Source organism: Humulus lupulus, chromosome X (genome assembly GCF_963169125.1).
Source record: "Humulus lupulus chromosome X, drHumLupu1.1, whole genome shotgun sequence".
Classification (NCBI taxonomy): Eukaryota; Viridiplantae; Streptophyta; class Magnoliopsida; order Rosales; family Cannabaceae; genus Humulus; species Humulus lupulus.
Genome location: NC_084802.1, coordinates 200,170,817 through 200,242,905, shown reverse-complemented (window position 1 = coordinate 200,242,905; position 72,089 = coordinate 200,170,817). Strand labels below are relative to the sequence as shown.

The 72,089-nt window shown below is 38.0% G+C and overlaps 2 protein-coding genes and 1 pseudogene across 2 annotated transcripts; 1 reads left to right on the top strand and 2 right to left on the bottom strand.

Annotated features, from left to right (window-relative positions):
- Positions 1–35,817: 35,817 nt before the first annotated feature.
- LOC133806623 (protein ALP1-like) lies at positions 35,818–37,182 on the bottom strand. Its single transcript, XM_062244714.1, has 3 exons — positions 36,664–37,182; positions 36,342–36,570; positions 35,818–36,263 (listed from the first exon to the last, which is right to left on the bottom strand). Exons 1-3 carry the CDS (start codon positions 37,180–37,182, stop codon positions 35,818–35,820), a joined length of 1,194 nt encoding a protein of 397 aa, XP_062100698.1.
- A 147-nt stretch (positions 37,183–37,329) lies between these two features.
- On the bottom strand, positions 37,330–38,370 carry LOC133806622 (L10-interacting MYB domain-containing protein-like). Its single transcript, XM_062244713.1, has 3 exons — positions 38,047–38,370; positions 37,863–37,953; positions 37,330–37,784 (listed from the first exon to the last, which is right to left on the bottom strand). Exons 1-3 carry the CDS (start codon positions 38,368–38,370, stop codon positions 37,330–37,332), a joined length of 870 nt encoding a protein of 289 aa, XP_062100697.1.
- A 27,613-nt stretch (positions 38,371–65,983) lies between these two features.
- Positions 65,984–72,089, top strand: part of LOC133803248 (uncharacterized) — a 19,089-nt pseudogene continuing 12,983 nt past the window's right edge.

Below are 72,089 nucleotides of genomic sequence, written 5' to 3'. Positions count from 1 at the left end.
TTCCAAACATTTCTCTATTTTAGATCTAACAAAGGGTGAGCTAAGTCTCAACACATGAGAAGATAGAAATAGAGAGAAAGAGAGAAAAATAGAGGCAGCCTAGTGAGTAATTTGTCAGAGTTTTGTTTACCTGAATGACTCTATTTTCAAATCACTTCACTTAAGGTTATATTTATAGACAAATTTTAGGGCAACCAAAATAGAGTAGTTACCCTTTTTATTTAATTATTTAATTAAATAAACAACAATTAATTAAATACTTGTTCAAAATAACTATTTATATTTTGAACCTTTATTTAATTTATTTTACTAATATTGATATTACCTTATTAATATCAATAAAATTGCCCAAATGTCTATAAAACTCTTTTTTGAGAATTTCTAATTATATCCTCAAACTTTCTCTTATTTCTAATTATCACCTAATATCAATAAATAATTCGCTATTATTTATTTATGTTGACTCACCCAACTCGATATTACTAATTGATAATTAAATCAATTATTTGAAACTATTAGATCTAATTTTACTAGAGATGACATGGGGACCATGGATCCATGAACTCAAGTTACAATAAGTTCCCATGAGTTTATTTATTACAATAAATTATCTCACAACTTATTAATTCCTCATGACTCCACTATACACTCGGAATTGGACTCTTTAGTTCACAAAATGTATTTTACCAAGCCACAAATATGTTATCAATTGTTATAACCGTTACAATCAGTCAATCATCTATTGATGACTTACTAATGAGCTGGGTGCAAATTACCATTTTACCCCTTAATTGTATTTTATCTCTAACTCCCACTAAGTCCCTTGTAAGTGATAAATTCGTGAACTTAATCGCATATATTATCGCTTAATCATTTACCCTTTTAGACTGAACTATTAAGGAAGTCATCATTTCACCTCTCACACAGAAGCTATAGATTTCATATCTATGAATATAATACTCCCACTCAATTACACTACTAAATCTCCAAAATGTAAGTATGGGCTAGACCGTAGGGTAAGCTGGTAACAAACAAGTCAAAAGAATTAAATAATATAATTAGAAAAATATTATCACTCAAAATTAAGATCAACTTGACCTATGGTCAACGTTGTGACATTGCTTAGATTCGATAACAACGATACTTATTTATCTATCAATAATCAATATCGGTCCTAGTCCAATGTACCCATATACATTCGATCTTATCTACTTGGTCAATGCCTTGAATAAGACATCACACTCTGAATGTGTAAGTAGATCATATCGTAGATTACCAAATCAGTGAAAATCCAATGCACTGACTTAATCTTAGGGCTCGTTCTTTTGAATATATAATTATAATCATAATCTACTGTGACGTAGTCAATATGATTGTAACTATTTATATGTTCAGGATTTTATAAATGTTTGTATTATTCCAATAATCATGTAATAAAACAAGCAAACAACATAATTGTCTAACTAAATGATTTCCACTTCTTTTACTGACAATATAAATTCGTCTTACATGTCCGACATGGTTTTATAAGAGCATAAAACCCACTACAAAAAGAAGAGCTTTTGTCGGCGTGTTAGTGTTTACGTGCTGGTAAAACTACCTTTGTCGGCGCTGTATACACTAACGCATCGGCAAAAGTGTCTATGGTATGCTGACGCTTTTTTGCGCTCGGCGGGTTACCCAGAAGGTGCCGGCAAAGATTGGAAAATTTTCCCACCAGGACGCGCCAAATTTTTGGTGGGAAATCCAACCTTTTGTTGACGCAAATTTGCGCCGACAAAATTTTGGGGGGGAAATTTCCCGCGTGCTGAAATTGGAGCCAAAATTTTGGTGGGAAAGGTTTTTGCCAGCAAAATTTATTGCGTCAGCAAAAGTGTGTTGCACACGAAACGCTGCGTTTCCACTTATTTTTTAAGCGGGGACTTTTGTCAGCGCCTTTTTAGTTTTTGTCGGTGCAGCGAAACGCACCGAAAAATGTCTCTCAGAATAAATCCCAACCCGAGCCCCTTTCTTCCTCCCCTCTTCTCTTTTCTCCTTCTCTCTCCACTGGTCCGAAATGCTATTTTTTGAGTTTTTATCCCTCTAAATCTCTCTTTATTTGTCTCTATTTGTTTATAAATCTCTTTACAAGTTTTTTTAAGCAGAAAATTGTTTGGGACCACATTTTTGGGGTTTTTTTCCTAACCATTCTGACCTTGTTGCTGTCAATCCCCGCCCATACTCTTAGGTATTACATTTTTTTTATAATATTTGTTAAATATTATTATAGTTTTTAATTTTTTTATTAAAAATCAATATAGTTTGTTTTATTTTGTTAAATGTGATATACTGATAGATTATGTTGATATATTGATTGAATAAGTTAATAATATTGTTAGATTTTTTTTTCTAAAATTTATTTTTTATTTGTCAAAGAGGAGATTGTAGTTAGAATTGAATTTTTTATTTTTTATTTGTACATGTTTACAAATAAATCAACTTCCCTAACCCCTCAATTTTCACTTTGTAGATTAATCAACTTCGAAAAATTAGTTACTATCAAGTGTCTGATCAGTTGTATGCCATTGCGAACCCAGAAAATGTTGTTGTGTTTTCCTATGTCGGATGCATCGTCAACAGTGTCAAATTTCTCATTGAGAGCATAGATATAAATCGTAAAACGCAGAATATCGATGTTATGGTACTTGGTGAAGATGGCATCAATTTTTATGGTGTCCTTGAAGAAGTGATTGAATTGAGTTATTTGAAAGAATATAGTGTCTTACTGTTCAAGTGTAAGTGGTTTGACACAAATGCCAACGGCGGTAGGATTGAAAGTGATCCTGTTTTTACTAGCGTTCGTGTCAATCGTGAATGGTATCAAAATGAACCGTTTATACTTGCATCCTAAGCAAAGTTGATCTATTACATCAATGATTTGAAAAATGGCGATGATTGGAGGCCCGTAAACACTTACATCCCGCGCAATGTTTGCGATTTCCCAGATGAAGTGGAGGACACTATTCCAATACTCCAAGAAAACAACGCATCAAGAATTCAATTAGTTGTACAACTTTCACACTTAATAAATTTTGACTACATACGTGAGGATGTCGCTCCAACCAAAGTTCATGATATTGATGATGTAATTCCCATGAGTGAAAGAGAAATTTTAGATGACTTTTTGGTTGATGATGATGACTTTGAAGATGAAACGTTAGGGGAATATGAGGATTCTAGTGAAGAATTAGTGGATGTAGAAACTGATAATGATGACAATTATGTATTGATTAATGATGAAATCGATGATGATGACTTGTAATTTTGAACTCATACTTTGAAATGAATTATTGATTTTCCTTGTTAATTCAATGCATATTTCATTGTTAATTCAATGCATATTTCCTTGCCAATTCAATGTCATATTTTCATATTTTAATAAATATATTGTGTTTGTAGTATGTCTGCTCCTAGTTCTTCAAGGGGTGCAAGTAACACCAGTAACAAGAAAAAGGGTGTGAGAGGTGCTTACACTAGCCGGGTAATGGAGGAGGAACTAAGTAAGTTGAAGGTTACTCATTTGACTCCTGAGTTCAGCGAAGACACTGGGACCCCTATCCATAAACATGGGAAGATGTTCATAAACTTCTGCAAATTCATCGTTCGAACTACTGTGTCACTTTAGTGTCTTGAATGGAAACAAGTGTCTACAACAGACATCCAGGTAGTGTTGGACAGATTGGACGTAATAAATCTATTATATTCATTGCAAATTTCACACAATTAATTATGTTATATTCTTAACAATTATGATATGTTTTCAATGTTTAATGTTTTTAGACCAAATTTATTTATCCAAAAGATAATGTTAAAGTCATGGATGAGCTTGCTCGTACCATGATGAAGGGTCTTTGAGATTATAGGGTCGATTTGAAGAAGGTATGTGTTATCCCAAAAATAATAAGTGAATGGCATGGCAGGCATTAATTACACGTGGCTGACACCTGGCGGAAGCTGTGCTCGACTATCGACCAGGAAGACATCCAGTGTCATGCGATCGGTTTCTTCATACGACCAGCCTGGTCGTACGCACATTATACGCGGAGGAAATCTTAGGCAATTATGATGGAATCCGGAATTATCTCCCATGATTTCTTGAGTATCCGATTATTTAGGAAAGAATATATGTAACGAATCAATGTAATTCTTCCTTGAGCTTATAAATAGAAGAAGATGGCTCAGGGAAGAAAAAGAAAGAGACCTTTTTCTTTTGAGCAAAAAAAGATCCATTGAGATTAGAGAGATTACACGAGAATAATTGTATTTTCTTCTTCAGAGGACAGTGAAACTCATTGAACCCTAGTTCTTTGATCACCCCTTTGAATCTCATTTCAATAACAATTCAAGTGGACGTAGGTTATTACCAGCTCCTGGGGCCGAACCACTATAAAATCTTGTGTTCTTATTATTTTCGCCATCACACTCATTTCAACATATTCATCCACGTCAAGCGTATTCTGACTTCGTGTTAGTTGGCCAAAATCTGGGTCAACATTCTAGTGCTTTCATTGAGAGCTTGATAGATTATCATTGAAAGGTCAATGGTGAAAACTACCAGGAAAACTGGACAGGCGGCCGGCGCTGCACCATCTAACCCACCTCCTCCTCTTCCTCCAAACGTGTTGAAGATGAGCCACATTTGGAATTTGATGAGGAAGAAATGGACGACGCGGCACTGAAGAGTACCCTAGGGGCATTGCATGAGGAGCTGGCCAATTTGAGGGCCAGCCAGGAAACTGCTGCCAAAATCATGGCGCGGCAGCAACAGGAAATTGAGCAGCAGCGCCTGGAGCTGAGTGAGAGGCAGGCAGAGATGGACCGCCGCCAGAGAGAGGCCATGGCAGCCCTCGAGGCAGCCTTGCAATTGGCTAGGAATCAGGCTGCACCTGCCTCGCAGCCTGATCAACCCATCGATGGGCCACCCCAGAGGGGTCCCAATCCTAGCCCACCTATCTAAACCTCGAGCCCACAAAGGCCCGAGCAGCCACAGGCACCTCAGGAAGATGTCCCACTAGGAGACCCTGAAGCACAGCCTCCATCCCAAGCTGGTCGCGGCAATCCCTCGCAATAGAGGCAAAATAGGACCGGGCAGCAGCCTCGCAGTCCTAGACGCCATAGGGGGGATGAGCCCAATCTTCCGAGCAGAGGGCAGCATCCTCCTGGCAATAGGAGGAAATCAGAGTTAGGTTCTGCGGTCCGAGGCCCCCCACGGCATGAAAATGCACGGGGACCTAACGACCAACGCAGACCACCCTCTAATGCTCGAGAGGTTCTAGCCCAGGAAGGCAATCGATGGAACAGTCGGTCCCACCATAGCCAATCAGGGTTCAGGGATGGCCATGGTTATAACGAGGCCGACTCAGGCAGAGGGAATGTCGGTCGGAGAAATGAAGAAAGAGGTGGAGGCAGAAGCCAGCTACCTCGTGATGACCAACCCGACAGAAGGGACGCTGGGGGGCAGCACAGACAAAATAACGTCTTCAACCGACTCGGAGCTAGCGAGCAGCGGAGGGGAGATGAGGACTTGAGAGATGTACTCAACGATCGCCGCGAGCGGCACGGTGAATACATCCCCCCAGCAACAGCTGAGGCCTCGGTGATTCCTAGCGTCGTGCAGGCCTAGATAGATGCCCTCAACCAGGCAGTGCAGTAGCTGGTCGGGGGAAGAACATCTTACATCGACCACGATAGGAGAAAAGGCACTCCTTTCGTCCAAAGGATAGCTATGGCAGAAACTCCTAGCAAGTTTAAGATGCCTACGCTTCCGAACTTTGACGGGTATGGTGACCCGGTATCTCACGTTAACAAGTTTGAGATACAAATGGATATTCAGAAAGTGTCCGAAGACGCTCGGTGCAGGATCTTCCCTGCAACACTTTCTGACGCTGCACAGGAGTGGTTTTTTAAATTCCCTCCTGCAAGTATAATTTCCTGGGAAATGTTCGTGAAAGATTTTTACGGACAGTTCTATGCGGGTCGCGTGCACCCTACCGAGGCAAATTAGTTGGTCGAGATATGCCAGCAAAATGGAGAATCGCTGAAAGCCTACGTTCAGCGTTTTATGCGAGCAGCAGCCGGAGCAAAAACGGTGGGTGACGAAGGAAAAATGATGGCTATAACGATAGGAGTTAAGCGCCGTACCCCTCTCTGGGAAAGCCTCAGAAAGCATGGGGTTAGGACGACCCAGGAATTCTTAGATCGAGCTAATCGTTACATCAAGCTCAAAGACACCATCGCCAATGAAGGAAAGCCCCCAGGCAAGGATAAGGGGACTGCTGAGCCCGCCAAAGCCGCCAATGGGCCTAAGCCCAACGGCAACGGCAAAGGCAACGGGAACGGCAATGGCAATGGCAAGAATGGTGGAAAACGGCCACACAACGAGCCTTCCACCTCTGAAAACAAAAGGACCAAGGGTAATCGTTATAAACCTCGGTTCACTAACTATACTACCCTTATTGAGTCTCGGGGAGAGGTATATCAGGCCACGAGTTCCAGTGTGCCTTACAAGAAGCCTGCCCCCATTCGAAAGGACATTTCGAGTAGAGACACCACCAAGTTCTGTCGTTACCATAATGACTACGAACATGATACCAACGAATGCAACCGGTTGAAGGATGAGATCGAGTTCCTTATCAGACAAGGACACTTGAGAAGATATGTACGGGCCTCGGGAAATTCCCAACGAGAAGCTCCAGGTGGCAACGAGCAAGTGTCCACACGCCAACGCTCGCCACCTTTGCAGCCTGATCCCGTAGCCGGCACCTTATTAACCATCTGCGGAGGCCCGCACCTCGCGGGAAACAGTGGCAAGGCCAGGGAACGATACGCTTGGACCCTGCGCTATGACCAGGACATCGAGATGATGGCTGTGGAGGACCACGCGCCGAAAAAGGCTCGATCAGAAGAGGGCGAGATAACCTTCTCTGATAGCGATGCCCAACATGTCTGGTTCCCACACTCTGATCCGCTGGTCGTGGACATCCAAATGGCCAATATGATGGTGAAGAGAGTGCTGGTCGACACAGGAAGTTCAGTGAACATCCTGTGCAGGTCTTCTCTGGAACGCATGAAGTTGTCCGTCAAGGACTTGGAGCCTTGCAACCAAACAATATACGGCTTCTCTGGCGAGGGACTCGCCCCCGCAGGGTCAATCAGACTTCCAGTGACAGCAGGTACAGTGCCTGCTACCAGGACATTACTCGCTACTTTTATAGTGGTCGATTGTCCCTCGGCGTACAATGCAGTCATTGGAAGACCCATACTAGTTGACCTACGGGCCGTCACCTCCATATGGCACTTAGCCATGAAATTCCTGACAGACGCAGGGGTAGGACGCGTGTTAGGAAACTAGAGGGAAGCCAGGGAGTGCTATAATGCTTCGGTCACGAAGGAAAAGAAAGGAATGTCAAAAGGCACCCCCCCCCCTGATAGGTTGCAAATGGCAGGTGATACACAAGCCCAATCCGGTGAAGGAGTCACCAAATAGGGTGTTGCCCAAAGTGAGGATAGAGATTTAGATCCTCGCTTTGGGGATTTTGAGGATACTGTTGGACCCGTTGAGGACCTGGAGGAGGTCCAACTCAACGAAAAAGACCCGACCAGAGTAGTAAAGGTCGGGAAAAATTTGGAGGCTATCACAAAGCATGCACTGGTGGAATTTTTGCGACAAAACCAGGAAGTCTTCACCTGGTCGCACAAAGACATGGTTGGGATAGATCCTGCAGTTATCAGCCATGTCCTGAACATAGACAAAAGTTTTCCACCTGTGCAACAAAAGAGAAGGTTGCTCGATAAGGATAGATCGAAAGCCTTAAAGGAGGAAGTCGAAAGACTAAAGGAGAATGGATTCATCCGGGTAGCGTTCTATCCGTCGTGGGTCTCTAATCCAGTGCTGGTTCCCAAGCCTAACGGAAAATGGCGAACCTGCGTGGATTTTACAGATCTCGATAAAGCCTGCCCGAAGGATTGCTTCCCACTCCCAAGAATCGACCAGTTGGTCGAAGCTACTGCAGGACATGAGATCCTCTCTTTCACGGATGCATACTCAGGCTACAATCAGATCAGCATGCATCCCCCTGACGAGGATCACACCAGCTTTCGGACCGATACGGGCTTTTACTGTTATAAAGTAATGCCCTTCGGACTGAAAAATGCAGGTGCGACTTACCAGCGGCTAGTCAACCACATGTTTAAAGAATTGATTGGAATGAACATGGAGTTGTACGTGGATGACATGCTGGTAAAGTCTAAAAAGACAGAAGGACATGTGAAGGATTTACAAGAGTGTTTCGACGGATTGAACAAGTACCAGATGAAACTAAATCCTTCCAAATGTTCCTTCGAAGTTGGATCAGGGAAGTTTTTGGGGTTTATTGTTAATTCAAGAGGAATCGAGGCCCTCTTCGCTGGATTACGATTGGCAAAAGATATGAATATAAAGGTGCTCGATATTTACAGTGACTCACAATTGGTGGTGAATCAAATTCTAGGGGAATATCAAGCACGGGGCCTCAAGATGGGAGCCTACCTGAACAAAACTAGAGATCTATTGGCACAGTTTCAGAAGTATACCCTCGAGCAGATACCTCGAGACCAGAATTCGAATGCAGATGCCTTGGCCAAACTCGCAAGCGCGAAAGATACTGACACTTTGAATATTGTGCTAGTAGAAAGATTGAGAGAGCCGAGCATACGAGCAGATGTGACTAGCATGAAAATCCGGATGGAAGACACATGGATGGCACCATACTTGGAGTATCTGACCAGCGGTACACTACCGACAGATAGGAACAAAGCCAGAACTCTTCAAAGGCAGGCTACGAGATATATACTGGTCGATGGCGTTTTATACCGGAGGGGATATTCCATGTCGCTGCTCAGATGTATTACACCGGAGAAAGCTAAGGAACTGATGAAGGAGGTACATGAAGGCTTTTATGGAGATCATGTTGGGGGGCAAAGTTTGGCAAAGAAAATCCTAAGGCAGGGCTATTTCTGGCCAATAATGAACGAAGACTCTGCGGAGTACGTGCGGAAGTGCGATAAGTGTCAAAGATTTTCCAAAATTCCACGCGCAGCTCCGAACGAGTTAAAGCAGATGCATAGTCTGTGGCCTTTTGCAGTATGGGGGATAGATTTGATTGGATCGCTGCCAACAGGAAAAGGTGGGGTGAAATACGCGATTGTAGTAGTCAATTACTTCAACAAGTGGGCCGAAGCTAAACCACTCGCTACCATAACGACCAAGAAAGCTCTTGACTTTGTCATCAAGAACATTATTTGTCGATATGTTTTGCCTCGTAAGATTGTCTCAGACGACGGAACCCAGTTTGACAGTGACTTATTCACAGACTTCTGCGAAAGACACGGAATTATTAAAAGCTTTTCTTCAGTTGCGCATCCGCAAGCGAACGGGCAAGTAGAAGCCGTGAATAAAACGCTCAAGGACACCCTGAAGAAAAGACTTGAAGCCGCTAAAGGAGCGTGGCCATAACAGCTGCCTGAAGTCCTATGGTCGTATAGAACTTCTCACCGAACAGCGACAGGTCATACTCCGTTTTCCTTAACATACGGATATGAAGCCATGTTGCCAGTCGAGTTAGATTCGCCCTCGTATCGACGGATTACATACGACCAGGATTAGAACAGCCAATTGATGATGGAGTCCCTAGACTCAATAGAAGAAAGACGAGAAAAAGCCCAACTCCGAGTAGCTGCGTACCAGCAAAAAGTCGCCCGGTACTTTAATTCAAAAGTAAAAGAAAGAAAATTCAACGTCGGAGATCTAGTGCTACGACGAGTTTTCTTGAATACCTGCGACCCCACTACTGGAGTACTCGGACCAAACTGGGAAGGACCGTACCAGATTGAAGAAGTCCTTCACTCGGGCACCTATAAACTTGCATGCTTCAATGGAGATCTCATTCCACGCTACTAGAATGGAGAACACCTGCGCAAGAACTACCAATGAACAACCCTTCTTAAAGGACTGGCTTGTATTAATTCTTACTTTTTACAAGTTTCGAAAAAGGGTTAGCCATGTTGTATGGCTAATCGCTTATAACTGTAAGATCTTTTTTAAGATCCCTCGTACAAACACGTTTAGTCCATTTTAACACGAGATTATAAGGGACTGTGCGCAGCCACTCATTCTTGCCAACCTTTGTAAATTTATTTTTACAAGTATTTGTTCATTGCGTGTGTTGTTTTGTTGTATTACAAGTGATGAATTTTAATACGAGCAGTAATGTTCGAACAGGTCATGGTCAAGGCAAGTGACCAAGGACCTAAAGCTCCTCGATCACTTGGGGGGCATTTAAGGTACATCGATAGCAAAGCATACCATGAGGTATATAACACGCATGAACAAAATAAGTGAAACCATGCTACGGTACTTAGAGCATTTTTCAAAATTTATGTTTTGTAAAATCAAACCAAAGTACTATGCTAAGTTCGGTCATGGGAACAGGTATTATAATAAAAGAAACATTATAATATCAGCAAGGCAATCGTTTACACCGTGAACATTAGTGCTCGGATGTAAATGTGTGATTAAAAGGAAAAACCCTTTAAACCGCGAGCAGTACTGCTCGGATGTAATAGTTCAAGTATAAGTAAAAAGCTGCCCTCGCAGCAATCAAAAATAAATTATCTTTACAAGTAGGCCCGTGGGCCATAAAAACTGGAAGATAAAAAGAGAATTACTGGGGAGAAGGAGGGTCTTCTGGATTGGGAGCACTCTTATCAGCCGGAGGATCAGCCTTAGCATCAGCAGCAGGGGTCTTGGCCTTAGCTCTCTCCTCAGCCTCCAACCGAGTAGTGCACTGCGCCATCAGCGTCCTTTGCAACCGCTCGGAAAGATAGTTAATTTTGGCCCCCCGGTTGTGCTTCCAGAAATCGTAGAAACTGAGGAAGGTGGCTTCCTTGTACTTCTTCAGATTTCTGGCCCCGTCCTCCTCGAGCTCCTGAATGCGCCCTTCAAGCTCCTGAACGCGCCCCTCAAGCTCCTGCACCCATCCCTCAAGCCTCTTTGTCTCCTCCCTACTGCCAGTCAGGTCAAGTTAGGCCTGCTTACATTCTTGGGTGATGAGTACAGCACTCTCCCTCCATGTCTTACTCTCCTCGTTGGCCGTCCTCAATGCCTCTTGGGACTCCTGAAGCTCCTGGGTGAGAGTGGCTTGGTCCTCGCACAGTTGCTCGTTCAACTTGGACAGCTCCTTGTTCTCCACAAGCAGCTTATTGTTATCCTCGAGCAGCTTAGTGTTATCAGCCTCAAGTGCTTGCTTGGCCTGGGCCAGCCTGGAGTCATAGTTCTTTTCTCGAGAGACCAACGCCCCAACATGACACCAGCTAGCAGTCAAAGACAGCAACCCCTGAAAAAAGAATGAGATAGTTAGGAAAAGAAGTCTAACATAAACGACAACGCAGCAAAAGACGACTTACGCTGGTTATCTCATTCAGCCCCCTGTTGATGACTTGGTCAATGTCCATTGTGGCAGTGTCGTTGATGGCAGTCTGGCTACGTCTATGCTTCGAGAGCTGATATATTCTCTCCCTGGCCATGCCAACTATTTGGCTGGACAGGGAGCCTTCGGACAGGTGGTCCAAAGTCTCTTTGTTTGCGGCCTTTGAGGAAGGCTGAGGATTGACGGGCGTGGGGGTCGTCTGTTCAAAGGTGGGCGGAGGTGGTAAGTCCTCCTTGGAAGGGGCTGTGGCAGGAGCATCTTCTTTCTGGGCCTTCTTCGAAGGGGTCTTGCTACTTTCCCCTCGAGCCCTCGAGCCCTTTTACTGTCCTTCTTCAGGACAGAAGAGTCAGCGGCAGCTTGGTAATGGTCAACGAAATCCCCTGAGTCCATACCTGCATAAAGAGAAACAATTCAAACAATGAGACTAAAGGGTCGCGGGAAAACAGAGATTAAAGTAGAAGGATTACAGAAGTAAAGTACCCGAGCTACGACTACTGGTCGTAACATTATCTACTGAACTACCTAGTTCCTGGAAGAAATCTGAATTTAAAGAAGCGGCGTTCCTAAAGTTGCCATCCCCATCAAACAGATGAGAAGGGATTGGCAAATTATTTAAAAATGAGAATGATGTACCGTTTACATCTGACGAGTCGTCAGATAGTTCGGTAGGCTCAGCAGCCTTTTGTTTCCCCTTTCCCTTGGGGACCGAAGATTCCACTACTCGGTGGGGAACAGCAAGTTCCCTGATTGTAACCCCAGTTGGCCTCCTCCGAGGAGGGGGTGTCTGAGGTTGCTGCTCGGGTCCCTGCTCAGGTTCCACATCAGCATGGACACCACCCGCCGCGGGTTCGTTAGTCGCAGGTTGGAAGCCCCAAAGGCCAGCCAACCTAAGGTTAGCCTCATTAATTAAGTTCTTTACATTCTTAGTAGCATTTGACATACTGGCTAAGAGTGCTGCCCTCGACTCCATTCCTGGAGTGGGGGTCGGGTGTAACCATGGGCCTGGGACACAATGGAACAGCGAAGTATTATGACAAGAAAGAATCAGAGTGCAGAAACTACTGGTTCAAGGATTATTATTTTCTTTACCTCCTCGAGTGAAGGCCAGATTTTCCGCGGCAATGTCGAGCGTCAGGAAGTACTCTTGATGGTACTTCCCCACGTTGGAGATGTGAGTGGTGTCAAACAGAAAGGTTCGTTCGGTCTCCTGGTGGCAGAAGTGGAAAAACCCCGTACCATCTTGGTTGGGGTTGGACTTGAGGTCAAACAGAAAATTGACCTCATGAGGAGAAGGAGCTGGCCATTTCTTGAGCTTGTAGAGGATATAGAGCGCGGCCAGCATCCTATACCCATTCGAGGTAATTTGAAAGGGGGCCACCCCAAAGTAGTTCGCCACCCCTTGAAAAAATGAATGAAGAGGCAAGGTGGCACCTGCCTCGATATGGTACCTCGACCAGGCGCTGTAAGCCCCTCCTGGCAGGTTGGCTCATTGGTCGGTGGAAGGTCTGACCAGGGTCACCCCCGTCAGATTATATTTGTTTAAATAGTTGGTGATCATGCGTAGTGTCACCGAACTTAGGGAAACGACGTGCCACTCGACAGCCGGCTGGTCGGCATGGCGAAGACGGGCATGCCTCTAAACTTCGGTTTCAGGAGGGAATTCGCCTCGACCACTGGTCAAGGGGGCATCAGCAGGAGGCTGACTTGGAGAGTTAAGGTTACGTCTTTTTCTAGCTTTGGTTTTTGTTCTGGTCATTTTCTGATTAGGAACTGGTGGAGGATTCGGGTTAGAACGTGAAAAAGGGATTTCTGGAATCAGCGTGGATGGATTCTCTTCGCCTTCGAGTAGTTGGGCCAAGATTTCGTCTTCAATAGGTTTTTCTCCCCCCCAAGGGTCTTGCATATGAACTGCAAACATACAATGGAGGAGATAAGACACAATCCGCGAAGTAGTGTGGAAGATTGGGATAACGTTGCTCGTGCCTAAATAACCAGCAGCATCCTAATCCTACGCTAACTTCAACATGGGTAGTTTGAAAGACGGATAAAAACAAAAAGGAAAGTAAACTGTTTTCTGAAAAGAGAACTTCTTCGACTCCTGAGGGGCGGGAAAAAATTTCGGTTTTTTCACCTGGCTTAAAGGTTGAATCTTTCGTCAACCCAACGTCCTAAACCAGAGATCCTAACTATCAAACTATAGTCCTAACCTATACAAAGCATTAAAACGCACTTTTACCTTGCAATAGGCGGTTTATACCAAAAAAAAAAAAAACCCTTAAAACCCTACTCAAGAACACAGAAGTCGCAGAGCATAACAAAGGCATGCATGGCGTAATAGAAAGCTTAAAGAATGAAGTTCTTACCTGGGCAAAGATGAAGATTCGGAAGAAGATGAGAAACTCGAACCGGAAGACCTTCGGCTAGACGTTAGACTGGTTTTCGAAGCTCTGAATTTTGGTGCAAGCTCTTGAAAATATTGGCAAAGATGGTGAGTAAAAATTTCTTAAAGGGGAAGAAAAGCTTACTTATAGGGATCGGAGGTATGGCCAAAAGGCAGTAATCATCACTTCCTACTTTTGAAACGTGGGGAAGTGTATAAGCCGTCAAAAGTGTCTTTTTGGAAACTGAAAAGGCTTGATTAGACATAATTATGTCATGGTTTTCGAAAACGCACGGGGGTTCTCACATACATCATGGGAATGTGAACGGTTGTTCCCTTAAGTTTCTTTATTGCTGGTCGCACTAAAAAAACTTGGGGGGCAAATGTTATCCCAAAAATCAGAAGTGAATGACATGGCAGGCATTAATTACACGTGGCTGACACCTGGCGGAAGCTGTGCTCGACTATCGACCAGGAAGACGTCCAGTGTCATGCGATCGGTTTCTTCATACGACCAGCCTGGTCGTACGCACGTTATACGCGGTGGAAATCTTAGGCAGTTATGATGGAATCCGGAATTATCTCCCATGATTTCTTGAGTATCCGATTATTTAGGAAAGAATATCTGTAACGAATCAATGTAAATCTTCCTTGAGCTTATAAATAGAAGAAGATGGCTCAAGGAAGAAAAAGAAAGAGACCTTTTTCTTTTGAGCAAAAAAAGATCCATTGAGATTAGAGAGATTACACGAGAATAATTGTATTTTCTTCTTCAGAGGAAAGTGAAACTCATTGAACCCTAGTTCTTTGATCACCCCTTTAAATCTCATTTCAATAACAATTCAAGTGGACGTAGGTTATTACCAGCTCCTGGGGCCGAACCACTATAAAATCTTGTGTTCTTATTATTTTCGCCATCACACTCATTTCAATATATTCATCCACGTCAAGCGTATTCTGACTCCGTGTCAGTTGGCCAAAATCTGGGTCAACAGTATGGAAGAAAAAAGTTGAGGATATGTGTAGCGACCCAAATTTGCTAATAAGGCTTAGGGCCTTGATTAGCGTGCCTAGAGGGCAATAATTGTTATATTGTATTAAAATGTGAATTTAATGAATGTGTGATTAGAAATGGATGTTTAGGTGAATTAAATATGCATGTGGGCCCCATTTGGTTGTTAGGGGCATATTTGTAAATTCTAGCCCGTTGAGGGCATAAATGTAATATTTGTATATGTTGTGATTGATACCACGTGTGGGTGGTGATATAACTGTGATGCACGTTCCGAGACGGTCCTAGGGAGCTGTTCTGCTAAAAGTCACAACGGGGTCAAATACCCAGCTCAGGAGGAGCCTAGGGGTATTTTGGGTATATTATAACTTGAGTGTGGGAGTTATTGAGGAATGGTTAGTCGCACTTTGGTAACCTGGGTAACTATAGGTAACTCTTGAGGATAGTTGTTTTAAGTGGAAAGTGGTATTCTTGCAAGAGATTAAGGAAAGTCTAGAATGCCCTTGAGGGTTAGCTAGAAACTAAGTTGGAAAGGAGGGTAATTGGGAAAGTCGATCTATTACGACCAGCGCGGTTGTTCGTATTTCATTTTCTTTTTCCAATCCAAGCCCTTCTTAGAAAGCACTCACTGAGTTACTTACGGAATCTATAATAAGGATCACCGGTGGCCCGACCGATGCCGATCCCGAAACAAAGATAGTTCGGCTCTCTTTTTTAGGTCATTCAGATGAAAAATTTCGTGAAGACGACGAGAGATGCCGCCTGCTCTTTCCGTTCCTTCTCTTTCGGAGTGGAGCACTCCTGTTTGTCATTTGGCCTTAGGAGAGGATAATCTTGGCTGAGGAAAGTCATATACGTTATTTCACTTAGGCATAAACTGAATGTTTTATGTTGGAAGTCTAAAGGAACCAAGAAACTAGTAGAGAAAGGTGGAAGAGAGCTTAAAATCTTTGAGGCTAAGGAAGGAATTCAAGGCTGAATTGAAGCAATTAGAATCAAGCATAAGCCAAGGTTAATTCAGAGGTAAGGTTTCATATCTGATTTTTAGGTTTCCTTGCATGTTTTGAGAATTTGGGTTGTGTGCTGAAAGTTGAGTTTGTGGCTTAGTGATTGTGAGATTCAGATTGGAAATCAAGGGAGTCAAGCTTTGAATTGGGTTTGGAAGTGGCTCAAGGTCAAATTTCAGTTTAAGGTAAGAATTTCGTGCATCTTTGAAGTTAATTGGTTGTGTGGTTTAAGATTTCTGAAGGGTGGTTTAAGTTTTGTAAGTTCTGGTTTAAGTTTTGTGAAGTTTTTAATCAATTTGAGAATCATGGGTTTGAATGTGTGTATAGGCTTGTTACTGATGTTTTTGGGTTGCCTTATGGTCTATTTGGGGTTTTTGATTTAATTTGGGACTTAGGTGTGTCTTGAGGTTGATTTGGAAGAGTTTTGGCTCGGGAAAATGTTGGGGAAAACCCAGATTTCTAGGTTCGCGTATGGGCGTCGCGGCCTTGTTCTTCCATGCCGTGGCGCTAGGATGCATCTGAGGAAGGGCAACATTCTGGGCTCCGCGGCCCCTATAGGGGGGTGCCGCGGCGCTAGTCCAAATTCTGGGCAGGGGAAAAATGTGATTTTGAGGTATTGGCTCAGGGGGCTCGGGGGATGCTTCCACTACCTTATGGGGGGAAACGGGAGTTCCCGAGAGCACGGGATTGGTTTCGGGAGATGATTATAAATTGGTTAGTAATGGGAGTGCTATGTATGTGTTGTGACTAGGTTTTCTGCGAGGCTCGGGTTAGAGGACCGTGCTCGAGATTTCGGTGCCCAAGAAGCTCCGTACACAGGTAAGAAAAATGTTGTACCCATAGAGCAGGGTGAGGCCCCATAGTTGTGTTGCAGGGCATGACCCTATATGATTATGTGCAGAGCGTAGCCCTTTGATTGCGTTTATACATGTTTAAGTTTTTGTTAAATTATGCTATGCATGCATATATGTGAATAATCGACAAGAGCTAGGAATGGTGAAGGCCGAGAACGGCAAGGGCTGGAAATAGCGAAGGCCGAGAGCGGCGAGGGGCCGAGAGCAGCGTTTAGCACGCGGAGTGCGAGTTGCCAGGGTAAGACCCTAAAGGATACCTGGGATATCCTTACGGTGTGAACCGCGAACCCAAGGCCTGGTAAAGCGCCTGGGACGGCACAACCGTATATGTTTAGCCTGTTGACAGATTTGCTATGTGCTGATTGATTGATATGCATATGTTATCTATTTGTGTGGAGTTTTCTTGTTGGGCTTCGGCTCATGGGTGCTCTATGGTGCAGGTAAGGGCAAGGGGAAGATCGACCAGCCATGAGTACGGAGAGCGTGAGGCAACGCATACATGTCTGGTCTGCCTGGCTGCCACATCCAGGGGTAATTTTGGGAGATGCTTTGTACTGAATCCTATTTTGTCGTTTAGTCGACTTAAAATATATCTTGAGTTGTAAATATTTATAGACAGTATTTTCAGGATCCCTAATGTAAAACACTTATAATTTTTAGTTAATGTTTACTTTATCAAATTATGTGGTTTTAATACAGTTTAGCTACACTTTTGAGTTAAATGCACATTTTAAACTCACTTAGTAACGGCTCTAAGGTAGTAGGGCGTTACAATATGGGTGCTGAGATAGAAAGTAAGAGTTCGGCGACAGGAGTTACCCAGGAGGATTGGGGATTTCTGATTGCATACTGGACGACCGAAAAGCATCAGGTACAAATAAGGCTGAACAAAATATTTAAATTACACTAAATTATCTATTAAAATCAAATCCTCAATAAATTGTATAATATTGTTTTGAAGAAACTTTCTAATCAAAATGCTGCAAATCAGAGCAAAATGCCAAAAGAAGGAGGATGGGGATCAAAGTCTATTGTAGCTCACCTTCGTGATCAGGTAAATTATTATAATATCATTTATTTTAAATAATTAAATCTATTATCATTTTTCTAATTACACTATTTATTAACAAGGCTAATTTGGAGACTCGAGCGCTTCCAAGTATCATTGACACCTTCGAAAAATTCCATCACAAAGGTGAAAATTGGAGAAATGAGTTGACGAAGAATAAATATGTAAGTTAAAATTCATTTTCAGTAAGTTAATATATTATTTATGTATATTTCTAACTTGATTTCAAATTTTATTTTGACTACTAGGAGGAGATGTGTCAGATTCGTAATTCACAGCCAGTGTCGACTACTGAGTCCTGCTTCTTCTTATGATGATTCACCAACCTCTACTCATCAAGACCTACACATTATGACAGAGGTACTAGGTCAGTGATCTCGTCACATGAGAGGATATAGCTAACAACTAAGACTGAAGGCTATTGGTGGAAAACGAGCGACTAGTATCTCTTCTGGTTCGAGTTCCAGTCAGACACAATATAACCCAGAAGAAATTACTCAACTTCACATGCAACTTGAGGAACAACAGAGGCAACAAGAGGAACAACGAAGGCAAGATCAGGGGAAATTTCAGAGTTATTTTCAGATAGAACAAGCCTGGATGGCTCAAATGGCTAATTTGTGGTCACAGCAGAACCCTGGACAACTAGTGCCCCCACTTCCCCAGTATCCTCCACAGTTCTTTTAGGCACCAGCTCCGCCACCTCTGCCACCTCCTACTCAGGATGATTTTGATGATGACGATGATGATTGTACCACTCGACGCTAGGTTCTGGCATATTTCGTATTTGTGTTGAACTTGATAATTATATGTTTAATTTTCTGTACTGAACTTCTTGCTTGTTGTATGTTATTTGTTTCTACTGAACTTCTTAATTATTGTGTTTAAGTATCTATACTGAACTTATTAATTATTTTGTTTAAGTGTCTGTACTGAACAATTAATATGTAAACTTTTGAATTCTTAATGCTAATTAAGTATTAGTTATTTTGATTTTAATTTCAATTAATTATCAATTAATAAATAAATATAAAAAATTATAATTATATTAATTAATAAATATGGAAAAATAAATTATATAATTTCTAAAAAAAATTGGGGGGAAGAGCGCCGGCAAAACTCCCACAAATTCAACTTTCACCAGCGACACTGTTCGCTGGTGAAAGTGGTCCAACCGGCGGTGAAAAAGGGTCGTCGATGCAAAATCCAACGCACTTTTGCTAGCGAGTTGACTTTTGTCGCGTTTAAACCATTGATACAACATACTTTGTCGATGAAATATCACCAGCAACCTTTGTCGGCACTAAATTGCGCCAGCAAAATGTTTTTGACCTTTGTCGGCGCAATATGGGTACTTTTGCCAGCACAAATTTGCGCCGACCAAAGCTTCCATTTTTGTAGTGACCCAACATATGGCATATGGAATCCCACACCCACTCCATAATTTGGTGGAGGTAATGCTGCTCCAATTCCTCATAGCTATGTTGTCAAAGAAACTTGCAGTGCTCTTCCATGGAAAATTCGTTTCAAATTGATAAAAGTAAAATTGTCTCAGAAGAGAAGTCTTAAAACAGTTTACTCTCTTATCATATACTATACTGAACTCCTTTTCTCGAGTTCGATTTTATTCTCTCTTTCTAGTTTGACAAATAGTATAGTATAGCTTGACAGGTTTGTGTAATATTTGTATTATACAGAGCCCTACTACATAATGTTTCCCCAGTGTCCGATTATAATGTGTGATTTGTGTACAATGTTTTATATCATATTATACATAAGATCCCAATAAACTATGTTTACTCCAACTCAGTGGGCATGACCAAACAAAATATATTCACAAAGTCTAGTGAAGAGAAAACACTACAACTTCCTTTCTAAGACAATGGTTCATCAAGTTCAATTGTATACCGAGTGGTAGATTTTCATAGCTTAATTATAACATTGCATTTTTTGCTACTCAAAGAAACTTCCCTTTTGAAAAAAGAGTCGATTCTAAAGTAGAATTTTAGAAAAAAAATAAAATTTAACACTTTCTATATATAATAGTTCATCCATTAATAAGACCAACGTCCAATTTTTCTCTTTGAGGATGTTTCAGTATCAAAAGCACCAATAATACAATCAACACACTACTAGAAATATAGGCTTTTACTTCGGTTTTTATACTAAGCATACAAAAAAACTAAAGTAAAAGTCTTTTTAAACTCTTTTACTTCACTTTTGAATTTGGTGCTTCAAAAAAATTACATACTACTTCGCTTTTTTAAAAAAGCGAAGTTAAAAATTCAATTGAAAGAGGGTCATGTTTGGTTGCACAGGCCCGTGACTTCTGTTTAGAGAGAATAAAGATGTGAAAAAAAGGGTCAAGCCAAACGCGTCCCTTGTGCACCTTCTACTTCGGTTTTTACCTAAAAACCAAAGTAGAAGGTGCACAACCCAGCCACAAATTAACCCTTCTACTTTGGTTTTTACCTAAAAATCAAAGTAGAAGGGTTATATAACCCTCTTCCCCCACCTGAACAGTCATATACCCTCTCTCTCTCCTCTGTAGAAAAAACCCCAAAACCTCCATTAACAACCATGAGCCAACACCATTTTCGCTTTTCAAACCCTTTTTTTTTTCATTATTTCTTACCACTTTCCTTCATTATAAACCTAAATATAGCCCCAAAATCTTTTTTTTGTTTTTTAGAGAAAAAAAAAATACATTTGGCCGTGGGTATTATTTCTCATGGTTTCTTGGTGTTTCTTGCCAAATTTTAACCGGATTTTTGTCATTGCAATGTGTTTTTGAACTTCAAAACAGGTATGGATTACTAAAACATTGTTTTTATGATAATTTTTTATTTTTCTATGTTTCTTTTATTTTATTTTTATATTATTCCGAAGTTTATAATTAAAATTATTAATATTTTGTTAACTTTTCTAATTATTTATTTATTTTGTAATTTTAAATATTGTGATAAAAATTTGGTTTATTATAAATATATATGTATATTAGTAAATTTTAGAAATTGTGACAAGAGATGAATTTTCTTTTTAAATATTTGAAAAAATAAATACCTTGAAGATGATCAAAGTGTTGTTCATTAATTTCTATAACTAGTTTGATTTTTTTTATTTATTTATTGGTTTGATAATTAATTATGTAAGTAATATTTTAGTATGGTCGTCGATTGAGTGGTGAACTTTGTTGTTCATTTCGGGTGAATTGAAGAGTAATATTGAAGGTTAGTTATTTTTTTTTATTTATATTACTACAAGATTTATGTATAAAGATAAGGCTAATTAAATCATGCATATTGGATTTAGTGAAAGTTATGTTTGAAAATTAGTGAAGCAGGCTCTGCGAAATTTGCGTGCTGTGGTGATATAAGGATGGATTCATTTATGCTTGATTATTGTGTTTGCTTGTGTTGTTTTTATAGGAAATTATGAAATTGTGGTATGCTATAGAAACAGAGGATACTCTGCCGAATTTTTTAAAAATTTTATAAGACTATAAACTAATAATGATGGATTCATTTATGCTTGATTATTGTATTTGTTTGTGTTATTTTTATAGGAAATTATGAAATTACGGTATGCTATAGAAACAGACGATACTCTGCCGAATTTTTTAAAAATTTTATAAGACTAGAACCTAATAATGATGGATTCATCTATGCTTGATTATTGTGTTTGTTTGTATTGGTTGTATAGGTAATTATGAAATTACGGTATGCTATAGAAACAGAGGAAACTCTGTCGATTTTTTAAAAAGTTTTATAAGACTAGAACCTAATATAAATTTTTTTCTAACTTATTAGGAATTTAATATTGTTATTAGTATGGATAAATCATGGATGCTTGAGAGGAGAGAAACATCACAATTTCAAGATGGATTCAACAAATTTTTAGAGTTTTGCCTAAAGAATTGTAGTGATCCACAAAAAATTCGTTGTCCTTGTATCGATTGTGGTAATGGAGTAAAGGGGAATATTACCATGATAAAGGATCGTGTATTTTGTTGGAGATTTGATATAAGTTATAGTAAATGGTATTGGCATGGAGAATTATTAAATGACGACCCATATCCATTAGGTAGGCGAGAAGTAGATGATTTTGAGAGTAATGATTTTGATGATCATCCTATAGAATTGCTTGATGAAGCACAAGAAGAGTTTTTTCATAATCCAGAAAAATTTGATAGTATGGTTAGAGATGAAGATAGACAATTGTTCAGTGGTTGCAATAAACTAAGATTGCCAACAATGGTTAAATTTTATAACATAAAAGCAGAAAATGGAGTTTTTGATAAGTGTTTTAGTCAATTTTTAGCTGCTTTCAAGGAGATTTTGCCACTAGAAAATTGTTTTCCGGAGTCTACATATGAAGTAAAGAAAACATTAAGTTTGATAAGGTTGAAGTATGAGAAGATTCATGCATATCCGAATGATTGTATTTTATATCGTAAGGAGTATGCAGACATGGACACTTGCCCAGAATGTGGTTTATCACGGTACAAACCTAACAAAAGTAAGGAGATTAGGAAACTTATTCCTCAGAAAGTGTTATGGTACTTACCTTTGATTTCGCGGCTGAAGCGATTATATCGAAGCGCAGAACACTCTAAGAACTTAATATGGCACGAGACTGGACGAGTGAAAGATGGTAAACTCTGGCATCCTGCAGATTCACAGGCCTGGAAGAAGGTAGATTATATCAATCCAGAATTCAAAAATGAACCAAGACATCTTTGTCTCGATTTAGCTGCTGATGGAGTAAACTCGCATAGATCTCTTAGTAGTAGGCATAGTTCATGGCCTGTCTTCCTGGTTATGTACAATCTTCCTCCTTGGTTGGTCATGAAAGGAAGTTTATGATGCTTTCATTAATGATTTCAGGCCCAAAACACCTAGGACACGATATCGATGTTTATTTGGCACCATTAATTGATGATTTGAAAGAGTTGTAAGAAAATGGTGTTGAAACATATGATGATTTTAAAAAAGAAGTATTTAATTTGAAAGCGGTGTTGTTATGGACTGTTAATGATTTTCCAACATATGGTAACCTATCAGGGTTGAGCACAAAAGGTTACCAAGATTGTCCAATTTGTTGCACCAACACAAGGGCCTGTCGCTTGTCAAATGGACACAAAATGTGTTATATGGGTCATAGACGATATTTGCATTTAAGTCATCTTGACAGAAATAAAGAAAAAGCATTTGACGGTACTATGGAATGAGACCTTGCTCCTTTGCCATTGTCAGGTGAGCAAGGAAGTAGAAAAAGTTGACTTTAGGTATGGGTAGAAGAATAAAAACAAAAAAGTCAATGGATGTTTTCAAAGAAAATCAATTTTCTTTCAACTTCCTTACTGGAAAGATTTACTCATTAGGCATTGCTTGGATGTCATGCACATAGAAAAAAATGTGTGTGAAAGTATAATCGGTACATTACTTGATATCCCAGGTAAAACCAAAGATGGTTTGTCTAGTCGTTTAGATCTTGTTGAGATGGGTATAAGACACCGCTTGGCACCTGAAGAAAAAGGTAAACGCACATATTTGCCTCCTGCTTGTTTTACATTGTCTAAAGAAGAGAAGCAAGTCATATGTCAATCATTGGCAGAGATGAAAGTGCTTGATGGTTATTCATCGAATGTTCGAAACTTGGTGTCTATGCAAGATTTGAAGTTAATTGGAATGAAATCACATGATTGTCATATATTAACGCAACAATTACTTCCAATTGCCATTCGGTCAGTTTTACCAAAAAGAGTTTGAAATAGTGTGACAAGTGTGTGCATCTTCTTTAATCAACTATACAGAAAATAATTGGAAATGAAGAAGCTGAATGCATTGGATGATGAAATAGTTGAAACTTTATGCAAGCTTGAAAAATATATTCTGCCATCTTTTTTTGACATCATGATACATTGGATGGTCCATTTAGTAAGAGAAGCGAAGTTGTGTGGGCCAGTTTGGGTGAGATTGATATATCCATTTGAAAGGAATATGAAGGTATTGAAAGGATATGTACGTAATCACCATCGCCCTGAAGCTTGTATGGTTGAGTGTTATTTAGCAGAAGAAGCTGTGGAATTTTGTTCAGAGTACATGGTTGGAGTCGACACAATCGAAATTAGCAAACCACGAAATAACTCGGATGGAGTTGATAGAAGATTACGAGGGAAAGGAACAGTAGTAACCTATCTCGTGCAGAATTAGATCAAGCTCATTTAGTTGTGTTGGAAAACAATCCTGAGGTTCAACCATATATAACGTAAGTTATAAATTTAATAAACATTATGCTCATTTTTATGGATAATTGAAATTTTAATGTTGTACTTTGTATTTGCAGTGAGCACATGGAGTTATTACAATCAATGATTCCAAACAAGGTTAAAAATAAATAGAAATGGATTATAGATAAGCATCATAAAACATTTAGTCGATGGTTGAAAAATACTATTCTAGCAAGGTTGGGAGAAGAAAACCATGGAGTGTCGACAGAGTTAAAACGCATATCATTTGGAGCAAGTGTTCATGTAATAAAGCACCATGCGTACATTGTTGGAGGAAAAAGATTTCACACAAAGTCAAGAGATGATGCTCGAATGGTTCAAAATAGTGGAGTAAGTATTGTTGCAAAAGCAATGCATTTCGCTAGTGCAAAAGACAATAATCCAGTAGCTGGTACTATGACATATTATGGGGTTGTTGAAGAAATATGGGGGCTTGATTATTCCTTATTTCAAATTCCCCTTCTCAAGTGTTCTTGGGTGGACAACAATGTTGGGGTTAGAATTGATGAACTTGGATTCACGTTGGTTGATTTAAGTAAGAAAGGTCACAAGAATGATCCTTTCATCATGGCTACCCAAGCAAAACAAGTGTTTTACATAACTGATCCTGCTGATAATAAATGGTCAGTTGTTTTACGAACCCCAGAGAGGCAGTTTATAGAAGATGAAAATGACGAAGAAAATGATGATTTGTTTCATGATAATTTTATTGTTGGACAACCAATACATGAGAAAGTTCAACAAATCCATGATTTCAATGAAGATGATGATGATGGGGAATACATTAGAAATGATATTAGAGACGGAATATGGGTAGATTGTGAATCAACCAAGAAAAGAAAAAGGAAAAGAAAATGTGTCCAGTGAGTAATGTATTCATTTTTATGTTAAATATGTATTTATTTATGTCATAATTGTAACGTTAATTCTTGTTTATGTGCAGATGACAAATTCTGAAGAGGAGAACACACCAAATAGGCGATGCCCAACAAAGAAGAACAATATGAATAATCAAAAAGCTAAGGGAATAAAGAGAAATATTACGTTTAATGATAAGGGTCAACCTATAGGGAAAGCATATGACGAGATGCAATCGTACCTTGGAATTAAAACTAAGAGAACAATCTCTCTCAATTATAAGGATTGGAGACAAGTCCCACAAGACTTGAAGAATAGAATATGGGAGGATGTATATGTAAGAAAATATTTTAATTATTTTAATATATTGATCATTTTCATGAATTACTTTGCATTTCATTAATCATTTTCTTTCTATTTCAGGGTGGCTTTAACATTCCAGAAAATTGGAAACCATAATTAATTAAATGTGTGGGAAGAATGATGAGAGATTTTAAGACCAACATCACTAGTGACTACATCTACCCTTTGTCAAAAGAGGGTCTGATAGATGAACTCCAATTCCTTCCTAAGAAATATCCAGAACTTGACCTAGAAGATTGAAGGACCTTTGTTAGCCACCGTTTATCTCCTGAGTTTATGGTACTATTACGTATATCTATTACGTATATGGTTTATTAGTTTTGAAGTATTAATAATTGCTTAAAAACTTACCGTTTTATTTTATGTTGGCTTTGCGGGATGCACAACGTGAAGAGCTCTCAAATATACTTCGAGGCATCGTACATCTCGTAGAGGACTTGGTAAGTAATTCACATCACTATTTTACAATTTTCAACCTGTTATGAAGAATATTTCACTCACCAACTTTAATTAATTGTTGTATGTTGTGGAAAAATGAACTAGGTGTGGCAGATGTAGAACGGTACCAAGTTTGGATAAGAGCACGAGAAAAGAAGAAGGTTCTTGTCACAGATTTGGACAAACAAATTGAAGCAAGAATTGTAAGTGGTTTCAAGAAAGTATTTTAAAGTAATGTAGGAATGATAAAGTCCTTATAAGTTACTAATATAAGAGATCACTGGTTTGTTTGACAGAATGAGCTGAAAGAAAAAGTTAGTAGTGGAAAAATCATTGCAAAGGGTCGGAATGACATATTAACGCAAGCTTTAGGGACACTTGAGCACCTAGGCCGTGTTAGAGCACTTGGGTATGATATTATTTTTTATTTGTTGCATTTAACTTCATTCTACAATATTTTAGTTTTTAAATAATTGGGTTGATTATTGTAGGTCATTTGCGAAGATTTCGTCCGTCTTTGGAAGAAAACCAAAAATAGCAAAAGAAATGGCTAATGTTGTTAGTAAGAAAGATGCAGAAATTGCGAGGCTTAGAGCAAAACTTAAAGCTTTAGAGGAGGAAAGAGCTAAACATGCAGGTGGGATAGATGATATGGATGAACACGACAACGATGACAAGCAAAATGACGAAGAATATCACACACCATACATGCAGGATGACGTGCCTCCACAATTTACAACTGATGTGTTACTTTGTCCAGATAATATTCATAATGTGTTGGCAGAGGGTGTTATCATTGATGGGGTGGGTCCACTGACTATTCACGGTGTTCAACTGACAGACGAATATGCGAGGGTGCGAGTCACCAAAATGTTACAAGAGGATGCTGAAATCCCATGTTCTGTTGGGGAGATACGCTATACTTGAGATACCTATGACGTATTCATTCCTTGGCCAAAGGAATTAACTATGACTGATCGGGTATAAAAGAATTCTTTAATTTGTTACCCATTAAAATATTTGTTGGTCCATTATTTTAATATTATTTTTACTTGATGTTGTGTAGGGTCCTCTGAAAAAGAAACCTCCTATGTCAACAAGCTCATCCAAAGATAAGACGAACCGTAATTCTCTGACTAGCCCACATCTGTCATTAGCTGGATCTCACGTCAATCCAGAAAACACTCTGATAGAAGGCCAACCATTTGCCGATCACATCATGAATCGCATCCATGTTAGCCTTCAGTTTATGGTGAGAGAATTTTGCAGAGTTAAGGGAATAAACACGGTAGTCTCAATTCCAGTGGATCCATCATTCATGAATCGTGAGTCAATCTTTATAACTTCAGATGATGTAGAACAAATTGCTACTTTGCATATGATTGGAGGCTCAGCAATGATATTCAGACTAAGGTATCACTTCAACTAATTCTTTGGAATGATATGAAATTTAGAATGGTTATGAGTAATGCTCTGTGATCTGTTGCAAATTTTCATAGTAAATTGAATGTTTACAGGTTTGGGTAGTCTTATTTATAGGGGAATGATTAGTGGTGAAAAATACACATTTATTGATTTTAATAGTCAAAATAAATTAAGTTTTAATTAGTATTTTCATAGAATTAATATGATTTATTTTATAAATGAAAATATTTGATTATGATTTAATTTATTATTATTTTGTAGGAATTAAAGTTGTATTTTGACAATTTGAAATGAAGATAAAAAAAACAATTAAATCTGAAAAAGAGAAGAGAAAAATGACATTTTTCTTGAGACAAAGCCAGCCCAATCCGAAGGCCCAAGCCCAGCAAAAATCTGCCTTCTCTTTGCCCAGCTGCCACGTGTCACCGCCACCGCCTGCCACGCATCCCAGCTCCTCCTTCAGCCTCCTTTCCACCTGCATTGACCCACCATGCACATACATGCATATTATGTACAATGTGACCATCAGCCATTCATCCCAGCAACCCAAGAAAGCTGAGGCCCAACGAAGGCCTTGCCTTCTTTTGCAACTCCATCCAATGCAGCTGAAGCCCATTCCGAAAGTCCAACCCGAGCTCACCCTTTTCCAGCCTACTATCCACGTGTCTTCTTCCCATTGATTGAAAATGGGTCAATGGACCAGCTGCCACCAGCCACTTTCAACCCATATTTTGTGGGTATTGGGCCTTGCAAAATTACCATTTTGAGCTTTAAAGCTCATCTTTTTTTGTGCTTTTGGAAAATGGCATTTTGACCATACACCAAAATAGCGAGGTTAATATTAATAATAAGATTTGATTTTTCAAAATAATATTTTATTATTAATATTTCAGATTTATTTTGTAAACCCCAAATTGTTATTTAATTTCTTTTTAGTCCTTTTCTCCCTTATAAATAGGGACTCTCATTTCATATTTTGTATGTAATTTTTAGGTAGCAAAACTCTACCAAATTTTAGTCTCATTTCTCATATTTTCTCTCTAAAATTTCATGAGAATGTCTAGCATAATAGGCTAACCTTCTTAGGAAGGTTAGGATGATCCTATATGCACTATGACTTTGTTTGGTATTTTTGATTCACCATGTGCTTAAAGTTTATATATTTTAGTGATTTATTTTCTTTCATCTCTACTTCTTCATCTTATTATCTATATTTATGTTTACTAATAGTATATAGATTTTGTCATGCACTTTCTATGTATTATCAAATTAGTGAAAATAATATAGATAATATCTTTATCATTTTCTTCATCTCACTCATATATATGTACTTTTGTTAAAATCTATATAGAATTAGTCATGCTCTTTCTATGTATTTTATAAATAGTAAAAGTAATATTTGTGTTAGGTTTTATGTCCAATCTCTTATTGCATTATTGTCAATGGTATAATGTCATTTTTAGATTTCTCATAAGATTTATCTCATCATTTCATGGTAAATAATATTAATCACTTGAATGCATTTTTGTGAAACATATTTGTGCTTTAATGTTAGATCTTCCAAATGAATAGTTGGGATGTGAACTATCCATTTGTGTAATTTTTGTGAATCAAATATCCAAATAAATAAGTATGCATATTGGTGACTCTTAATCCTTCCTATTTGTTACCTATTGTTACATCACACTTTATTCTATTTTCATTTCTAATCTTTAAATTTCAAAAACAAAAAAAAATATCACTTGTTCTATTTTCTTCATATTATTTATCTCTAAACTTTATTTATTGATTAACTTTATTTCTTTGCCTCCTTGTGGAATCGACCGCCCGATCTATACTACAACCACCGCTAAGTGGAAGTCACATTTTGGGCGTTAAACAGGGAAACTCTGCCGAAATTTTTCAAAAATATTTAACACTTAAGAAATTTTTGCAAATGCATTTGGGAGTCCCTATTTCCAAATCAGCGTGTCTTTTACAAGTTTTTTGGCATTGAGCGTCTTAGCATTAATAATGCTAACGATGTAGAACGATCAACCATTGACTTGGCAAATTGGTTGATAACCATGAATAGAGTTGGTCAACTATACTTTATACCTTGGAACATACGGTAAGAAATACTATAAACTTTTCTCATTTGATTATTCATATATTCAAAATTTAATTATTTTATTTAACATGCTTATTATTTTAGGGAACATTGGATGTTGGTGATTGCTATGCCAAATGGAAAAATCGTGTTCTTGGATCCACTGAAAGCACACAAACGTCCTGAAGAAATTGATTCAATGATAATGAGGTAAGTTTTAAATTTTTAAAAATATTTCTTAATACGCAACAACTATTACATGTTACTACATTTTAATAACTTTTGTTATTTTTCTTTTTAAATAGTGCATATTATAAGGCTTCTTCCAATGAATTACTCAGCAATCCTACAAAGATATTCAATGTTTCATGTCTAAGACAACCACAAAGTCATGAATGTGGTTTTTATGTGTTGAAGTACATTAGAGATCTTATACGGGCATCAAATGCAATAGAAACCTTAAAAGAAAAAGTAAGTTCATTTTTTATAACTTATTTTGGTATCGATAATCTATAAAATAATTAATGTTGTTATTAATTAATTTATATTTATTAATTTTACAGTTTGATGGGAAGAAGCAATATTGTGAGATTGCAGACATCTTGCCAATCCAACACAAATGGTTAGGTTGATTGATGACATACATTTATCAGTAAGCCTATTTTGTTTATGAATTCGTTTAGTTCTAAGTTTAGTTTTATGTAAATGTATTAATGTTAAGGCTAGCTATCTTACTTAAGTACTTGTATTTTATATGCTTATGTATGACATTTCTAATTAATGAAAGTTACCATATTTTCATTCAAAAAAAATTCATAACCAATTCCAATTGTAAAAATATATATAACTATAAATTCATATAATTAGACCATTTAAAAAAAATTAGGCCAAATATATATATATATAATTGGGTCATTTAAAAATAATCATAAATAATTATTTAAAAAATGGAGGCTTTCTACTTCGGTTTTTACCTAAAAACCAAAGTAGAAAGTGTCCAGCAAGGAGGCGTAGCCCACTTTCTACTTCGGTTATTATGTAAAAACCGAAGTAGAAAGCATATTTTTTACTTCGGTTTTTAACTACTTTTTACTTCGCTCCAAACTACTGCGGTTGCGAATTTTAGCGAAAACTGAAGTAAATCCAGCTTAAAAACCGAAGTAAAAGCCTTTTTTTCTTGTTGTGACATTATGAACATTATAGCACAATGCTTAAAAATTCTACACAAACACTTTCAAGAACCACTTTCTTAAAGCTAGCCCATATTTTTTTGCTCACACAAACACTTTTCTCTCTTCTAATTTCTTTACAGAAGTTACAACTCTCTCTAAACATTACGAACTTATCTACTCTATGAGAATGTCTTAAAGCAACTTGTTATACCCAGATTTCGAGCCATGATAAATGTGACCTCGAAAGCTGGATTCGCAGCGAACGAACTCGTAAAGTCTGAAGTATGTTCCAAGACCAAACATCGAGCCTGCAAAGCTGAGACGACTTCGAATATGGTAGCCTCGAAATCCACACGATCTCGAAGGGTAGCTCCCGAGATGCATTTGTCCTCAGGGATGACCTCGGATCATGGGTTCCGAGCCTGACGCGCGTACGATCTCGAAAACCATGTGACCTCGGGAGATGTTATTAGCTCGAAAGTTGATGTGAGACCTGGGAAAATAAGGCCTTGGTGATATATGATAATAACCTTGAATATCTTAAAGTGTTGTCTATAAGAGACGTGGTCTACATTTATTACTGTAAATCCCCTAAAATCATGGGATATTATTTGATTAGTTATGCGCCCCCTGGTCTTCAGGGGACGTTTCCTTTTATATCGGATTACAGGCATTTAAGGCCATCTGATTTATTTGCACAAAAAGAGTAACTACCCAAAATATGTGGGGTAGTATTCTGCAATCTTCTCTATAAATAGAAAGGTCATGCACCATTGTAAAGGACCGAATCACTGAATCTTGAGAGAAAACTCTGAAGAATTCATACTTGAAGAATTTTTAGAGATAATCTTGAGTTTAATAACAAAGACTCCAGGACTAGGCAGATTTAACTGCTGAACCACGTAAAAATTTGCGTTTTGTATTATCATATATATATTGGCCATCACTGTTTGTTGTTTGCGTGCTCTTCTTTCACGGTTGACGAAAAGCGGCGTCAACACAACTCATATTTTCATTATAACAAAGTGAGCAAACTTTCTAAATATAGAAAGAAGTGTAAAAAAAACTAACATTAAAAGATTCCAAAAATTTGAGTGGATTATATGCCACAAAACTAGGAATAACCATGATGACAATGTAATGAAATTAGAGAAGATAGTAAAAGACTACTCTCTATATCAAATTGCTCACCCAAAAGATGCGAACTTGTGGCTTTTCGATAGCAGAACCATTTGTTGCCTCTGTCACATGACATCCAGCTCCAATCTTATAATTTAAGGACGAACGGAGCGAGAATTATTATATCAAGGGATTCATTTTTTTTTAATATATAATCTACGTGCAATGCATATAATATCTTATTTTTTGTTTATTTATTTTACAAAATATGATAATATTCAAAAGAGCTGCTAGTTCTAATATGCGAGTTTCAACCTTTATCATGTTAAGGCAAAGTTCAAAACAAATGCACATACTTATATAGGTGTAATTTCATTTCTATACAAAGAACAAAATAAGCAATATTCAAATATATCATTAAACTAAGTCGAATTTCCACCACTACTTACTTCGTTATACACTATAAGAAACTCGTCTTTCAGCGATGACACTTTTAGCGACGACAATGTTGTCCTCGTAGTACACACACTAAAAACACGAACTGAATATTTATGTTTTTATTTTATTTTTTTAATTATTTAATACGTATGGCAATGACAAAATCGCCCCTATAAAAAACACTTCATGCCATTTTTTGGCGCCAATATTTCTTGCAGCTCGTGGGAGGCCACTAAAATATCTGGTGTTATAGCGAAAACATTGTCTTCGTTGTTGCGCAATGAAAACATTGTCTTCGTTAAATTATATTTAGGAAATTTTAAATACTAATTGACAATGTAAAATTAGTTTCAATTAAATATTTATATAATTTAAATATGTTATCCAAAAAAACCAATTGATGATATTTCATAAGACTTAAATTTTATTATTATCACATATTGATAATATTTGAAGTCACAATTATACACTTTAATATTTTTTGTGACTTTTTACTTTGCAATAGAGATAGGGAAGTTTGCATGGGTAGGGCACTCTGTGTAGATGTTTTAATTAAATCCAAAATAACTTACCTATTTTGGTTTAACTTATGAAGGAGCTATGACGATCGATAAGACTTGGATTACATATAGGCCTCTAACGAGTTTTGGAATGGTCTTCAAGCATTTTTAGAAATGGTGAATTTGTGAACAATGTTGAATTATTAACTAACTTATTTAAAATATCTTGAATTATTAAATTTTACACTAATGTATGTTTACTAAATTTATACAGATGAATCCAGAAACTAAGGAATTGCCAACCTTACTCAAAACTTAGCATGACATGCATCATAAGTCTGCTGCATTTATGAACAATGTTGCTGTAGAAGTTTAGGTAAGTCACTGTGTAGTTTTTTTTTTTTTAATTTCATAACAACTCTTAAATATATTACTACCAACTTATTACTTTTTTGTTTCAAATTATAGGATAAAATGCTTGTAGAAAAAGCGATTCAAACACAAAATATGTCATCTTCATCAGCTTGAAATACATCGTTGGATGAGTAAGAAGTTATATCAAAAGTGCTTGGTGATCGTCGAGGCCACAATCGTGGTTGGGGACGCAAGTTAAGAGGTTAGTACATATTTAGCTCTTCTTCCCAAGCTTCTCTACCTTGTACACACAATCGAAGGCGTAACCACCTCCACCTAGGACCATACCTGAAACAATTGTTCAAATAGTGTTGCAGGAAGTCAATAAATCTTTGCAGGAATAGAATATCAATATTTTTCTTCTCAACATCTCGTGGCTAATTCAATGCCAAATGTAGCAATCCCCAACTTTCAAGGCCCATCTATAAACATTGATGGCACAACAGCAACAGCCACCACAACAGCAGCAGCAACTACAATAGTAGCAGCCATAGCAGTAGCCACAACACCAAAGGGATGGGGATTTTGATAATGAGATGAATTTAGAGGATAATTAGTTTTAATTTAGTTCACAAGACAAACAACTAAGAATATTATTAGTTTTGAATATTTGACTTAAACAAATCTGAATTTTATATTTTTAAATGAATTTTATATTTTTAAAAATATATTTTATTTTATTTTGATTTTAGTTTTAATTTCATTAATATTATTTTTTTAAAATGGCATAGCGACGACATTGTCATCGCTGTAGGTATAGAAATTCCAAAATATTCAAAATTTAAAAAAAAAATTAGGAACGACATTGTCGTCGTTGTAGGTAGAGAAAGTCCAAAATATTAATAAGTAGGCACAACAATGTTGTCGCTATGTGCTACGGAAGTCAAATTCACATTACCATTAGAAACAACCTTGTCGTCACAATCTTATGAAGCGTCACCGACAACCTTACATTGTCGTCGTTGTAGGGTCCTTTCAGTGACCCGTCTGTAGCGATGACCTGTCAGTGACGAAATGTCGTCGCAGTAGGCTACAGACATAATAATTGGACCTATAGCGACGAAAACTGTCATTGCTGAAGGTACATTTTCTTGTAGTGATAGTTTCAATAACTAAGTGACTACGTTTGATATCTCATATTATGTCGTATTGTATTGTATTGTAATGAATTGTGTTTTATAGCATATTTTTTTTATAGTAATATGTTCGGTATTGACTTTTACTAAAATATTATATATATTTATATGTAAATACAAGTCAATATAAACATAGCACTATATAAAAATATGTTATAAAACACAATTTATTATAATACAATACAATACAAAACGATATAATACGGCACATCAAACGCAAGTAGTAAGAGTTCAATTTTTTTTCCATAAAAAATGTAGTAAGAGTTCAATTTAGAGTGAAAGCATAAGCTTATATGCATATTCTACTTGATAAAGTATCAGGATATGATATTATCCTACTTCTGATTGTAAATTTCTAATTCAACCTTTTAAACACTCTTTTGGAACAATACGAAATATACACATTAACACTTGAACAACGTAATGAAGCTCATGTTGTTGGCCTTTTACACAAGTTATAGAATCTTTAGATTAAATACTGAATAAAATTGAAATGATATAGATACTTAAGAAGATTAATGTGCATTTGATTTAGAAATTTTAAAACAAAAATGAGTCTTGGGATTCTCTAAATCGGTATTTGGGGGGAACTTTACGCTTCGTTAAAAACCACAAAGAGAGATACAAAATCTTTGATTTGTATAAATAATCAAAGATGAAGTAGTGGATGAAAGTCGATATTATATTTAGTTTTTCGGAAATAACAAAATTTTGAATTATCCCAAAGAAATCATATAAACAAAACACAAAAGACATTATATATACAAAACTTAAAATATAAAAGAGTTTCAATGGGACTTTTAACAAACAATTGGTGTGCACTTGCGGATTAGAATACCAAAATCTGGATATTCATCAACATTAAATCCTAAACTAAAAGTTGTTATTATACTACATGGATCACACAAATAAAAACAATTTATTTTGGGAAAATGAATAATTGCTTCAGAGAAAAAGAAAAATCTCTCTTTATATATATACAAGTAGTTTTGTTGATTAAATATTTAGGCTAACATATATTGGACTACAAACAAATTAAATACAAAGAGAAATCTGGAAGACCAAAGAGATAAGGGATGGATCGATTATTCATTCTTCTCAATTGACTTGATAATTTCCTTAGCCTTGAGAAACATCATTAATGTATGCACGGTCTATAGAATAAGGGAAAAAGAAAAGTCGTGCTCCGAGAATTAAAGCTAAATTTGGAACAGGAGAGAGAGGTAAATGTAAAATTGAGAGAGACATTATGGGTCTGATTGGTTCGTGATTAGAAAACTGTATTTTTGAAAAATGAGATTCTGAAATAAAAATCTGAATTTAGTGACTAAAAACATGTTTCTGAAAATGTGATTGGTTCAATGTCAGGAAACTGTTTTTGAGTTTTAAAAAACTGAATCTGTGATTGGTATTAAATTTGAAAATATAACATAAACTGAAAACGTGATTGGTTCAGCTGAATCTGAATATTATTTTTATTTTTATATTTTATATACATAGGTTGTATAATATTAAATTTTGATTTATCTACAAATTTAATTAAGTAAAATTTAATTATATTGATAAATTAAAATTTAATAATAGTGCATTGATTAAATTCATAACAATATTGCATTGTCGTTAATTTTGATTTTTTTTTTCTAAATTAAAGTTACATATTTTTAATTAACTAAATATTATTGTTATAACTAAGCCACATTTGTCCAGCAATGTCATCTCTAACATTTTCCATCTGAGTCATATAAGCTTAACTGAAATTAATCTGTGGTGCCTCAGAAATTCCTGCTTCATCTCCTTCTTGTTGGTTTTCTATTGTTGTATTAGATTGGTTTTTAGTTCCTTCAATATCTTCAACAGGTGTAGCATCAACTGAATATTGTTCAAACATTCTATCATTAATAGAATGCATTTTGATCCAGTTGTGGATAGCGCAACATGCTATTGGTATTCGACGTTGCTTTCCAAGCAAGTATGGAGGCATTGACTTCAAAATGGGAAACCTGCCTTTAAGAAGTCCAAAACAACGTTCAATCACATTGCGCAATGATGTGTGCCTATAATTGAATAACTCCATCGCACCTCTAGGATGGTTCCCTCTTCCTCTAAAGCGACGCAAGTGATAACGTTCACCACGATATGGTGCTAGAAACCCAGGCATATTTGGATAGCCAGAATCAACAACATAGTATTTACCTATATTAAAATCACATATTATGAACAAGGGAATGTGAAAGAAAATTATAATGCATCAAGACAAGTGTAATTTAAGACCTGGTGGTGGCATGGGAAAGTTATCGTCTTTTCTAATTGCATCAAGAAGCACTCGAGAGTCATTGGCTGTTCCTTCCCATCCAGCGTAGACATAAGTAAATATCATATTAAAGGAGCATGCAGCCATTACATTTTGTTTTACATCTACTTTTCTTCCCCTATATGCAAGTTGTTTTAGAGCTGGTGCAACTGCACTTACATGAGTACCATCAATTGCTCCAACATAATCCTACATAACAAATCAGATATATCATTACCAACTTTAATTAAATTGATATGAATTATAACAAATTTTTTATTAAAATTAATAAATAAAATTTACCTTAAACCATGGGAAATACTTCGAATTATTTTGAATTTCTACTTGCACAGTATTAAAGTGAAGAGGCCTTATTACTTCATTTCCTAAATAACACAATGCATCTAGCACTCTGCCAAACTGACGACAAACAGTTTCTACCGAATGTTGATATCTTTCGGCCACAGTCCTAACTCGTTGGTTGTGTGTTACTATCCATAGAAACATGACAACAGCTTCTTCAACACTAATTACCCTGTCATGTTCTATGACTTCCATTTCAACTAATCGAAGACATAAAGATCTAAAAGTATTAACGTCCATTCTAACTGTGTAAAACAATCTATCAGGATGTCCATTTAGCAGCTCAAGTAAATATTGACGTCCAGACATATTTGAAGTGCGTAGTGGTCGTCTAATCTGTTGAGATTTTTGCATCTCATGTATTCGATTAGCCATGAGAACTTGACCAATTAATTCCTCGCTTGATGAAGACGAAGTATCACCAAATAATATTTCAAACTCCTCATCTGAATCATCCATCTTAGGTACCTAATTATGACAATAATAAAAGTTCAATCACAACAATAAACACTAAGTCAAGTTCATTACACATTATCTTAGAAAATGTAAACTTCATGGTTTGGTAGTTCATAACAGACAAAGTCATAATAAATAAACAATATTAAATCACTCCAACAATGAATCAAGATAAGCACGTCGACGCTCCTCATTCATTCTCATGAATATTCCGCGCCATTCTGGGGTTGCTACAAACTCATGCAACGCTTTGAGGTATATTTTGTTATCCAGATCTGGAATACCATCAAGAATGCTTTGACAATCTTCCACATTGTAAGAATTAGTGACATTGCTGGTTTCCTCGCTAATTCTTTTTTCTCTCGATTCATAATACTTACGCATAGTCTCACTCCGTGTTAATGATGTCTCAGTCTTAGCAGAAATACTTTTTGCAAGTTCTCCCATCACTTGGTCGAAGGCAGAATTAGCCCCTTTGTTCTTTTTCTCTTTTGGTTTTGGTGCATCTGGTGGAGCAGAAGTAGCTCGACGACGTACACCAGTAACTTCTTCTTCCTCTCCATAATTATCACCATCAAATTCAAGATCAATATCAACATGTGCTCCTGTGCCAACAAAATGACGCTCTTGTTGGCGTTCCTAAACTGAAGAAGGCGGAAGTTGAGTGGAGGCATAACTCATACCACCAGTGGCTGTTGTATTATTGAATATTTCTCCAAGCATCTCATAATGTTGCAATCTTTTTTTTCGAAATCTCTTGGCATTTGGATATTTCTACAAAAATCCAAAAACACACAACATTACTACATAACATGAATTTAGAATAATCAAGTAATCAACAACACAATTATAGCATAAGTCTATTACCTTTAGATAAGTGTCCCATACTTCATCACTTGCTGTAACAGTATTTGTTTGAGGATCCCATCCCATACCAATTTGTTCCAAAAGATGAGAAAATTCTCGATGTGTCTTTCTCAACCGATTGAATTTGGATTTCAATTGAGGCGTTTTATATCTCTTTCCAAAAGAATTAAATATGTCATTTTCTATTTTTAGCCATCCTTTTGTGTCCAAGGCTGTTGTTTGTAATCCTTTTTTAGCCTCTTCATACAAAAGACCAATATAATGTGATTCAATAGCCTCAGGCCAAGAAGCATGATTGTCAATGTCTACATTCTTCGCATCCATCTAATCATAATTTTAACTATCACAATCTATGTCTTCATAAATAATGCTTCTTTTAAATTTATTAGCTCAAGTTTTCAAAATCAAACATTCAAATCAAAGAATTCCAAGATGTAAAGAAAGTAGAGAGAGTGAGAAAAAGAGCTCACCTCAGATGTTGCAGATTGAGAGCAAATGGACTGTAATGGTGTGATGGTGGTGTGGTCGGCTGCTACTTCAAACAAAAGATGATGAGTATTTAATCAGGGACTCAGAACAACTTTTCATTAAACAATTTTTCAGTAGCTTTTGAGTATTTAAACAAATTTTCACTACCACAATATAGAAATCTTCCACACGATTCAATCGGTGACTCTGGCTAAGCCCATTTTTTAGGAATTTCTTCATGTGATGGAAAAATTTCAGCCATTAATACTTCATTAGGAAAACTGACAAGAAACCAAATTTCAAACTATTGAAGGAAACTAATCAACATCCAATAGAGACTTTTATTAAACAGCCTACGCTCAGAGTTTGTTAGCCAAGCAGACTTGCTTTATGGCTTTGGGATGCCTTATAATTGGAAATGAGTCCCAGATGTTATATCATATAATCTAAACTATCTTTCTACTCACAAAAGCTCCTCACATTCTTCAAAGCATTTTAGACAACAAAGATTATTTTGAGTTCATGTATTATGTCATGCAATGTGAAGAAAATTTTGCAACAAAATACTTTATTATTACCCACCTATTCTAGCTGCTTTCCAAAAGAATCCCCGGAACCTGCCAAAAAGAAAAGTTGATAAGAACACAACAGGATTGAAATAATAATTCATAAGTTTACACCATATTACACAAAGAAAGAAATCAGAAAATTTGTTATTACTATCTTTTGAACATCTAACTCTGTCTGTATTTCTTGGTTTTCTTGTAAATCATTTTTCATGAAATGTCTAATGTAATAGAAGGGCTATTAATTTTTAGAAGTTAGTGCAGAAGAATATTACCAGGAATAATGTGTTTAAAGAAGAAAGTAAAGGAACTAATGACAAGTATATATGAACATTTGTAACTGAACTTTATGCTTGGACTAATGATATGTGTATCACACTAAACCTACTATCTTTGGAAGACAAGACAGAAAAGCATATTACTAGCTAGGTTCTCCTAAGACAAGACAGAAATCATAATATCCTCAGTCCATATAAATTTTGACATGGGGAAAATCATGAATCAGCCGATTCTAGAACATTGAACTTTATAAACAAAGAAATAACACCATCACCTCCACCATAGTAAAGTGTATGCTCTGCAACTCAATGTTTGAAAAACAATTCAGATATATACAAATTATCGGCATATATATAGATTGAATTTGTGAATAAGAATTTCTCTACATTTATGCAAATTAAGAAGAAACAGTTACAAAAATTTACTATGGTCATCTTTGTTCCACTGTTTTGCTGTCTAATATATTATGTTCCCCTGTCTTTGGAGAGGTTTAGAGACTATATAACACCTCTATTCCACATGTTGTATCTCAATTCATATTGTAAGTTTTATTATTGTTTATTTATTATATAATGTATTTTCCATCTATAATCGTTTTGCCCTTATAAAAATATTGTATCTATTACTTTCTCTTCATTTTAGATTTTTTTTTCTTCTCATAATTGTTGGATATGGTTTACTTAAAAAAAAAGATCTTATGAGAATTACCCAATATTATGAATGTAATTCAGTATATTAATTACAAGTTTTATTTGCTGCATCTAGCAAATTTGGTCAAGACCCATAAATTTGTTCACTGCAACCAAAAAAAACACAATAAATGCATTCCTAAATACCCAGAAAAGATTATCTAATCACACCAAGTTACTCACAAATTATAATCTCACAAAAGCTAGAGCAGCCATTAGAGAAGAGAACTCACACCCTTAATTTTAAGAAATCAAAACTGAACATTGAAGATAAAAACACAAATTCCAACAACACCAACTTATACACACACATATAAATATATATATATATATAGAGAGAGAGAGAGAGGAGGTGATTACAGTGTAATTGAGCTTGCTGGGAGCCATGGCTGAAATTGGAATTGGATCCCTTTGATTTCTCCTGAAAAAATATTTCAGAAGCGTATGATATAACTAGTGCATACTGTTTCCGGTGAAAAGATTTGCTTACTTATAGGGAGAGAAAATTGGGTAGAGAGAGAAACAAAATCAGATAACAGCTTTATTACAAAACACTCTCTCTCTCTTGCCTACTGAAATCGACACCAAGCTTTATTACAAAACAACTTTATTACAGACCTTGAAACAAATCCAGGCAGTCAGATCTAGGCAGAACTTGGCAATGGGTCTGGGTTATTGAGGTCGTCGATCGGCTAGGGAGAATTCGATAGTGGGTCAGAGGCTTGGGAGAACTCGACAGTGGGTCTGCTTGCAGGAGCTTTCGGTGGGGGTTGGTCTATGCGAGATCTGGGCCGGCCCTTTCGACTAGATAGACGACGAGATCTGATGCCGGAGCAATCGACAAGATCTGAGTGCGAGGCTGGAGCATTCGAAGAGAGGCTGGTTTGAGGCCGGAGCTTTTGACGAGAAGTGGGTCTGAGGCTTGGGAGGTTTTTGGAGAAAATATCACAAAACGGTGAAAACGTGAAATGATTGTTTCCTAAATTACAACACAATATTAAAATTCTGATTAGGATACACTTTTCAAAAACACCATACCAATCATATATTTTAGTGGGTCCCACACATTTTGAGTTTTTGAAATCATAAAATCAAATCTAAATTACTTACCAATCAGACCCTATAATTTTCGAATGAGGAAATTACATTTTTGATGAGATTCGAAGGAGGAAATTACATTTTTGATGAGATTTTTAACAAAGTGTAGAAAAATATAATTTTTTTTCAAAAGAAAAAATTAATCTATGGTTGTTTTTAATAATTTTAATTTTTGTGAGTTTATTTTCCTATTTTTTTTACGTAAAAGTTGGTTTATTTTATAGTTTTACTCTTAATCAGGTTTTATTAATTTAGAAGGGTATGTTTGTAATTTGATTATTATTTTTTTTAGCTTATTTATTTATTTATTTTTATATTAAATTTTTCTTTGGTTGTTTTGCAATTATTTTTGTAATATGAATTGTGTTTAAAATGATTTTTTTTATTTATTCTAAACATTTTTTTTCCTTTTTTTTAGATTATACATTTATTTTTTCAAATCCTAAGAAAGGGAACCAGTTACTTGATTGATCTTTGATAGTTATGTAAAAAAAATTCTAGAGCTATATTAAATAACATGTACCAGGAGGGAGAGATAACCAGTTATCCTGAAATGAGTAATTTTCTGTCATAAGAGGGGTTACATGGTACTCATATTAGATATGAAAAAAAAACATCAAATTTGAAGGAAAAAGAGGAAGAACACTTTATTAAAAAAGGAAGAAGAAGTAATTATGATTTTAGTAACATAAGTAACCAGTTACCATAAATAACTCAGATATATACACACACATCAGAACGTGAAAGTAACCATTTACCCCCAAAAATATACACACAAAGAACGTAAAAGTAACCAATTACCCTTATAAATATACACACAAAGAACGGGAAGGTAACCAGTTACCACAGATCTGAAGAAAGAAAAAAAAAATCACATCCACCCCCTTTCCATTCTCTCCCATCTTCTTCATATAATTTTTTTTCTAAATTTGAATGTTCCCATTAGGGTAACTGGTAACTCATTTACGTTTTCATATTTTATTAGTTTTCTTTTCAAATTTTGGTGCTCCTGTAAGTGTTACAGCAAAAAAAAATTCTGAAAAAATTGATTTGAATTTTTTTACCTATAGTGGAAAAAACTATAAAAAAAATTACAATAATAAAAGATAATAAATAAAAAAAATAATAAAGTAATTATGTAGTGTTAAAATATATGTGTGAAAAAAAAAACATGGAATGAGAAAAGAATAAAAACAAAAAATGCAGAAAAAATAAGGGAAAAAAACTTAGGAAATAAAACTAAAAAATATGAAAAAAAAAAATAAAACAAAAGAAATGATGAAGGAATAAAAACAGATGAATGAATAAAAATGAAAAGAAGAAAAAGAAAAATAATGGAAAAATTGAAAGAAAAAAATATGAATGAAAAAATTGGTAGAAAAAAATGAAAACGAAAAAGAAAAAATGGAAGAAGAAAAAAAGCTCATATGTATAAAAAAAGAAAAAAAAATAGAAGGATAAAATAATAAATATAAAAATGAAGAAAAAATAGAAGGAACAAGATAAAAGGAAATAAAACTGAAAAAAAATACAAATGAATATAAAAATAGATAAATGAATAAAAATTAAAAGAATGAGAATGGAAAAATTGAAAGAAAAAAAATGATGAAGGAAAAAATTGGTAGACAAAAAAAAAGAATAATAAAAAAATGGAAGAAAAAATAAGTAAGGAAAAAAAGAAAGAAAAATAAGTGAAAAAATAATTAAAAAATTGAAAAAAAATAAAATATATTTACCTTCAAAATAAAAAATACATAACTATGATTAAAAAAAAGTGGGATTTCCATATTTTAGTTAGTTACTAATTATGTTTCACATACTTTAATTTTTTCTTTAATAAATTTTCCTATACAAATTAAAAAAAAGTATAATTCACATATTTTTGCACATTGGTGATATAAAAGTCATATTTTTTTTTTAAATTCCTTTTTCTTTGTGATATTATTTTTGAATAGTTTCACTATTGAATAATTTTATATATTTGTATGCTATCAATTTTTTTATGTATCTATATATCTATATATTTATATAAATGAGAGTTATATGAATGTGATGTGGCTTCCTAGAATCAATAATATATGATTTATCTATTTTCTCATGATTTGTGGTTTTTCTATTTTTTTTATTTAAAAAATGATCAATTAATAATTTAAAAAATCTCTATAGTCCCACATGGTTTACAAATCATTGTGAGGTTATACTTTTAGGCTATAAATAAACCCTTCATTGACTTTGATTTGTAATTTGTCCAAATATTAATATGTTTTTTACTATGATGATTGATTTAACTCAATTTTGCCTAATAGTTACATTATTTTTAGTTTATCAAATTTATATTTTATATATAATTTCTAATGAATTACACAAACATATATAACATTAAAGAAGAGTAGAAGAATTACTAAGTGTATACAAAAATTATAATTTTATATCATTATAAAAAAACAAATTATAATTTCTTTACTCATACTGTATTCTTTTTTAAAATTATTATAAATCTATATATTTATACAATATATTTTTATAAATGAGAGCCACAATGAAATGATGTGTTTACTTAGTTTTTCTAATATTTTTTACACATTATAAATTTATTTATTTATATAAAGGCACTCTAAAATTGCTCTAAATCACTCTATCTATTTTCTTAGTTTTTCTCATTTTTCTATTCAACTTTGTCTAAAAAAAATATATTTTTAGTCTATTTTTTAAAATAATAATAATTAACTCTCTTTTATTTTATTTTAGTTTCTAAATATCTATCTATATATAATAAATTAATTACTATTAACTCTATTTTCTTTTATCTTAGTTTCTAAACATCTATCTATATATAATAATAAATTAATTAACTATGTTGATTGCCTTTTTCGCTATCAACCTTAAATGAGAGATTAAATAAATAAACAACAAAAACACCAATGTTTTTATGTGGTTCAGACTATAAAAGAGCCTTAGTCCGCGAGTCTCTGGTATTAAGAGGATTGGAAGCTTGTTAGGGCAAGCTTCTATGGAGTTTTCTCAGGCAGCGTTTATATTGCTCTGAGTACAAGTATTTAGTTCTCTAAAAAATTAAACCCTTTACAATGAGACTCCCAGCCCTATTTATAGAGGCTGGGGCCATTAATACTAACCATTTGTAATTAATGTACATTATTCCTGTTATTGGGGGATTAATACCAATTCAATGCATTGAGCTGCATTGAATATAGACCACGACCCAAGTGAAATTTGCAGGCCCCACTGCAGAAAAGTACCTACTTTATGGGGAACATGCCCCAAGTACTGTCAGGGCATGTTGTACGCATCTCCATGTCAGACGGCGTAGTGGGAGTGCGAATTGTCGAGTCGTACAATCGACAACACTGTGGACGGATCACCTAAAAGGTCGTCAGAAGATCCTTTGACACTGCAAACCTACATCGGTTGACACTTGGCTAGCCTTCTAGATCCCGAAGACAAGGTCCTCAACCTGGAAAATAATTGATTGCAAGAAAACCGTGGACTGCCAACCAGTTCTCAAAGCATGGCCTCGGAGACACATTTGTGCCCTATCTTTATCCGAGGGGTGTGATCTCTAACTGAGAAATCCACCCTACGAGGTCTGACTCTCAGGGCGTGGCTTCATCTGAAGAAGCGCATGTCCTACTCGGATTGCCACAAGTCCTCTAGCAAAAACACAGACAACATTTGCCCCCCAAGTCTCTACTCGTCCTCGGACACTGGAGACTTAAAACTGAGGAAAACTCGAATAGTCCTCGGAGAGAAATGTTTGGACTTCTGTTGACGCCACTACGAGATTTCCTGCCACGTGTTGAACCCCCATTGCTGAGCCCATCAATCCATGCAATTAATGAAGGGTCAGGTCTGCGGCCCGAAATATCTTTTCCTTACCCTAGGTGTCCTTTCAACTTATACTCTAGATTTCCCTTTTCCAATGCCAATGATCATGGTCCACACCTTTCTGATCTTCGACCCTTGGATCGTTCTCGAGTACCTATGTCCTAGGTAATCCGACGGTCGGGGTTAACTTACTTCACCCCAAGCATTGGACCTATAAAAGGTCGAGAACCAACTTTTCAACGTTATTGTAGCCCATTTCAAATTTCCCGTGCTTTCAACTCTTCAGCCTCTCGACCCATTTTCCAGTCGTGCATCCTTTCCAACTCCCCTGTCATTCTGGACGATTGGCGTGAAGCTTTGTACTTCTGGGTAAACGCCAAGTAGTTCTTCAAAGCTCGTACTCGATTCAACACAATTCGACGCTACATTTCGAGTAAGTATCCTTGAACTACGACTTTTTATTTTCGTGCGTGTTTGAGAATTTAGGATGCATGTTTAGGAGTTGTTTTTTGAGCCTTTTAGAGGCTGTTTTTGCCTTATTTGTAGTCGAAAATGGCCTAAATGGCTCATTTAGGCGCTCTGAAGTGTTTTGGGACGTTTCTCGTCATTCTGGGCCTTCGACTGAAATCTGGAAAATTTCCAGATTCTGACGATGTTCATCATCCCCGACGGTGTTCATCTTTTTCGGTGGTGTCTCTGGCGCCAGGTGCTTGGCTCCGAGGACATCCCAATGTCATTAGTCTCTCTTCCTTCCCCTTTCCCCGAGCAGTTGTCTTAGGGGTTCTCGTTTTGGCCTAACTTTCTTTGGGTCAAGGCGCTAACGGCTTGGTGTTTGTTTTAGATGTCCGAGGAGCTTCATCAACAAGGGTTCTACGCCTTCGACAACGAAATCCTTCAAATGGCACGAAAAGTGGAACAACGCCCCAAGAAGGGAAAATAAGTGGCTAGTAGCAGCCAAGCTCTCGTAGTACGGGAGAGCTCGAAACCAGTGGCGACGAGGCCTTTCAGAGCTGGTCTCTCAGAGGAAGGGGCCAATACGGGACCGACACCTTCAGACTCCCCTTACCCAGCCACAGGGTTCGAAGTAGTAGACCTCCCGAGAAAACTACGGCATAAAGGCGCGCTGCATGGGATCCTCGAAAACTACGGGATGGACGATAGTGAATTACTAGTGCGTCTATCTTGGGAGGACGAGAGGGCGCATGAGAGCACTCATGGGCTCGGGCCCTGGAACGCCTCTCATCTCCAAGCAGGTGTAGCCCTGCCATTGCATCAGTACTATGTCGACTTTCTCAAGTTTGTCGGCATAGCTCCTTTCTAACTGTCCCTGAATGGATATCAGGTACTGGCAGGGCTGTAAGTCTTGTACAAGAGGCAGAAGTGACCTACCCCAGCCAAAATACTGTACATCTACAGTTTTCGCCAATGCGCAAAGAAGGGGGGAAAAGGGGGATACTGTAACGCCCTGGTTACCCCAAGATAGTTATGGTGAACTTTGAACCGTGATTTAACTCGCTAACCGAATTCTTTGATTAAAAGCGTGCTTCTAGGTGTTATTAATAGGTTAAGGTGGAAAACCAATCAAAAGGAAAGGATATATTTTATAAAAACATAAAACTGTTCATGAGCCCATAAAAACGTTTACAAGTCATTTACAATGCAAAATGATCATTACAGTATAAAATTTACAACCCGCCGATCTAAGTGGCAAAAATAGGGTAAACCCCCTAGTTCCTTTGAGAACTCCTTGGCAGTGGTGGTCAAGCGGCCGCATATGTACACATCACCACCTAAGCTCTCCACTCAAGGCTGGGTGAGCTTTTCTTTCCCTTTACCTGCACCACATAGCACCCATGAGCCAAAGCTCAACAAGAAAACTCAATAATGCAAGAATATAATATCAAACGATGATCATAATAACCATCCAGGACTTTTAGTCCAAAATAGAGCAGTGACAGTTGTAAAAGTCACTAAGGTGGGTTCCGTTCCCTTACAGATAAGTGATCATTTCACTAGCTTAAACAAGATAGGTATCTGATGAAATAGTCACCAGCATAAACCTACCGAGTGAGCATAAAGTCACCAACGTGGGATTCCGTTCCCTTAGCCATGTGACAAGACAGTCACCTAGGCCTTTGGCCCTGGCTTTGAGTAACTAGTCATAGACTAGACAAGTGCTTATAATTTTCATCGAACTTAGGGTCGGTCCAGCATTAATGCTCCATATGAGTCATTCAATGTCGATGTCGATTAGATCTAATATTTTATTGGCTCTGCGTTCATGACGCTTATATCGTTTATGACTCTTAGGTCAGTAACACGCGACCAGTACCGATTCTAATTAGTCAGTGCCATACACAAGTAAGCGAGATTTGCTAAGCATTTAATATGCAATCAATGTCCACATTTAACAACCAATATGCCTCTATAATAACCACGCATGTCACATATAGGGTGCAGTTTTCTTACCTCTGGTTCGAGCGAGAATTAGTAAAAGAACAACCCTTGAGAATGATCAACCTTTTAGTTCCTTGACGGTCACCTGGTCATAACCAATTATAGGATTCCATCAATAAAATGAATAGCAAAGGTTCCCGAACCAAAACCTAGCCTCCGAGACATTGAATCCTACTAAATCGAGTAGTTGGATCGATCCCGAGGCCTAAGGCTTGAATCCCCAAGCCAAAAACCTATTTTTAGCCAAAATGCCACTAAGGGCTGCGGCCCTCCCTCACCATGCCGCGGCTCGCCCCTCAACCAGAAGCAGCCCCCTTTCAACTCCTCAGCACGGGTCGTGGCCCTTCATCTCCATGTCGCGGCTCTTCGGCCCTGCAGCTTCTTCCTTCCTCTTCCTCAAGCTTGGGCCGCGACGCTCTAGAACAGAGCCGCGACCCCACTTGAAACTCAGCCAAAACCCCTATTTTTTTCCCTTCGAACTCATTCTAAAACCTCATTAAAACTCCCCCAACATCACCAAGCAAAGCCACCAATTATTACTACAACTTACCCACCATACAAGCATCAAAACCCAAGTAAATTTCCTCAAAAACTTCCATTGATTCTCAACTAAACACTTCAAATTTCTTAATTGAAAACCATTAGAAAAACAGATTATAGCTAATGTTTCATGGATGAATTCTTACCTCAAGCTGGATTTAAGTCCTCTTCAATGGATGAACTAAAGCCCTAAGCTCCAAACTTTGATTCCTAGCTTGGTTCTTCAAATTGAGGTTCAAAACTTGAAAAGAAGAAGAGAGAAGAGTGATGATCGGATGAAGGAATGAGAAAGCTCTGTTTTGATAAGCTTCTACAGTCTACATGCTCTATATATATCTTAGGGGTGGTGAAAATACTATTATGCCCCTAGGTCATTTAAAGGTTTCTAAAGACTCCCAAGGGTAAAACCGCCATTTTCCACCTATTTCATTAATTATAATTAACGCCCTCCAATTCCCGTTATTCTCGATATCCTCAGATACCAATAATTCATATCCCATTACCCTTTAATTCCCGGCAACGCTCTAATCACCAAATTACCCCGAGACTCACCCCGAGCCCCGAGCTTAAACCTGTTATGACCAAACCGATAGTTTGAATTCAAAGATCATCTCATGTCGAACAACTCAAACAAATCCACATTATAATGTGGCCTCAACAATAGTTCACCGATATGCATACAAATATACAATTATGCCCTCAACGGGCCAAATTACCAAAATACCCCTGTGATGAAATGTGGACCCACATGCATACATTTAACATCATATTATAATATAATTCACATAAATATGCATATAATAGTTTAATGGCATAATGAAACAATTATGGCCCTCCCAGCCTACTAATCCAACCATTAAACTACATTAGGGATTTTGGGGCATTATAGATACTACACCCTGATGAAGCACACGGTCCCAAGGAGAGGCTACAAAGCCCTATGCGGCAATGAGAATCATGCTCGGGCCTACAAGGACCAATTTTTTTGGGCAGACGCCTTCCCTACAAGAACCAACCCCACATTACTTTTGGACTTCACTACAGTTGGTAAGTTTGTCCTTGTGCAAATTAGTACGATAGTGTTAAGTATCCTTGTCTGTGTCATCTTAATCAGGTCTGTTTTGTCGCACTCCCTTCATCGATTCTTTCGATGAAAGACATCGGGTGATGGAATCCATTCGCCCCGAGGAGCTAGAGCTCGGCTTCCTCGTCACGGATGCCCACCTCAAACGATATGGGCTGCTGCAGGCGAGGCAGAGCATAAATCCGGTGGTGTTAACCGAATTCCGGGATTCGAAGTAATCTCGGTATGTAGCAAGACTACACACAGAGTATATGGCAGCGAAGGAACATCATCAGTACTTACAACGCCTTCGCAAGGAGCATACAGAGAGTGTCCTCACCATTAAGGTAGTTGTAGAGGCAAAGGAAGACGAGGAACTCGAGGCGGAGCTCGAGGTGGGAATCGAATCATCTTCCATGCCTCAAGGTAAATCTCCGATTACACTTTACTACCCTAGGCGTGTAAGGGAGGAAACTAGTCCCAACCATTCATTCTTTTCTCCCTCCCTTCTCGAATGTGACCAAGTCTCAGAGCATCACTGGTCTGCAGAGGAGTACCAAGATTACCAGGATCTCATCGATGTGTTCCTCTGCAATCCGAGGAGGAAGAGTCACCCTCAAGGTTTTGTGCCTCTTGATGAGTCGACGACCATGCACACCTCCTAGTTTTGTCAGTACGAAACCAACTTAACACAGGAGATGGGTCGACTCATACGCAAATTTGCTAATATTGTCCTCAATTTATGAGGAGCCTGATCGTGGTGGGACTCCCGATGAGTTTTATTTTTCTTTTCTACACATGTGTTTATTCTGTTGTGGTTTTCCTTTCTTTTATCAGGACTAACCAGGGTGTTTCCTTTGTGCAGACAATATGTGCCTTTCCGATTTGGTGCTTTTGAAACGTCAAAGGGTGTCGGGGCCTTCTGAGATTAACATCTCGAAAACTCCAACAATGATGCACACGCCGATGTTGACTACCCAAGCACCTTCTGCCACTGCTCCTACAGCCCCTGCCCCGAGCGCAACAGCTGCCGGTGAGGTCATTGACCTCGAGATCTTTTCTCCCCGAGATGAGGGATTCTCCAGGAAAGGCAAAGAGATCCCTTCCAACCCCCCTCAAGCCAAGGTCCCCCAGTTGGTCATCTTCTCAGAGAACTATGAAGATGGAAGATGATGAGTCGGAGTTACATAGGGAGGTCACCGAGTACTACAACACTCGTATCGGGGAGGGCAACGAGAATGACCAACTCTTGGTCGAATTCTTGCGCGAGGACTGGCCAAAGGAACCCATCGCTCCTCCTCGTCGTGAAGGGCTAGAACCTCTCCTCGCTGGGAGAATTGGAGACAGGGATTTATCGCTCAGCACAGAGCTCATGCAGGGACTAGCGGCGTCCTTATGCGAGATGCCCTCTAGCAGCTTCGCCCGTTGCGGAAGTGACAATGAGGTTGTGCTGGTGGAAACTAGCCACCATGCTTCCATGAGGGTAAGTCTCTTAATTTCTGTCCAAGTTTAGTGTATATTTTCTATCTTTTTGGCTGACTTGGTATTCTGATTTTATAGACCGCAGCTTTCAATCAACGACTCGGGGACCTAGTGCTGATGCGGTCTCTCGAGCTGAAGAAGACTTGGGAGGAGTTGGTTCGGGTCCAGGTGGAGCTTGCTCAACTCTAGGAGATCGCAGTCCCCCTGGAGGAACATTCGTGGCTCCCGAAAGAAGTGGAGGACACCAAGGCCCGTGTCCGAGAGGTGGAGGACTAACTGGTCACTAAGAGGTCAAATCATTTTGTCTTGGAGGAAACATCCTCCAAGTTACTGGAAGATGTTGCAGGGCGCACGCGAACCATGGAGGAGGAACTGGCCCAAGTCCGATAAGAGCTTCAGTTGAGCCAAGTGGAGTCTCGAGCCCGTGTCGATGAGCTGGAGAAAACCAATAAAGGACTGGCCAAAGACCTTGACGTGATGGCCAAGGACATGCTCTTTGTTGCGTGGCAGAGCAATAGAGACATGGATCTCTCATTCACATAGGATCTTGACATGAGGACTAAGTTCAAGGCACGTCTCAAGGTAGACACTGCCCGCATGGCTCAGGAGAGAGAGGCTTCGGCGGTGGGTCACGCCCCCGAGGCTAACCCAGTGATCGAGTTGGTGGTAGAGGTGCCACTAGGCGAAGGCCCCTAGTAACTTTGTCGTGTCTATAACTTTTTCTTTTTAAACTGAGTAGGCCTGCTTGCCATAGCTTATTGGGGCATAGACAACCAACGAGCACTGAGCATAGTTGTAACTATTTTAAAAAAAAAACTACGCAGCTTGCACTACTCTTACTACTTTGGTTCTTAGGTCTTGTTTCGTTTGCTTTGGTTCTATGAATTCAACGTAACACGACTGTCACGAGAAGAAGAACTTGAACCATTTTAAACACTTGATTTGGTTCTACAAATTCAACGTAACACGACTGTCATGAGAACAAGAACTCAAACTATTTTAAACACTTGATTTGGTTCTATAAATTCAATGTAATACGACTATCACGAGAACAAGAACTCAAACCATTTTAAGCAATTGATTTGGTTCTATAAATTCAACGTAACACGATTGTCACGAGAACAAGAACTTAAACCATTTTAAACATTTGATTTGGTTCTATAAATTCGACGTAACATGACTATCACGAGAACAAGAACTCAAACCATTTTAAACACTTGATTTGGTTCTATAAATTCAACGTAACACGACTGCCACGAGAACAAGAACTCAAACTATTTTATAGGTTGTTCTAGGTTTAGTCTCTTATAGGCTCGTAGTCCTAGAAGTGATTTTAACACAAATTTTAGCATTAATCTAACATAGTTCACCGTACCCAAGCTCCTTCGACTCGAGGTGGAGTCTGTCTGTCATCCCCTTGTACCTCTGTAGTCCAAGGACTCAGGGTTTCAGGAGTTCTTGCACATTGATTGCCTACCCCCTGAGTATGCACTACTCGGGAAGTCAGCCAGGGGCTTTAACCATGCTCTTCGGGCTCGATGTCCTTAGGAGGTGATGTTAATGGGGTGTCCAAGTACGAATGACTCGGGTATCCGTTCACATCTTGAAGATTAGGATTTCATTATTACTCCTCGGGTGTGCACTGTCCTCAAGAGGTAACCTGAATCTCTAAATTTGCGTTATCGTACTTTTTACGCTAGGTTTTCTCCAGGTCAGCTATGGGATCCTACGACACTAGGGGCGCTTCACTTGTTGACTATCCAAGCTCCCCATGTCTTGGACTTCCCAACACTATAATATTCGAGGCATTTGGACTTGAGCATACTCCTCGGGCGCGGTGTCCTCGGGAGGCGTCCCAAGTCTGCTTTGGGACCAAATATGTAATACTCGATCATCCGTTCGCATCTTGAGCTCAAAGACTTGGTCAGTGCTCCTTAGGCTCGATGTTCACGGGAGATGACAAAAGTCTATTCTCGAGCTACTAAGATTGTCTAATTTCTAGGTGTTAAGCATATTCTACTTAGTCTCCTAGGTTAGATTCAATTAGTTTCCTAGGTTTTTTCTATACTTAGGGTGGCAACACTAGGCTTACTCTGGTTGACAAGCTTAGTTTCCTAGGTCGTTCCCTATGAGGCGTGATTCTGCCCTAACTCCATGCCTCCCAAGTGATCGGAGAATAATCTGCGATCACTTGTCTGAGCGAGCGGGTGCTCTTTCATAGCATTAATAGAATAAAGGGAACCAAAAAATATAAGCAAATAATAAATTTCTTACCGTGTTTTACATACACAATTTCCATTAAATGTGCTCGAAGGCTACAAGGGATACCACAGAAATAAATAAGTTTTACTTATCATATTACTGGTAATACCGACAAAGATGCTCAACATTCCAGGCGTGGGGAATCAACTCCCTACTAAGTTAGGTTAACTTGTATGTTCCCGGACACACAACGCTCTCGACTTGGTATGGACCTTCCTAGTTAAGTCTCAACACTCATGCATCAGGGTCTCGGACGGCTAAGAAGACTCTTTGCAACACCAGATCTCCGACCCCAAACTTTTTATCCTTCACCTTAAAGTTAAAATACCTGGCTGCCTTCTTAGGATTCTACCCAAAGCTGAGAAGCTTCGCGTTGCTCCTCCACGAGGTCTAGGGATTCTTGCAGTAAAGCATGGTTTGTGGTCGGTCATACGTATCTCGTCGATGTATGGAGATTTCTGCTTCAACTGGGAGCATAGCCTCATACCCATAGGCCATCAAGAAGGGCGAATGGCCAGTGAAGGTCTTGGCAATGGTGCGATAGCTCCACAATGCCCTAGGCAACTCCTCGGGCCAAGCTCCTTTTGCCTGTTCCAGCATTTTCTTTAGAGTGGACTTGAGTGTCTTGTTAACTTTTTCCACTTGGCCATTGGCCTGCGGATGGGCCACAAAGGAGAAGCTCTTGATAACTCCATGCCATTGACAAAAGTCCGTGAATACTTCACTCTCGAACTGCAATCCATTGTTGGAGACTATCTTCCTCGGGAGCCCGTATCGACAAATGATGTTCTTGATGACAAGTTCCAAGGCTTTTTTTAGAGGTGATCGTAGCGAGTGGCTCAGCCTCAACCCACTTCGTGAAGTAGTCGATGACCACTATGGCATATTTCATTCCTCCCTTCCCCTGTAGGTTGGGACTCGATAAGGTCGATACCCCAGACAGTGAAATGCCATGGGTGTTGGGAATTGTAGTTGACAAATGTTTTAAATAAAATAAATAACTGAATTGAATTATCATATATATATAGACTATGTTCGATATTATATGATAATATTAAGTGAATATCATAAAATTCTAAAGTTTATCTATGTGGTCTTAATCTCATATTGGTATGGGAGGATCGAGATTAAGATAATAAACTTAAATAGTTCACAGTGAAATAAAGTTATGGAATCTTTAGATTAATTACTGCTAGTACGGTCCACTAGTATTATGAATACATGTGACCTAGATCTGGGTTACTAGTGTATTAGGACACTTTAGTGGATGTACTTTGCATGCTGAGAGTATGTAGAACTGAACCACATGTGATTTGTTAATACTTGTTTAAGCATCGTTTCATAGTATTAATCAAACACATCAAACGATGATCATATACACGATAATCTTAATCGTGAGGTTGCTATGAACTCCTATATATTTCATGTGATCCTTTGATTCTTGTGTTAAGGTTTGACATAATGATCAGGCTAAGAACAATTGTTTTGGGGACTGAATGATGTATATGACCGGGGACATAGTTTAACAAATATGGAATCTATACCTTCTTATAGATTGAATAAGGTTCCCTATTGGGTTGGCTTTTGGAACTGAAAAAGTTATGAGCGCTCACGTCACAAACTTGATGTGACACAACCTTCACTAGTAAAGTCAATGGTACTCTAGGAACAAGATATAGCTAAAAGGGTAAAACGATAATTTTATTCCTTTTAATTATGAACCATTAATAGAGGATTAATGTTGAATGTAATAATTATATTAATAGACACTTTATTCTTTAATAAAACACCCAGTAAATATATGTCTACAATTATCAAGAGTTCAATCTCATGTTTTTAGTGGAGTAATCATGAGATTAATAAATATGATTATTTAATCAAAGAGCTTTGATTAATAATGTAATATTTATTGGAGCTTGATATTATAGGTCCACAGGTCCCCATGGTGGCTCTATCAACACATATCAATGTAAGAGTTGATACAATGGTGTAACTGTAATTTGGGAATTTGAGAAGAATTTATTCTTCGGGTTAAGTATGCAATTATATGATATATAAATTTTTAATTTAGAATTAATTATTAATTTAAATATATAAATTTTTGAATTTCATATATATAAATAAATAATTTTTTTAAAATTAATTATTTTATTTGAGTGGGAGAAAATAAAATTGGTAAGTCAAAAATAGTTTTTGATTTATTTAATTTTAAAAGAGGATGATTATCAATTTGAATTTTGAATTTAAATTTTGAAATATGGTTGTCATCTTTTCCTTAAAAAGATTAACACCTTATTTTGTGTGAGATTGATTTTAATTAAATAAAAGAAAAATACAAAATCCCTGAAAAGGGAATAGCAGTACACGCTTGACACAGTCCAAGGACTGTGTCATGCGTGTACCACATATACAGATATTGTATCTATATAGTTTTTATTTTATTTATTTAATTAATTAAATAATTTGAAAATGATTTTTCAAATTGGTTATGTTATATATTTACATAAATCAAATCATATCATCATTATGATATTTTATTATATTACTATTATTATTATTAGGAATAATAAGGTAATAAAATTCTCTATATATATGATATAGAAGAAGAAGAGAGAAAAAAAATACATACACATAAATAGAAAGAAAACACACAACAACACAGAGACAATTCAAAATGATTCTTAGAGTTTTTGTCACACAAAACTCTTTTTCTTCTTCTTCTTCTTCTTCTTTATTCTAGCCATTCTCAGACTATAATCCAAGTTCTCATGTGTTGAGAAATACTTGTGATTCCTAAAATACAAACTCACGTTCTCTATGTGGCCACACACATCTTGAGGTGTAGAGAATACTTCAGAAGATCGTGGTTTGAGTGCTCAAAGCTTTGGATAGGAAGATCGTTAATATTACGAAAAGACTCAAGGACACTTGATAGACTTCAAGAGGTAAAAGTTTATGTTTTTTTTTTATTTTTTTTTGTATTTATATGTTTTATATAAATATATTGTATATTTATATATTTGTTGCATGACTAATAATATTGTATGTTAATGTTTCTGGATCGTTTTTCTTGGTCATATAAACTGTTTATATAATTAATGAATTTTTTTATTGTTGTTGTTCATAATAATACAACAATGGGCCCACCACGCAAAGTTTTCGCTGTGTGCTCTGAATGTTTTCCAACAATGGGCTGGTCATTTGTGCAAGCTCATTTGGAGGCGCTCGGGGGATGTTGGCGAAGCGCCGACACTTGTTGCATTTCTTAACATATTCTATCGCGTCTCCATTCATGGTGGGCCAAAAGTATCCTTGCCTTAAGATCTTTTTGGAAAGGCTCTGCCCCTCAGAGTGATCTCCGCAAAAACCCTCATGTACTTCTCGAAGTATCAGACTGGCTTCTTGCTTGGACACACACCGAACCAAAGGCAAAGAGTAACCTTGCCGATAAAGCCTATTGTCCATGATTATGTACCTTGGTACTTGATAGGGAAACTTCTGAGCTGCCTTCTTATCTTGGGGCAGCTCCCCAGAGACGAGATATTTTACTATTGGCTCCATCCACCCATCTTGGGGTTATATAGATTCTACCTCGCCGGGAGCTGAGATACTCGGAGACTCCAAGTAATCAATGGGTACCACATTGATCAACTCAGCGTCTTTGGTTGTGGCCAACTTAGCCAGGGCATCAACATTGGAATTCTGCTCTCGCAACACCTGTTGAATAGTGAATATTATGAAGTTATGCATCATATGTTAAGCCTTGGCCAGATACGTTGCCATTTTTGTTCCCCGGGCCTGGTACTATCCAAGTACTTGGTTCACCTCAAGTTGGGAATCAATAAAAATCTCGAGGCCCTCGGCTTTGAGCTCTAGTGCCACGTGGAGCCCAGGGATTAAGGCTTCGTACTCCACTTCATTGTTAGAGGCGTTGAACCCAAAGCAGAGGGCAATATGCACTGTGTGCCCCTCGGGGGAGACCAAAATAAGTCCAACCCCTACACCCATTTTCATTTGAAGATTTGTCCACAAACAGCTTCCAGGCTGGTCCGACCGCTGGGGTACCATCAGTCTTCTCTTGATTCCCCGTGCACTCGGTGATGAAATCAACGAGTGCCTGACCTTTTATGGAAGTCCTCGAATGGTAGGTGATGTCGAACTGACTCAACTCCACCAACCACTTCAAGAGTCTTCCCGATGACTCTAGTCTTTGAAGGACTTGTCTAAGGAGATGGTTAGTAAGGACCTTAATCAAATGCGCCTGGAAGTAGGGCCTCAGCTTTCGAGAAGCCATCATTAGGAAAAAAGTTAATTTCTCCATCGGCGGGTACCTAGATTTTGCACCGATGAGTCTTTTGCTAACGTAATAGACAGGGTGCTGAACCCGGCCTTCCTCCTACACCAACGTGGCATTGATACCATTCTCCGACGACCATATAGAGTAGGAGAAGCTCTCTGCCTACTGGTTTGGAGAGAATCGAAGGATTTTCCATGTGCGCCTTGAGTTGTTGGAATGCCTGTTCTCACTATTCTGACCATTCAAATCTCTAACTTTCCCGGAGGACATTAAAGAAAGGGATGCACTTGTCCGTCGCCTTGGAGACAAAATGACTCAAAGTTGCGATCCTCCCTGTCAGACTTTGCACGTCTTTATGCTTCCAAGGAGGCGACATATTGGTTAGGGTCTTGATCTTCTCGGGGTTTGCCTCAATTCCCTTAGCACTGACAATGAAGCCTAGGAACTTACCGGAGGCAACCCAAATGTGCACTTTTGGGGGGTTTAATTTCATTCCGAACTGGCAGAGCACTATGAAAACCCCCGCCAAGTCGCCCACATGTTCGGGGGCTATCCTAGACTTGACCAGCATGTTGTCCACGTAAACCTCCATGTTTCACCCCAACTGGTTCTTCAACATCTTATAAATCGGCCTCTGGTAGGTGGCCTCGACATTCTTCAGTCTGAAGGGCATCAAGATGTAACAGTAGACACTCTTATCGGTCCAAAAGCTAGTACGCTCCTGGTTTGCGACATGCATGGATATCTGGTTATATCCCAAGTATGCATCCATGAACGACATCAACTTGTAGCCAGAGGTGGCGTCGACAATTTGATTGATCTTGGGGAGCGGAAAGCAGTCCTTCAGACAAGCCTTGTTAAGGTCTGAGAAATCGATGCATGTCTTCCAAGTTCCGTTTAGCTTTGGCGCGAGAACAGGATTGGATAGCCACCTGGGGTACTGGGCTTCTCGAATAAATCAGTTGGAGAGGAGCTTGTCTACTTCAGCCTTGAGAGCCTATTTTCGATTGATCAAACGTTCTTTGTTTCTGTTGGACGGGAGAAAAGTTAAGATCAACATTCAAGGCGTGAAATATGATGTTCAGATCGATACCAGTAATGTCTGAATGCGACCATGCGAACACATCTTGGTTTTCTCAATGGAAGCCCACCAATGCCTCTTGGACTTCCGTTTTCAAGCTTCCCCTAACTTTCATTTTTCTATCTGAGGTGGAGCTATTAAAAATTACCTCCTCCACCTCCTCTATTGGCTCAATAGACCTCTCCTCTTGAACCCTCGAATCCAATTCATCGGGCTCGGTCTCCTGGAAAGCCAGTAATTCTGATGTCTTGGGCTTCTTAAGGCCTTCCTCCACCACCATTACGAGAGTTTTAAGAGAGACATTGTAACACTGTCTCGCCTCTTTCTGGTCTCCGCGAACGGTACCAATTCTTGCATCCATGGGAAACTTCATGCACAACTAGCGGACGGAGGTGACGGCTCAAAATTCCACAATTGCAGGTCGCCCCAAGATGGCGTTATCCACCGAGGAACAATCTACCACCACAAATGTGCAGTATTTGAAGGCCTGGCGAGGCACCTCTCCAAGCATTACAAGTAGTTTTATCTGTCCCATCAGGATGAGGGCCTCTCCTAAGAATCCGTAGAGAGTCGAGGCACATGGGGACAAGTCTGTCGTGGTCAGCCCTATTTTCTCAAAGGCTGACATAAACATGATGTTCATCGAACTACCATTATCTACCAGAATCCGTGCCACCATTTTGTTGGAGATTTGGCTCTCCATTACCAATGGGTCGTGGTGCGCAAATGCACTCTCCGAGCATCGTCTTTGGAGAATGTTATGACTTGGTCAGTCATTCAGGACATTTGGGCAGGCAGCTAAGCCAAAGCCATCACCTCATCATCATGATTCAAAGCTTGCGCATACCTGTTCTGCGAGCTTTAGGAGGTACCACCCAAGTGGGGTCCTCCCGAGATGGTTCCTCCTTGCTCGTTCACCGGGGAAGGTCCTTGGGCCATTGGGTGTTGTGGGACCACAAGAGCTACTGTTGGAACCTGTGGAGCAACAGGTGGCACGAGTGGTCCTGCCAAGGGGGGTTGTGCCGAACGCACTCTACCCTTAACATATTGGTGGAGATGTCCTAGCTTGATGAGGTTCTTGATCTCATCCTTGAGCTGGCAACACTCTTTAGTGTGGTGCCCTATGTCGTTGTGGAAACGACAAAATTTACCAAGGTCCTGCTTTTCCCTGTCTCTCTGGATGGGCTGCGACTTCCTGTACTGAACGTGTTGTGTCGTGGCCATGAAGATATTTTCTCGGGAGTCTACCAAGTCAGTATACTCAAAGTACTGTGAGACATACTTCTCGCTAGAGTTAGCCCCCTGCTCAGCCTGCATGGTTCCATTTCCCTTAGACCTCTGGCCCTTGCCCTTTCCCCCACGTCTACTATTGCCAAGAGCTCGACTGGATTCAGGAGGCTGGGATGGAGCAGCAACTCCAGCACTGAATGCAGGCTGAAAAACACTGTATCCAGTGGGCGCCGCCTCGTACCCTACTGGAGCCATACTGAATCCAGAAGTGGCATGGCGCTAAAATCAGAAGGCGGAACACTTTGGCTGTGTTGGACTCCCCCCAAGCTCGGTTGGACGGGAGCATAAGGGGGATATTGGATTCCTGAAGTCAGGGGCTAGGTGTGGTCGAAGTAGGGAAGGTGGCGGGTACTCCGAAAATCCCAATTTGGGTATCCTCCCATCTAATATATTCTTGTGCTTGACGAATGAAGTCGTCGATTCATCGGCATCCCCTCCGCTGGAGGTCATCCTAGAGCGAGGACCCCGCGCGAATGCCAACCTGTAAGGCCATTAACTGCTGACCACCATCAACTCTCTTGGTTCTCGGTGCTTCCTCCTTGAAGCGTTTGATGTATGCCTTGAGAGTTTCGAAGGGCCCTTGTTTTATGTTAGCCAAGGCATTGACCTCGAAGCTTACCTTCTGAATTCCTATGAATTGCCTTCAGAAGGCAGACGACAATTGATGCTATGATTGAATGGATCTTGGTCAAAGCTTTTTGAACCATTCATCTGCTGGTCCAGTCAGGGTGATCAGGAACACATGACACTTAGAGTCATCGGAGATGCGATGCACCGACATTAATCTGTTGAACTTAGACAAGTGTTATGTGGGGTCCAAGCCACCATCATAGGGCGGTATGGTCGGCATCTTGAAACCTAGTGGTAGAGGTGCCTCAACAATGTAAGGAGCACATGACTCCACTTATTTTTCTTCTGAGTCAGATTCGTGGCCCTGTCGCCTGGCCATTCTGAGCATGATCCACTTCAGGCTTTCTAACTCTACGCGGACCAGGTCACGATCACGGTTGATGCTCTGAACTAGGTTATATCTTCTCTGGGTGTTGAGAATGTCCCGAAGATCTGATAAACCTCTCCCGGCGGGCTTGTGCCCACCTGCCTTATTGCATCTTCGGGCATTGAGGTTGTCTCACAAGTCAGCTCGACCGCGAAACACCCCGTTATCCTCGCAACGAGCCACCTCGGTTTCACAGTCGAACTCGACATTTTCATCATTTATCGAGACATTGATGCCACATCATCGGTTCAGTGAGGCGTTCCTGGGGCAAGCCCCCAGACCGTTGTTCTGACGGGGTTGGCAAAGTCCCAAGGGGATACCACCTCCAGGCCTCACGCGATCTGTATGGGCACATCGGGGCGGAATGCCCCAAGCTCCACAGGCCCTGACGGCCTGGCGGTGTCCTCGTGCCCCTGGGCCATTATACTTACTTGCCTGCTTGGGACTTTGGTGGTCCTCGAGATCTTGAGAAGCCTTCTTCTTCCTTGGAGCAGGATTCTTGTTGACTTTCCCTTTGCCGCGATCCTGTGGTGGCATCGGGGTTCCAACTCTTGCTGATTGTTTGGAGGGCATTCTAGCTGGCGGATCTTGTGCCTCTGCAGCCGGGTGCTTGGGAGGCACTCTAGCTATATTGACATGTGGCACTCCAACAAGGTTCACAGGTGGCACGCTAGTTGGGTGCCCAGGTGGTATATTGACATTAGGGTCCACTCGCAGCCCCTGTGCTGCAAGAGCGGTCTTCATGGAAAGTACCATCTCCTATAGGGCGCAATGTTACCCTCTTAAGCATCGATCTTTTGTTGTTGGGTGGCCACCAGCTCATGGAGCACCACCACCTCTGGTGTTTCCTCCACGCCCATGGGCTGAGGGTATTCTTCCTCATAATATCCTTGGTTGACACCATCATCTTCGCCGTCGTACTCGGCATCTTCGTCGTAATCCTCCACCATCTAAGGCATGTCCTGAGGTGGCTATCGACTGGGTTCTCCTCCTTCAACTCTAGTAGGAGGGAGTACGTCATCTGTAACATTTCTTCGAGTAGTTACCATGGCTGTGAGTGTTCTGAATGCTTTCTTCAAGCTCTTAATGAAAACACCAAAATATTGACTGTCTTTTTCACTATCAACCTTAAACGAGAGATTAAAGAAATAAACAACAAGAACACCAAGATTTTTACGTGGTTCAGGCTATAAAAGAGCCATAGTCCACTAGTCTCAGGTATTTAGAAGGATTGGAAGCTTGTTAGAGCAAGCTTTTATGGAGTTTTCTTAGGCAACATTTATATTGCTCCGAGTACAAGTATTATGACGCCCCATGTCACTATGGCTGCTTTCTGGAATGACGACTGGCCCTACAAACCAACACAAGTCTTTTCAGCGTGCTTTGTCCTCACTTACATGCTTCCTAGGAAAACTTCCCAAGAGGTCACCCATCCCTAGATTATCCTAGGTCAAGCACGCTTAACTTTGGAGTTCTCAAGTGATGGGCTACCGAAAAGAAGTCTTTTCAGCGTGCTTTGTCCTCACTCACATGCTTCCTAGGAAAACTTCCCAAGAGGTCACCCATCCCTAGATTACCCTAGGTCAAGCACGCTTAACTTTGGAGTTCTCAAGTGATGGGCTACCGAAAAGAAGATGCATCTTGTTGATATAGGTAGTACCCATCAATCCATTTAAGCCCTCTTCAACTGTGTAGTCCCATACCTACACAGTCTTAGAATCATCACACTTGACCTTCCCCAGGCGGTGTGGGATTGCACAGCTTACCCGGTCTTTCCCCTTACAGATCACGGGATTCTGACTGACACAATCACCCCCTTACGGGCCCGACATCCCCATCGGCCACACTTCCGGCTGGGTCAAGGCTCTGATACCATTTGTGACGCCCCACGTCACTATGGCTGCTTTCTGGAATGACGATTGGCCCTACAAACCAACACGAGTCTTTTCAGCGTGCTTTGTCCTCACTCACATGCTTCCTAGGAAAACTTCCCAGGAGGTCACCCTTCCCTAGATTACCCCAAGTCAAGCACGCTTAACTTTGGAGTTCTCAAGTGATGGGCTACCGAAAAGAAGATGCATCTTGCTGATATAGGTAGTACCCATCAATCCATTTAAGCCTTCTTCAACTGTGTAGTCCCATACCTACACAGTCTTAGAATCATCACACTTGACCTTCCCCAGGCGGTGTGGGATTGCACAGCTTGCCCGGTCTTTCCCCTTACGGATCACGGGATTCTGACTGCCACAAGTATTTAGTTCTCTAAAAAACCGAACCCTTTACAATGAGACTCCCAACTCTATTTATAAAGGTTGGGATCATTAATACTAATCATTCGTAATTAATGTACATTCTTTTCGTTATTGGGGGATTAATACCTATTCAATGCATTAGGCTGCATTGAATAGAGACCGCGACCCAAGCGAGATTCGCGAGGCCCATTGGAAAAAAGTACCTACTTTATGGGGAACATGCCCCAGGTACTGTCAAGGCCTGTTGTACGCATCTCCATGTTAGACGATGTAGTGAGAGTGTGAATTGTCGAGTCGTACAATCGACAACACTGTGGCTGGGTCGCCTAAAAGGTCGTCAGGTGATCCTCTGACGCTACAAACTTGTATCGGTTGACACCTGACTGGCCTTCTAGATCCCGAGGACAAGGTCCTTGGGCTGGAAGATAATTGATTGCAAGGAAACTGTGGACTGCTAACCAGTTCTCAGGCATGGCCTCGGAGAGACGTATGTGCCCCATCTTTATTCGAGGGGTGTGATCTCTAACTGAGAAATCCACTCTATGAGGACTGACCCTCAGAGCGTGGCTTCATCTGAAGAAGCGCATGCCCTACTCGGATCGCCACGTGTCCTCGAGCGAAAACACAGACAACAAACTAATTTAAATATAGATATTTAAATGTATTTTTAAATGAGATATTTTTTTTTAAAAAATATTATAATTAAAACGAAACATGCATGAATATATAAATATATATTTAAATGATTTAAAAATTAAAGTACAACACAATTATATAAAAGAAAATATATCTGATTTACTCTATTTTAGTCATATATTTTTTTTTCTGAAAATTCAATAGGAACTCTTTATTTGATAAATTTTTAATAATTTATTTTACCATTTTAAAAATAAAGGGTCCAAATAATTAATCGACCAAAATACTTGTGGTTCAAATAATCTGTCTATATATATCCCTATTCTTAATGTTTTGACAAAACACGAGGCCTAAAAGTTCATTTAAAAAAATAAATAAATGGTCCAATCGGGTAATCGGCTAAAAAAGAAGGTTCAAAATGGTGTGAACTCTTACACAAAACATATTATATATATAATTTACTTTTTATAAAGAATTTTGAACCTTTTGAATACATATATGATCCAAAGATTAATTTTAAAAAGTAAAAGTTCAAAACAGGTAATCGACCAAAATAGAGTGTTCAAATAATCGATATATCTATTTATATTTTTAAACTTTTGACAAAACACGAGGTGTAAAAATTAATTTTTAAAAATGAAGGGCAATTGGCCAAAATAACCCTTGCACAAAACATAAATTTATTTATATATAATTTAGACTTTTTATAAAAAAAATTATGCAAAGTGTATAATAATAATAAATATATGAATAAAATTACATGTACAACAACCTGTTTGAACTTTATTTTTGGCATTTTAAGTATTTGTTATACAATGAACACAATCATAAAAAAAATTGGGTTAAGACGTATCCACATGTCCATATAAGGAACATATTGTACGGGTAGGGTGGAAAATACTCTTTACCACACAATCTTCCCAATAAAATATTAAAATATAATTTTTTAATCACAAAAACTGCGTGAAGCGCGATTATATTTTATAGGAATATATATACTTTTCATTGCATCGATTTGAATTATATACTATTTTTGAATTAGTTATAATTTTACTTGCATTGTTTTGAAGAGTTACAACTTAATTAATTAACAATTATGTTAAAACTAACAAATTTTGAAGAAATATTCTGTTAAGACACATCAATTATCTTTAAGTCACAACAATTACACATTTATTATATATCTCTTCTGTATATAAAAATGTGTAGATAACAAAAATTCCTGGTTTTAACGGTTTGTTTCTGTTAACTTTAACGGAGTATTCTAAGTATTTAACGAAATATACCGTTAAAACTAATTAAAAATATATATTAATATAAATTCAAATTCAAATTCAAATTCAAATGTTATAAAATATCATTATTATTATAATAATATATAATACAAAATTAGATATTTAATAATTATATTAATATAAATTTAAATGTTATAAAATATTATTATGATAATAATATATAATCTTAATTTTTTATTAATTATATTAATATGAATTGATATATTATTATGATAATAGTATTTAATACAAGACTATTTAATACTTATATTAATATGAATTTAAATATTATAAAATATTATCATAATAATAATAATAATAATAATAATATATAATACATAATCTTAATTTTTATTCAAAAAATTATCGTTTATATTTAAAAATGTTATCATATCATATATATATATATATTTAAAAAGATCATAAGTAATGTTTTGATTTAGTTTTTTATTTAATATATTTATGTTATTCTTTTATATATTATAATTGTTTATTTATTTGAAACTACGACAATGATACAAATTTAATAAATTTTAAAAATAAAACTAAATAAATGTGCATTGTACGTTGATTATATATAGTAAAAGATATAAATGTGTAAAAAAAATTAGGCGCAATCACTCCGTCTAGCTACCTTTCATTCAGTCAATGAACTTAAGTCAATTGTCACTTGCTATATGTTGTTGGGCAAAAGTATTGTCTTCATCATCAATCTTGTCTTTGGTTTTGGTCTCAAATATTGTTCTTGCTCATGATTTGAGCTAAATTTATTTTTTAAAAAAAGACTTCATTGAAAATAATCATAATGTCATACAACTTAAAAAACTATACATCCCTAAAAAGGAAGATTGGATATCTGCTATTCAAACAAATTTTTAATATTAGAGATACTTCTGAAAAATTGGACAACAAATTTATAATATTTTCTAACAATGATCTTAAGTCATTAAATAAAACAACTCTCTTAAAAAAAAAAATCACAATAGCTCAATAAGCTGCAAAGAAAAATCATAGTGAAAGAGCCCACTCCACAAAGCTATAAATTATGCTTGTGTAACTTAGAAGCTTTCTAAAAAAAGAAATCCCAACCAAACCTTGATGCATCACTATCATCAAGCAATGTAGCTAGTTCATGATCAATTGTCTTGGATGCTATATCGTATACATATTTATTAAAGTGTTGTTATTTGACAATTTAAAATGTCAACTTAATATGAAGTGATACTCTATACTTAATTAGCGATACTCTTCTATACGTGTGAGACTTAATATTAAATAATTTTATTTATATATATATATCGCGGCTCTTGTGTAGGAATACTCTATTCGGCTCACTGGGATAAGTTAATTAATTTGTTATTTTTCTAAATTTTATTTTATTTTTACATGTGTCGAATCACTTCCACGGCGCGCGAAAAAAATAGCCGTTACACTGATAAGTCGGTGCGGTTATGGAAGAGGAAATAAAGGTAGCAAGGCTTCTGAACTATCGCGCTTTCGACGTTGCCGATTCCTTCATCCACACAATTGAAGAATAAAGAGACTCCAATCGTTTTTTATCGTTATTAAGCCCCAAGTTGTTATTTTGAATCTTCGCTCATGGAGACCTTGTCGTTATTGAACCCGACCCAGAGATACGCCGCTGCGGCTTTGTTCACCATTCTCAGGTCAATCAAACTCGACCCTCCGTTTCTTTGCTCTCTCTCTCCGACGAGTCGATTAGCGACGATGTTAGTATCGGAAAGAGGGTTGTCGTTCCCGATGAACCCCAGCTTCGGGATTCATGAAAATATTGGTTTGTTGTTGCCTGTTTTTAGGTATGATTCCTACCCTCTCTCTCTCTCATTTTCTTTTAATGAAGTTAAAGAGAATCCTAGAAAATCCATAAATAAACGACTTTTTTTTTTAAAAAAAATAATAAATTATACGAACTTTGTGAATAAATTAATTTAGGTTTTTAGGAGTGGAAAACCATGCTTGGGGTGGTCTTAAAGAAACTGCGGGGTCTTCCTCGCAAGTCAGGCATCATCTTGTATCGGTATGTTTCTTTTATTCTATTGCGTTGCATGAGTTAATAACTTAAAACATTTTATGAGATCAAACTCTGTTATTATAATCTCGTCTGTTCCATTGAAATTGCTAAAAAATGGGGTTGAATAGACTGATTGATTACGAACAGAGTTAGTATCGCTCCACAAATAAGTAACCAAACAACTAAGCAAGTTAAAAAGCTAAGGTTTGTGTTTTTAGAAAATTATATATTTTCTGTCAAAAAAAAAGAAGAAGAAATTTATACATTTAAGTAAAAAACTAACATTTGATCAAAATTAGTCAATTAAAATACAATTTTATCTTCTATAGATACAACTAAAAGGGACTGATGATGAAAAAAGGGAAACTTCAGAAGTAAGTTGGGATAAATGGAGGTGTGGGGGTACGATTGGCGCAGCTGCTTTAGCTGGAGAAGCAGTGTTGGCAATCTCTGGGGGTATGGGATCTTTCAAATAAGTAACTTATTTTTACTCAGAAGTATAATAGCATGAGAAGTTACGGTATTATTTCTACAGGCCTTGCAGCTCCTGCAATTGCAGAGGGTGAAGGAGTTCTGGCTCCCACACTGGGCCATCAGTTGGAGCAAGTGGATTTGCTGCAGTAGCAAGCGCCACAGGATCAGTCGCTGGTTCTGTTGTTGTCGCTACATCATTTTGAGGTTCTTTTTCTCTTTTCCTTTTTAATTTGAGTAAACATAAAACTTCAGTAAAATAGCAAGTAGAGAAACTTGCTTTTGTTGATCCATACATAGTGCATGAACAAACCCAATTTTGTTATGTTAGTAATTTATGTTGAGAGTTAAAAGCTAGCTTCTCTATCTTTGGTTGAGAAGAAATGGTATTAAATGGATGATCAGTTACTTGTTTCTTTGTACATCTTAGCTGCTGGAGCTGGTCTTACAGGGAGAAAAATGGTTAGAATTTGAGTTCAAACAAGTTGGAGGAAAACACAACCAAGGAGTAAGTTTTATTTACATGGGTTCTGGATATTAACATGATATCTTTACCCTAATTTCAACTTATGGCTACATTGCATTTACTTTCATGAATACAATTACCATATCTAAAACCTCCTTTTCAGCATCTGGCAGTTGGGATATTGGTTTCTGGATTTATTTATGACATTGAAGATTACGTTGGGCCTTGGGAAGGTCACAACAATAACTCGGAGAGGTATAAACATAACATCTTATTTTCCAACTTTGAGATTTTAATGTTGTTTCTTTTTTTCCTTAATGCGTATTCAAATCTATGCGTCCAGAATTTGATCCTGGTTAGTGATTTCTTTGCAGATATATTTGCTCAATCTTATTATTTAAACTTTTTTGTTTTGGTCTCTTCAATTTTAGTTTTGGGTAGTTATAGCATCTTTTTTTTTTAAATAAAAAAAAAACACTGCCTGCATTCATGCTCTTAAAACTCCTGTATACTAGGCTCACCATCAATGTTGAAAACATTCTATTGCCTGTTCATGGCTAAAGAGATCCCTGTACAGAGTAAGCACTTTGAAAGCTTTTTACTATAATGAGAGGAACTATGTAATTCTTTGAAATTTGGAAATGAGTTTTGAATGTGAAAGGGATGAATTCAATCATGCATTATAGAAGACTTAAAACAAGGGATAAGGTGAGATTGAGGGATAAGGGACTTGCATATAAGTTTTTTCCATCACCTTGAATCTCTATAATCACCTATACATGTTGAGTGACAATGGTATTAATGTAGTCAATGTATAGGTATGCGTTGTTGTGGGAGTCCAAGAATTTGATAGCACTAAGCACTGCTATTCAAGATTGGCTTACTTCAAGTACTTCCATCGACCTTTTTAAAATTCATTTGTTATGATCTGTTAGAGTTGAATGTTAAACAAAAAATGTTGTCACTTTCAGAAATTGCTACTCAATTGGTGATAGAAGGGGCCATGCTGACTATGTTAAGCACACTTGTTGCAGCGTTTGCTTTGCCAGCAACATTAGTTTTTAGTTACAACATTTTATCTCATAGACAGCCAATGGGCAGTTGCAATGGATAGGTAATTGTCTTTCTATTGAATATAGTTTTATGAATATTTTCAAAAGAGAAAAATCCTTCACTTTGAAAAGTGCTTCACAGAGGAGCACTACTAGGTAAGTGATGCTTTTCTATCAGTTGGAGAAATTTTATACATATTGGTTGATAGAAGGCAATGAACTCAATGTTTTTAAATATTTTCATGGATTTTGAGTGTAACGTTACGTGTTCTGAGCAGGAATCTAGAGAGTTATTAGTTTTGATGTCTGTTTCAAGTTTATCTTCTCCCTTCTTTGGCATGTCCAGGTCAGATAAAGCTGGTAAGCTGCCTGCTGAGGTGTTGTTGAAGGGACTGCAAGGAAACAGGTAAAAGTGACTTCATATGATGTGGAGGAAGTCTTAATCTTTTCTTGACATGTTGGGGTATAGTTCCCTTAGCTTCGCCATGGTTGGTCCAGATCTGTTACCCATGTAGGCGTCTTAGTGGGAGCCCGACTAGTCTTCAGATGCCTCCAATGCTTGGCTGCAACAAAAGGAGAAAATGGTATTCATCATTGTCCATTTTGTTTCATTCCTGAAAGTTAGGTAGCTCATATATTCCATTTTGTTTTTGAAGCTGGATTAGCAGAAAATGTTATTTTTCTTGGAGCATCAGTAGGAATTAAAGGTGAAAATTGGGAGGCTGCCAGGAAGGTAGTATTTTAGTAAGATGCATTTTACAATCTACAATCCTTTTACTTTGTTGTAGATAGTGGCTGAATCTCGACTTTTTTTTTTGGTTTCTAGATGGCGGCTGGGAGATTTGTGTGCTTACTCAACAAATGATTGGGCACTTGGCATCACACTTCGTGTGAGGTATATGGCTAATCTACATGATAATTAACAAATGTCTTTATTTATTTATTTTTCATTATTACATGACTGCATCATAAATTTTGCACTATAAAAGCATATGCTTGTTATGTAGTCTACAATTTCAATGATCACTTTATAAACTCCACATGTGAATTTGATAGAACTCTGATACGAGAATTCATAATTGGTAAAGGATTTGGACAATAAGATTTCTATGGAATGTTTTAATTATTATAGAATCATTTTGATCATCCTAGGCTTAGATTAGTTTGGAAAGTTTATGAGAATAAATTAAGGAAGAGTGTACACAGGGCCGGCCCTGAAAAAAAGTGGGCCTAAGACGATTTTAATAAATTTGAAAAAAATGGGCCCTTTTGTATATGTAATTTTAAATAAAATTAAACTAATATTTAGTAATTTTAAAAAATGGGCCCTGGGTAGGGGTGGGCCCTAGGCACGGGCCTAGTCCGCCTATGCCCAGGGCCGGCCTTGAGTGTACGAGTGGATGCATCCTGTTGACATGATTTTTTGTACTGGCACCAATCATATGAATGTGTTTGGGTGTTTTGTGAAAATGAGTGGAAAGGAGTGACTTAATCATTGATGGGTGATGCAAAATGAAGACAGAGAAGAAAAGGATGATGAAAAATGTATATTGCCTTGGGAATATAAGAGAAAGCTTATTATTAAGATATTGTGTTTTTTTACAAAGTTCTTCGACCTCTCCTTTTCTCATGCTCCTTACATTGGGTTTTCCTCCCATTTATAGGAGGAATACGAGTAGAATTACATTAAATGTCATTACACTTTATAGTTAATAAGACAAATGGAAGTACATTCGGTCAGCTACTTTTACTTCGTGATATCGTGTTGGAAACATGCGCCTTGGGAAGAGTTGCGGGTTAGAGGTGTTCTCCTAGGGAAGTGTCGTGTGAGGAACTTATTTCTATAGAGAAGTGTGTCAGTGACCTATTCTTAGGACTTTGTAGAATGCCTATAGGATCTTTGGGCTGCCCCTTTCTTCTCGTAAAGGGAAGGGCGCTCGTAGTTCTTCTTGGGGACTCTTAGTGATGCAAGATGGTTCTCCGAGTAGGGCTCTTTCTCACATAGCTTTGTCCTGTTTTTGTCGCGATGTCCTCATTCGAAAGGTGGGCAAAGATCTTTGTGTCCTTTGTATGATTTGTGTTGGTTCTCGCAAAATGAATGAGAGGGCAATTTCGCGAATCTCATCCTTCTCGCAAGTGGTTCTTGCCAGAGTTTCTTAGTTTAATGTGGTTGCTTTTGGCTCATCTTGTTGATCTCTTTCTTCATGCAAATTCTAGATTGTGTTCTTCGTCAGGCTCATCTTGTTGATCTCTGCCCTTTGGGAGGTAATTCGCCAGATGAAGATCCAAAGTTTATGCTCTCAGGGGCATCAGATGTTATACTTGAGCTTTACTTAGGTCTCCATGATTTCTCAAGGTAAGCCAGGGTTTTTCTATTGTGGAGCTTGCTTATCCTTCCTGGACCCAACAAGTATTTCAAAACCCACGTGGTCACCGTGTTAACTGAGTTTCCACTGAAACAGATTATGTCAAAACCAGATTTACTCGACAGAATGTCAAAATGGGCAATAAAGTTGGCAGCTACGACATAAGCTTTGCACCAAGAAAAGCCAAAAAGGGACAGGTCCTAGCAGATTTCTCGGTAGAAATAAAGTCATTCGAACCTGAAGCTATGGAGGAAATGCAGGTTATGGAAGACGTCTGGATGCGAACAATAAGCACAGATGGGTCATCGAATGCTCACAAATTAGGGATCGGTGTTGTCATAGAAGCACCCTCGGGATTAAGAATAGAAGATCTATTGTAGTTAAAAGAAAAAGTGACCAATAATGAAGCAGAGTACGAAGCCTTGATTTATGGCCTGAAACTTGTAAAAAATATGGGGATAAGGAAGATAAAAGCCAGGGAAAATTCCAAATTGGTCATGGAGCAAGTCAATGGTAATTTTGATACCAAAGATCCCTAAATGACGTATTATCCCAACACGGTGATAGCTCTGCAAAAACAATTTGTTATGTTCGAGCTAAGTCAAATACTGTAACGCCCTGGTTACCCCAAGACCGTTACGGTGAACGATGAACCGTGAATTTAACTCGCTACCCGAGTTCTTTGGTTAAAAACGTGCTTCTAGGTGTTATTAACAGGTTAAGGTGGAAAACCAATAAAAAGGAAATGATATATTTTATTTAAAACATAAAACTGTTCATGGGCCCATCAAAACATTCACAAGCTATTTACAACTCAAAATGGTCATTACTGTGTAAATTTACAACCTGCTGACCTAAGCGGCAAAAATAGGGTAAACCCCCTAGTTCCTCTGAGAACTCCTTGGCCGTGGTGGTCAAGCGGGTGCATATGTACACAACACCACCTAAGCTCTCCACTCAAGGCTGGGTGAGCTTTTCTTTTCCTTTACCTGTACCACATAGCACCCATGAGCCAAGACCCAGGAAGAAAACACAATAATGCAAGCATATAAAACCAAATGATGATCATGATAATCATACAG

What these genes read in the sequence shown, in the direction of transcription:
- LOC133806623 (XM_062244714.1), bottom strand. Translation starts at nt 37,182, where the DNA reads ATGGATGATTCAGATGAGGAGTTTGAAATATTATTTGGTGATACTTCG. An exon ending in AGTATTTCCCATGGTTTAAG is followed by an intron (nt 36,571 to 36,663) that starts GTAAATTTTATT and finishes TTTGTTATGTAG; the next exon opens with GATTATGTTGGAGCAATTGA. An exon ending in CTTTCCCATGCCACCACCAG is followed by an intron (nt 36,264 to 36,341) that starts GTCTTAAATTAC and finishes ATTTTAATATAG; the next exon opens with GTAAATACTATGTTGTTGAT.
- LOC133806622 (XM_062244713.1), bottom strand. Translation starts at nt 38,370, where the DNA reads ATGGATGCGAAGAATGTAGACATTGACAATCATGCTTCTTGGCCTGAG. An exon ending in TATGGGACACTTATCTAAAG is followed by an intron (nt 37,954 to 38,046) that starts GTAATAGACTTA and finishes GGATTTTTGTAG; the next exon opens with AAATATCCAAATGCCAAGAG. An exon ending in TAATACAACAGCCACTGGTG is followed by an intron (nt 37,785 to 37,862) that starts GTATGAGTTATG and finishes TTGTTGGCACAG; the next exon opens with GAGCACATGTTGATATTGAT.